At 40.7% G+C, this 72,089-nt stretch overlaps 2 protein-coding genes across 4 annotated transcripts; one reads left to right on the forward strand and one right to left on the reverse strand.

Annotated features, from left to right (window-relative positions):
- Window positions 1-8,560: 8,560 nt before the first annotated feature.
- Window positions 8,561-32,240, forward strand: LACC1 (laccase domain containing 1). 3 transcript variants are annotated; one of them, XM_074815630.1, is made up of 6 exons: window positions 8,561-8,675; window positions 26,058-26,644; window positions 27,899-28,080; window positions 28,566-28,731; window positions 30,600-30,825; window positions 31,264-32,240. In XM_074815630.1, exons 2-6 carry the CDS (start codon window positions 26,086-26,088, stop codon window positions 31,439-31,441), a joined length of 1,311 nt encoding a protein of 436 aa, XP_074671731.1. In that variant the 5' UTR covers window positions 8,561-8,675; window positions 26,058-26,085; the 3' UTR covers window positions 31,442-32,240. The 3 variants fall into 3 exon arrangements, with proteins under 3 accessions (XP_074671731.1, XP_074671730.1, XP_074671732.1); XM_074815629.1 differs by lacking the exon at window positions 8,561-8,675 and adding an exon at window positions 22,559-22,739; XM_074815631.1 differs by lacking the exons at window positions 8,561-8,675; window positions 26,058-26,644 and adding an exon at window positions 26,688-26,719.
- On the reverse strand, window positions 12,909-19,741 carry CCDC122 (coiled-coil domain containing 122). The gene is made up of 4 exons (XM_074816952.1): window positions 19,628-19,741; window positions 16,914-17,312; window positions 15,637-15,753; window positions 12,909-13,073 (listed from the first exon to the last, which is right to left on the reverse strand). The coding sequence occupies exons 1-4, from the start codon at window positions 19,739-19,741 to the stop codon at window positions 12,909-12,911; spliced, it is 795 nt and encodes a 264-aa protein (XP_074673053.1).
- Window positions 32,241-72,089: the final 39,849 nt, after the last annotated feature.

Raw genomic sequence — 72,089 nt, forward strand, 5'->3', positions numbered from 1 at the left:
GTCTGGTGATCATTATAAAAGAAGGAAAGCAGAATGGCCTACTATACCTGCAAAAAATTATGCTGGGTGAAAACTACCATGAGAGCAGTGGTTCATAAACAAGGGATCAGAACTCAGTAAGGGTTGTGAGTGCGACGGAAGTTTTATTGGCAAAAGCAGGATTCACAACCAGAAGCAGGAATAAAAGACTGCAGTTGCAACTGGAAGAGGATTCAGAAGCATGCCGGAAACAGTGGAAAAGTTTGGGAGCTGTTCCATCAAACTGTTCCAGTTTAAAGAATGGCAGCAGATTACAATCTTTAGACTATGTAAAACTTCAATTTTCACATTTTCTTCTTCTCCAGAGATTTCTGGCTGCAAATCTTAGTAATTTTGTGGTAGCAATTGTGGCTTTGTCTTCTGTAATGTCCCTGCCATATTTTATATGCTCTGGGACAGTAAATGGCTGTGATTATCCCGCTTTGGGGGAGGTACGACATCAGAGATTCTGCCTTTCACTTTTGAGCAGAGTTGCTAAGTTCTCAGTGTTTTTTAAGATTTTTTTCTGTTTTTCATTAAAATGAAAGAAAATTAAACTACTACACTCATTACAGATCAGTCATTTACAATGCAGTAAAACAAACAAAACATTTTTTGAATGGAAAGGGTATAAAATGTCTTCTCAAACCACCAGTGCCTAAAAAGAAGGAATTTTACTGTTCGTGTGGATCTGTTTAATTATCTCACATGGAAAAATGTCACCCTCTAGAGGGCCAAGATCTATTCTTTAATTGTTGATGGAGCTGTATATTTCTAAATATAGGAGATTGTAATGGGAAATGCTGGCAAGAGCCATCAGTGGAGTACCTCGACACAAAAGGTAATTTGAAATTTAAAAGCAACTATTTTGACTTGAATTTTCTGAATGTCACCACCTCTATCCCAGACAAACACAGGAAGAAAGACCATTTGCTGTGGTATTTTCAACAGTAAGTTACCTGAAATAAGTGGTGAAGATAGGCTAAGTGAAAATACTGTCCTCATTTAAACCAGACACCCAGATTTTACCTGGCTAAAAGTGAGTTGCATCTATGCTGTATTTTAGCTGAGTCTGAAGTCCAGGTGAAGCTAATTTGTTGGTTCCTTCTGTAGCACATGGAAAAAGAAAGAGTCACATCCACAGGGTGATTCATGCTACCTCTAATAGGCATCAATTTTAGCATGCACACTGGATGTGCTTCTCAGTCCAAGAAGGCTAGATGATTAGCTTGCATTAGCTAATGCTTAAATGGCTAAATATTTGACAAGACAAATTCCAACACAGCCAAATGGAACATCCCTAGTGAAGGACATCAATGCAGGACAATTCTGCTTTATTAGAGCACTTAAATTCACCAAAACACTTATTTGAGGAGAGGGTGAATCACTTTCACATAGGAAATCTAGCTTATTCGTTTACATGCTTGGTATGGCTAAGGTTAGTCAAGAAGAATCCCACACAGATTCAAGCAAACTTTGCTGCAAGTGGTAGTCTGCCTGGCTGTCCATGCCACTATTAAAAGTCTCTTTGCCATGCTGGAGAGAGGGCTGATCAGCTAACACAACAGCCACGTGCAGGCTGTGGATGGAGGTCTTTTGCAGATAAGTTACTTGGAATTCCAGTACTGAAAAACTGCACTAGAGTAGCTACTAAGGAATACCATTCCTAGTTGGAGTTTATTAGGCACATCTGCAAAAGTAAGAGATTTAATGGCTGTGAAACAGACCATTCACTTTCATGACCGCTAAATCCCCACTGAAAAGGTACTCCCACTTGGCTATTGATTCAAACTAACTGTTAAGTTAAACAAACATGTCCTAACTCTGCCCTAAAGATGACTCATATATGAATGAGGAAGAAATAAAGTGGACATGTATTTCACAGTGGTAATTGGGACTCAATAGCCAAAATTTCCCTTTTGTTATCTCAAATAAGTATGCCTCATTTTCCATTCAGGAGAGAAAAAAATCTCAACGAATTTATTTCCAATTAAACATTTCATCAGAATTCTCTGCTTTTGTATTGCACGTTTCTAAAGTTCTAATTTTAGTATACTAGCACATGTTTTCTATTAACAGATCTCCTCTTTCTCATTTTACTTGACCTTCCATACATCATTAATTAAAGTTGTTAGCATCACAATATGTCAGCTCTTCTCGTGTTCCATTGCTTCTAAAAACAATGTTGCGTTGCTCTTTTTCTTATCAGCTGCTCTTTTATGCTTTTATGACAGCTTCTGTGTTGTTTCCCAGTGTACATTATTTTCCACACTTATGTATTAAAAGCAAACATTAATTATACAAAATGGTATCAGAAAATTAAAGCATTTGGGAAATACAATAATCAAAGTTCAACACTCTCTATGAGAAAATTAGCACTCTTGAAGGTCTAATAAACATGGTTAAGAATGTTTAGGTTATTCTGGTATTCACCAGAATAACCTAAAAAGTAGTCAAAATCCCCTGTGCCATCAGCAAGTAATATAATGTAACACTAAGAAAAAAGAAAAAGAAGTAAGCACTGAGAAAAAAACCAAACATCATAAAGGCATTCAAATGGAAAGAAAGCCATCTGCAGCTGCCTGGGAAATATGAAGGCAAAGTGAGTTAGATTAAGTTTTAAAAGTGACAGCCAAACTACCTACAGGTGTAACTGCCAGTGTATGGTTCTGTTTTCAACTCCAGACTTACAGAAGTGAGTGGAGTTAGACCAGACAAAAGCTTCAGTAAATCAGCAACTGATCTATTAACTCCTAATTTTCAACAGAAAACCAAAGAGGCTTTGAAATTCTTAATTCCGAAAATGGAATAAGCATGCTCTGTAGCTTCTTTTTAGGTATAAAAGGAAAGGAGTCAAAACCACCAAAACATTGTGATTGCTACTGTTAAGAACTGAAGTGGTGTTACGACGATAGTAATGAGTTACTTCTGATTTCATACTTTGATCCCTCTTCGAGTAGTGAGGTCTTTTGTTGTTTTGTGAATGCTAATTGCTGCAGTGCTGTGTTAAATCATTGTTATGATGTTTTTCTACAGCAGCAGGATGGATAATTGAATAATTACAAAGTAGAAGTTCATTAAAATGGGTAAGGCTATAGAAATGGGATTTTCCAGCAATTCAGTGAGTGGCTGTGTACAGTTATGCAAACAATCTGTTGAAAAACATTCTTTTCCTATCTAGAAGACCAAATCTTTCGTGCAGGCAGCTCCTCTCAGAAGCAGACCAGGAAATGACAACAACTGCACTGGGCTGACTTTCTTCTGCACGTGCTACTGTGAGAATCCCTAATCCTGGTATGATTCAAAGTTCAGACACAGAATTCCTCTGTTATTATGGGTAACTCACCAAAACTCAAATTCTGCATGTAAGAACAGATCTCAAGTGTATTAGTGGTGTAGGAGCTACCACTGAAGAGCCTGCAGAATAACATAGAATGTCAATGAGAAAACTCTTTTCCACTTTGGACTTTCAAGCCATTTCTTTTCTAGTGTAGAAGACAGCAAAATGTTGGGTCCTATGATGGTTGAATACACCTGAGTCATTAAGTCACACAGTGAAGGAGCAGCTGCAGTGTTGAGCTGCAACAGGATCTCAGAGCTACCTCTCCAGCTGCCCTACTTGCTGCCTTTAAAAAATTTAAGCAGCTACTACACCCTGTGAGGAAGCACTGGAGGTGCCATGAGGAAGAAGAAAGATGTGCCATGGGAAACTGAGCATCAAACAAATCTCATAGCTTAGTTCAAAAAATGAATTTTTAAAAAGTAGCCTTGTGAGATTCTACTGATACTTGTAGAGTCAACATCAGGATCAGTACTTTAGATCCAGGTGTCTCCCATGAGTTAATGGACACTGACAGTAACATAGACTGTGATTCCCCAGTGACCAGAGCAAGATGAGATTATCTGCTGACCAGGGAGGATTTTTCAGATTTAGGAGCCTCACATTGCACTATGGGCTCTGTAGTATAAAATGAACACAGTATTTATGTACTGTTCTCCCTTCCCCAACTTCTTCCACTTCCACTCATTGCAGCCTGTGTCTGTCTTCCATTCACCTTCCCCTGCTATCCTTGTCTAAGTTTATTACCTATGTTTCCAACTTCATCCTCACTTTCAAGGGTCTACTCAGCATTTTTTTGGTCATTAGGTACTAATTTTAAAAGTCTGGGTTACAAAGAGGAGACTGGAAATTCTCATTGATGCACGCATTATTGGTAACTGGTGAGCTAGTTCACATGACTGGAATGCTAAAGATCTTTAGATAAAATTTATTTAGGGAAAGAAGTGGAAGTAATGAATGACATAGTGGTAGTACTACAGAGATGCTGCTAGCTGGTCTGTATATCCTGATAATTCAGAAACTAATTGTCAGTGTGCTAAAACACAAAAGACAAGAAGAGAATATAGCAGAGAGGGAAGGAGGGAGAGTCTTTATAGACCATGAAACCATACCAGAATTATTTCTTATGACTTGTCTGGAGTGAGAGGCAGACTGCGGGGGAGCAATTGTCTTGCCATGGGAGAATTCAATTTCAGAAATGTAGCATGGAGGTCACACAACCTGCTAGAGTTTCTAAAATTATTCCTTGTGATCCTTTAACACAGAAAGTATTACTGCTCTCAATACAGGGTAACTCAATTATGGTCTCACTGTGATGGATAGAGCTGTATTAATTCCTGGCCTGGAGTCGGTGAGGGATAACTGGAGAGGATAGATGGGATTTATGTCATGTAATTTTAGTCATCTACAGTGAGTTTAGAACTAGTTGCCCTTGAGTCCTTCTGCAGGCAACGGAGGGAAATAGGCACTGCTAGAAGGCAAGTCATGCCACCTATCTTAGAGCCCTATGATGTTTCATCTCACCTCATGTTAGTTATCCAAAATGCAGATTTCTTCCCATCCAGATCCCCTCCATAGTCAATGCAAAGGGCAAGGCACCACCGGAATGTGAGTTACTAAATTCTAAATCGGTGTCCGAGACAGGCAACATGAATCCCCTGCACAGTAGCTGATGCTGCAAAATGGTGAATTTCCTGTGGTTGATGAGAATTGTGAGCAAAGTTGGCTGGGGAGAAGCAGATAGAAAAAAGCAAATGAAAAATGGGAGTTCTATGAGAGAAACTAAAAAGATGCTTAAAAATCAAAGAGTACTCCAAGAAAAAAGAGGAAATCTTTAGCTAAAAGTCTGCTCTGGCTCACTGGCAAATGGAAATAGCTGTTAGAACCAACCTCCCACTGCTGCCCAGTGTAACATATGGAAAACATGACATTGAATGTAATATATAAATGAGAAGCTTACAGCTCAGGAAATGAATAGGAAAAGCTAGAGAAATACAAAGAAAAAAATGTGGCCAGCAATAAGACAATAAAAGGGAAAAAAAAAAAGAAGAAATTTTGAGCATTTACTAATGATGCTGTTGTGACTGTTGAGGCTTAAGGACATAGGACTTGGATACATCTTACCTATCTTTAGACATCAGAATATAGTTACTTACATCTGAGCTAGTGACCCTTCACTCCCTTTACAACTGGGACAAAAACGACTTTTTAGGGCACAATTCCTGTCATCCTAATGCAACTATATAAAGCAGTTCAGATGAAACATTCCCTAGAAGTGTTTCTTTCTCTCCATGATATAAAGGAAGAACCAACAGATGTAACTGGGAAAAAAACTTGAGATACTCAAGCTCTCCTCTGTCAAAATGTTTGCTTGCTTTTCCAACGGCATCAGTTAACCTAATACAAATGCATTAGCAATTAAAGAAGTCTTAGCAATGGTATGAACTCATAATTTGAGAGATGGTAATAATTTTAGTAAAGATGCACAAAAGGTAGATAGTGTATTTGTACTGCACTGGAGCAGGGCATTCCAATCCTTTAGTAACTTCAAGAGAGGTGACAAAACCTGAGGGTAAAATTTTAACCACGAGGCCCAGATAACTTTTATCCAAGTTGGTTGAGAAGGCCTCTGGACTACTGATCTAAATTTTATATGAATGGTATAAAGTCAAGATTCAATAGATTAAAATTCTGTGCCAATACTGAAAAAGAGAAAGGTGATAAAAGTAGGTAATTACATGGTGTTTAGCCTGAAACTATCCTCTCTGTCTCCTCAAAAGCCCCTGCCAAAGTTCAACCCTTTGCTCCACAGCACATAGCCATAAAACAAACCTTTAGATAGGGGTAGACAACAGACTGGCTGTGCTATTTCTGGGCTTATCTCACACAAAATAGGCATTTAATTGAGTCTTTTAAATTATGGGTAGTTGCTCTAGGATTCCTTTGTTGTGAATGGAAAGAGCCAGACTGCCATAAGGCATGCAAGAACTGAATCGGCTGCGGGATGCCTTTCTCCTGTCAAGTATATTGGGAGCCTCAAGCAATGACATTCATGCCTTATGTTTAAGCTTTCCAGAAGACTGACCTTGAGACAGAGCTGCCGCTTCAGGCCAAAAGATTCAGCCGAGGCAGGGTTATTTAAGAAGCCTGAAAGCCCAGGTTTATATAATATGTTGTAAATCCATAACTACCAGCTATCGTAAGTTTTAGTCAGTGATAAGTCTGACCTAATCCTTTTGAAATATATTTTTCAGCAAAAAGCAGGAAGCCAATGACCTTAAACAGAATAGTTCTTACTAAGAAGAAAGTGACCTAAGGAAATTTTGTAAAAGTCTGTTTTTAGCTCACAAAAACAATTTTTAAAAATTATTTTTAAGGAAAAATGTGAAGTTCTATTTGTAGTGGAATTTGCATTATAACTCAGATTAGAACATAAGGTCTGAGGAAATTTGCCAAATTTTTCCTCTTTTAAAAACAGCTCAGTAATTAAGAATAAATAAATCAAATCCTCCACTTGCTGTTTGCAGTTGTAAGGGTAGAATACTCAGCATCTCCTCTTCGTCCTTCCTTTCGAGAAATTAAATAGCATTTAGGACTATTCATCATGTTCTGTAGAAATATTAACTATTCTCACGATAAGTATCGACCTTCAAACCCAAACAAGCATGAAAGGTGCCTTTACCATGTAAAAAGACATGTCACCACTAGAGGGAACTATTAGACTTTATTGTCAGTGGGGAAAAAAAGCAACTGCATTTGAAACTGTTGGTGCTAGTTCCACTCCAGAAAAGTCTTCATAGAATCATTTAGGTTGGAAAGGACCTTTAAGATCATTGAGTCCAATCGTAAACCTAACACTGCTAAGTCCACCACTAAACCATGTCCCCGGGTGCCACATCTACATGTCTTTTGAACACCACCAGGGATGGTGATTCCACTGCAACTGATATATTACGTTAATTAATATAATGTGTAAATGATAGAAGAACATCGAAGCATTTAGGTGACATTTAGTCAATAAATATTGAGTATATCATACGATATTTATAATAAAATGAGAGATTAAGAAGCTTGCTTCTCTTGGAAAGATTTAGAGAGAATTGAATTATGTGAAACTAGCCTATGTTAAATTAAAAAGCTACTGCAAAATGTAGAAACACTCATGTAATTTCCTAACAGGAGAAATCTCTGTTCAAGTCAGAGCACTGTCCTTTGCTCATTATTGTAGCAACCATTTTCAACCAGAATTCTATTTAGTGGCATGATAATGCCGTCTCCTCTGTCTGCTTTCATCCAGGTGGGGAATGTGCAGTGCAATTATCTTTCTTTTTGAGGGTAGGGAGGGTAGAGATTTTCTTTGTTTATCTTGCTTTGTCCTTTGCAGTTTGTGGTTTATTTTTTTTCTTTGTTTTGTTAGGTCACAACATGTTACTTCCTCTAAATGCTAGGAAAAAACAGTGAAAGAATTGAGTGTGGTTCTGCAAGCAGGCTGTGAATTGGTTTTGCTTGATCCACATTTCTGAGGCAGTTCATTGCACTGCCTTAACCCTGCCTTGAAAAACCATTTGCCTCCTGCGAAGTAGACAATTAAAAGGAAAATATTTCAGTACTGCCTGGAATTCCTCAAGAAGTCACTGCCTCGACATGACTCAGAGCTGCATGCTGCAGCTGCAATTTAACAAAGGATCTAATAATTACTTTGATAACGATATATTCATGCATTTCAGAAAATTGGGTAAGAGTTCTGAAAGTCTGTTTTTTTCACTCACAACAGCATGACATACCATCAATGCACAGTGTGGCCACGATTTCTTTTTCCTCTGAAGCACTGTGTATGAACCATAGTAGAATAGCACACACTACTGTCACACTCATGCACACAGCTTTCGGCGAGTAACTCTCCTGAGGGCCACAGTAAACCCTGCAACAGAGGCAAAGCAGCATAATGTTGGCATCTATTCCCAAGCCACCTTCCCTCTTCTGTTGTGTATCGCATGTAGCCTTGATGAGAGCAAAGATCTTAGCAGGTACATCTGTGTTACCTGACATATCTCCTCTGCTTCAGCAGCTCAAGTTGTTGGGTCACGTGAAAGGGATTCATGTGGGGCGTCAGCCTACAGCATGAGGAAATCCTTCCCTTTAACAGCCATCAGTACATTTGCTGCATCACATGGGGTCATCTAACGGCTGTATTGTTTCCCTGTCCAGTGTGGAGTTCCCCTAATATGTTCCTACTCATTTACACTATGTTGTTGGAATAAATCCAGTTTCCTGTGCTTCAGATTGTTGCTAAGCAGCGGGTAGGACTCGTTGGTTGGTAAGTTGTTCCACACTCTTTATTTACATGTCCGTTGCTGCTTGCTGTCTGTTTTGCTGCTCAGAGCGGGCAGTCACTCTTCTTCCCGTTGCCTGCAGAGCGCTGAAGCCAGAGTTCCTTCTTTAGCCCCACACCCATCGTCAGAAATGACTGATATGGGTTTGGCAGCATGCATCTCCATTGGGAGCTGGGAGAGCCTTATGTAAAGAACACAAAGTGTATTCGCTGTGTTATTCCCTGAAAATCATAAATCACTCTCCTACTGTCTATGCTTGCTTGCTAAGAGAAAAAAAAAATGCCCTGAGATCAACCTACTACTGTTCAACATTGTACCAAGGAAAATCTGCCTCAGCAGGTTGCCAGGATTTGCTGGAATTAGACATCTTATAAAAAGCTACATACGTTTCTTTTTTCATATGTTGTACAGAATACTGATAGTTTAGAGAAGTCAGTAATTTATATTTCCTTGTTTCAGCTGAGTTTTTTCCCAGATGAGGTTTTCTCCCAATTAACTGCAATTCACTAGTAAAATGTTTATACCTTTCTTTATATTTATTATCTGTTAAATATTAAATGCTAAATTTAAAATGCTGCTCATGGGAAAATACGTAAATACTGTATGATACAAAGTTCTGTTTAATCAGAAGCATGCAAAATGTATTCAATCCTGTAAAACGTGGTGTTTAGCACATGAAAAAACTGAATGAAGATTTCAGGTGCACTGAGTGACTGAACTTCCACAAGCTTGGTGGGGACTGAGGACAACCAAAGCTTCAAAGATCAGAGACGAATCAACTCAGGTATCAAGGCAGTTGAGTTAAACACATAAATAAAGTGTTTATGGGGGAAGAGCGATTATAATCATGGTGTTTAACTAGGACAGTGATGCAGGATGACAATAACAATCAGAGTCCTTATAACAAATTATTTCAGAGACGAAACAGACTTTTTGCAACATGGTGGACTTTGTGCTAAACACCATTTGTATTAAAGAGTTCATACTCTATACAGTCAGCAACGCATAAGTAAGATGGATTAAGGACTGGCTAACACATTTCCACAGATAATTGTTAAAGAAGCTCCAACATATGAAGAGGGCATTCATAGTGGGACTCTACAGGTGGTGGTATTAAGACCAATGCTAGCATTTTTATTTGATATGGAATTAAAGATAAAATTAGTTCTACTGTATGTTTTTTAATCATATGAGATCAGAACAGTTATACATAGCACAGAGATGCACAGTCAAATGATTTAATTAAACTACAGCTACATTTTGTTGGCAGGAAAGCTGAGAAGCTGAGGAGTACTTTAGTTTCCAAAACTCCCACCATTCATATGGGGCTACAGCTAAACCATGCAGCAGCTCCCTTCTGGCCTGCACAGCTGCGTTTCTTCTCGGAAAAAACAGGATGTGAATTGGAAGGAATTGCAAGTGGCCAGGGCTCTTTCTGATATGGAGTTCAGCTATTACCAGATGTAGGGGAATCCTCTGTAGTTACCAGATTGAGACACAACTGAGATAAAACTCAGTCCATTTAAATATGTATATTGAAAAAGCAAGTTTTACACAGAGGAAAAAGAAGGAATAGTTGGATAGCTGAGATTCCTTGAAGGGGTCAAAGGCCCCAGAGACAAGAACATGAGCTCTCTTGTTAAGTACAGAGCAAAAAGGAGTATTGGACAACTTACGCCTTGGACGACAGGAAGGCCTCTGTGTAGCAGAAGGCAACATTTCCTCTGCATACAGCACTAACAGGAGTATCACATACCATTCTTGTATTCGCCTTTGTTAAATGATATTAAACAATTTTAAAACATGTACAAAAGATCCATAAAAGTAATGTGAGATACTAAAATTTACCTAGATTTAATAAAAGAAACAGGGAAAATGTAGGTCTAAGGTATTTACTTCATATGAATCGTGCTGTACACAGAAACTGCCCTAATAATAATAATGAACATCTTCATTGCTCAAAAAGAAAAATAAAGGTTAATTTTTGTTTAAGTTAGAAGGTGTGGAATGTCTGCTAGAGTTGTTTTCAACTGGTAATAAAGTGCAAGGTTAAAATGTGATATTATAACCATGGTAATAAGTGTCAAAGTACATTTGGTTGAAGTAATTTGTATAGCTGATAAGAAATGTATCTTGCTGCATTGACTGTTCTGGTTCAGAAATAATTAGAAACTAAATATGAAACCAAGACGGTATCAGTAGTGAAAGGCACACTTAAGGTCACGCAGTTTTAATACCCTGAGAATTCTGGATGCTGTACCACTTTTGAGGGGATACATTAAGCTAAAGTTCTCGGTCAGATCTGACAGTCAGTAACTTTGGAAGGCTTGATCTATTTAAGTCAACAAGAAGACAGTGCATAAGTATTTTTATGGAGCGGATATAAAGTACGCTCATTTCAATGGATGGCTGAATAAATTCAAATTAGAACTGATGCAAAACAAAAGAAGAGTAGTTAACCACTGAAACTACCAATAAGGCAGCAAATATTCCAATTTTTCAAGCCAGAATCCCTTTCTAGAAGATATACATTGATCAAATGAAAGCTGTTTTGCTGTGTGTTGGGATAAGCAGTTGTAATGTTACAGTAAAACTCAATGTTCTGTTGGTGCTTTCTGGACTTGTGAGCAACGAATGTGTGAGTCGCTTCAGAACAGAAAGGTAGTTAAGATTAGGGGTTAGTTTTAAGAAGTCTTTCTTTGTCTTCTTTTAAAATAAATTAGGTTAGAAAAGTTTTAACCCAGCAAATTATTTGTATCATATCACTGTTACTACAGCATAGGATATTGAGGTTTTCATTTCTACATTGTTGTTTTAATGAAAGAAGCCTGGTTGATAATACTGCAAAGGAAAAAGACCAAGCCAAACAAACTTGAAAGTCTAACAATGTTGAGAGACAGCCTTCATGAGTCAGCATATTGTTTAAAATAACTTTATATTAAGTGAAATAACGTATTAAGCGAAATGTAAATATACATTAACATATGAATGTTCTAACACAAGTAATAATAGTATTGCATTTTAAGCTTTTCTTTCCTAAGCTAACAATGTATAGGCAGTCTAACATTTTCCACAGTTAATACTCAATTTGCTTAAATCTTTTATATTCACCAGATAAATCTAAATTATTCAAGACAACACCTCTAATAAAAAGCTACTTCCATAGAACAGATGAATGTTACAGGTGATGTCCAGTCAGAACTATTACCTTAAGTGTAAGAATGAAGTACAGTACATTCCTCAAATGCCAAGCACATAATAAAAAGAAGGCAAAGAAAAATGTCTAGTGTTCACTACTGTTTTAACAAGAATATTTAATAGGTTGTCATTTTTGTTAAGAATCATCTTACTGAACATTAAGCACTTAGATGTTAGATGGCTAGTACTAGTTAGTTAAGATCCTCTACACAGTAAATTCCTTTATAATCAGTCATCTGTAATTCATCCCTAGTTCTAGAGGGTGAGTTGTTCCATTTCAAAAGTTGTCCAGATTCAGTTCTCTCTTTACCTACCCATTCCTCTTTGCTAGCATATATTAGAGCAGTGAAAGTCAGATTATTTGAAACCCAGTTCTGAGAATATTTGTTCCTAAGCCTTTTATAGCTGGACAACCTATGTCCTCCTTGGCCCCCATGCTAGAATGTCCTGGCAGATACAGGGCAAACAGGCCATAACGTCATCTGTATGAATTTCCCACACAGCAAAATACAGGCCATCAGAGCTTTCAGAGTTCCTTAGTAGGTTGCAATAATAAGGGATGTGGATAAAAGATCTCAAATTGTGGTATCCCAAGAATGCAAATATACACTGATACCGATTTCTCTGTAGGAAAAACAATGTAGATCTCAATCTTCAGAGATCTAATCACATGAAAAGGAACTCCTCAAATCTTATTTGGTTGACTTCAAATTACTTTTTAGAAAATATAGGTACATATTTTGAAAATGCCTGGAAATGCTAATAACTTTCTTCCTGAACAGCCTCTGGCTACAGTAAAAAGAAAAGGGAAGAAAAAAAAAAAAAAAGTTATTCCAAAGCATTACAGATTCAGCACAGCCTACTTTAGGCCACAGAATGAAAGGGAGAAAAACTTTAAAAAGAAAGAAATCACTGAGCCCTGGCCCAGCTATCAGGCTATTTACTATTTGCAGTATTTCCAGAAAAAAAAGCTCCTCCTCCTGGAAGATTACCCACATTGTAGCTTTGTTAGGTTTGGTTTACATGCTACTTTGTAACTCCACAACTCCAAGACGCTTTCTTAGTTCTGCTGCCTTCTTCTCCAGCTGCTGAATGTTCCAGTGCCATTGTCTTTTATTTGAATGGAGTTTGTTCAGTTGGCAATGCAAACGTTTTAGAATAGCATCATATCTTTTATTCTGTACCTAATAAAATAGAATAAAATTTACTTCAAAATTTATTTCAAGCAAAACTATTTACAGAGGTGGGTTCAGCTCACCTAACTCTGTCTAAGTGTAGATTCTGACATTTGACCAAATCGTTCCATGTTCACTTTATAGCTACTGAAGAGACATAGACATCTAGGAAGCAATTCATCTGATTTATTTCAGATACCTGCTTTAGGACAATATGAAACGTCCCTCTCTTTCCCACTAAGGGAAAGAAAAGTACTGTCCCACTAAGAGCTTAAGTGAGGACTTCAATACGGGTATCATCTGCTCTGTAGATGTCCAATATCCCACCCAAAGAGTCAGCATCTCACAGCTGCGGCAACACTTTGTACATGGAAGCTTTCAGGCCTCAGAGTGAGAGGAGACAAAGGAAGACATTTTCAGCCTTTGACAAGTGTGTTTGGGTATAAATTAGAACACAAATGAGGTAACCTAGGTGGCTGTAGTGGCATCTTCACTGTTGCACTGCACTTAAAAAGTTATGTTTTTCTTAGAAAGACAATACTGTGGCAATGCAGTACTGCATCAATTTTGCCCTCATTGCTGCCCTATGTGAATAATGGCTGTGGCAGACAACTCTCTGAAGATTTGCATTCTGAAGTGTAAATGCATGAAACATTCATTATAATAAAAATGAAAATAACAGGTATTCACTTAATGAAAATTTGGGCTTACTTACCCGAGTTTGAAAGACATATGAGTGGTAGCGTGTAATTATTCTCGTGTCTGCTTATTGAAACATTATTACACTGTATTTAACATACACATGATGGAGTACAGCTGCATCACTACAGCATTGCCAGTGACTTCCTGTGAGTCTTGCTGCCTAAATTTCATGTATAACTAGGTAACCTCCTCAATAATGTTTTATAAATTACGCTGCCTTCTTTTACTGGTGAAGGGTTGTCTTTCTTCAAGTTGCCTGGCTCTCCACCATAATCCTTCACAACTTTTCAAGGGATGCTGTCAGATTCACTCATCTGAATGAGTGCTTGCAGGAACTGAACATCACGTGTTGTACGATACTGAAATATCTATGATGAATATTATCTGCAGATTAAGACACCTAGCTTCAGAGGTGCATGTATGACCTACATGTCTGCATTCCTGTTTTGATCAACAGAAATCTAGGCAATGAATACTACAAGTCTAGAAAGAACAGATTATGCAGCTCACCCTACTGTAAACCCCTACAGATGGCCAACTGAACTGATCTCTAGGATACATCAACTGGACTGACTACATCTCCAGTGATCATAATGGGAAACTATCTGACTCATGTGTAGCCACCTGTATTCAAACAACCACATTCAGGTGTTGGCAGTCAGGAGATGAATCCTACCGCTGCAGCACAATCCATGTGTCCAGTATCTCACTTTATTCACATGCTTGGTTTAAGTATTCTTTCCCGAGTTGTGCTGAAGACTGCTGGGTATTAATGTCTCTGCTTGTCCACTGTCAGTTTTTATATTAAAAATCATATTGTTTTCCAGAGAGCTCTTAATAGAAAATGATACCCTGAAAGATTCCATTTTTAATCCTGTTTCCTTCTGAGACATAAAATTCATATAATTCAAACAACTGAAGAAGATCTTAACCTTCATTATTTAATTAATTTGATTCCAATAACAGAACATTATTTTTAGGCTGCCTGTGAGTTTAGAGACCTTTCTTAGGAGAATGTTGCCTTGATAATAAAATATTTTCTCGGATGCTGAATAGCACAGACCTATTCTAAAGTGGCTGTGTTTTGCTTTTCAGTTTAAAAATTCTCTGTTCCCTACCACATGAAAAATGATTCTTTTTTCCTCCTACATTTTACAATGGGTAATAGAGCTAACCTTAGATCAGTTAATCTTTATATTATCGAGCTTTGCTCATTAAATTTTGTAGCATTTATTTGAACTAACAAGATAAATGACATGAAACTTCCAAACTAAAAACTATCTAGACATACAAAGTATTTTAGTAAGGAGCAAAATGTAAAATATAGTTCAATTATTTAAAAAGAGAAGGTTTTAACTATTTATCAGAATTTTATCTTGGCAGCTAATTAGAAGCTGCTGTGTTATCCCTAATTTAATGTCAGCTCAAATTAGGGAGATTCATGGGAAGTCCATTTTCTTGGTGCAATTGATTCTCCCACTGATGAGTTATCAGGAATCAGGAGAGAAGTCATGAATAATAAGTCAGCAGTGAAATTTAAAGTATTTCAGAAGTATTACAGAAATAAAAACCTGTGCTTTTTGCCTTACTATCATTCAGTGACCTCTTTCTTTTCAGGACATCATTCCAAAAGTTCACAGCTCAACTCCTTCTTAAAAGACTTAAGAAATAATGTTCTTAACTTCAATTTTCTCATGATAGCAATTCAGTTCTGAATTTTAGAAAGACTATCAGTATCAAGAATTTACTGTTACTGTATATACTTGAATAATGTATGGCTAGCAACTGTGTATAAAGTACTTCAAAATTCATTTGCACTATCTACATTCTGTCAGGAGAACTGTAATTATATTTTATTTGAATGACTCACCTCTATTTCTTTTCTAAGCTTAGCATGCATTTTTTTCTCTTCTTCCAGCAAATCTGTTTTTTTATTGATGAACTCTTTCAATGTTGAGATTTCCCTTTTTAAAAGTGTAATTTCTTCCTGCAGATGTAAGTCAAGATATAGAAATCCTCTCCTTCAAAAGTTGCACAGTACATTTATTAAACTTAATAAAAATGCCACATTTTAACAGTCTCACTCCACTGATATGAGATCAAGATCTATAATAAACAATTTCACATTAAAATTATTCATAATAGTAACATTAATATTTTATGAATGTAAATAAATAATTAAAATAAATCATAACATGGCTTTAGATACTTAAGAAGATATACTCTTGATCTGAAATATGCAAACAACTACAACAATACAGGAATCTGACCACATTTCGGTGGTCTCAATTTTGTTTAAAATGTAATTTATTGCAAAATCAAAGAATACTTAATTTAATATTTGAGACAGATATTTCTTTCTCATAGGGAGATACAATGTTAATCGGTCTTTATTTATCAGTATTTAAAGATCTGCTTGTACAACCAAATTTTTATCAATTTATGTGAATAGAGTAACACCAGATTTCCAATAATGCAAGTAGCATCGGAGTTAAAATCTGTGACCCCATTTCAACTTCACACTTGTGTTTGTTCATGTATTGGTAAAGTTTTGTGATGAAAAATTCCTACATGATAATTTTTAATAAGTATTGCAATTAGGGTCAAATAAAAACAAGTGTTAGACTGGAATACCGAAATAAATATATTTTTCCTCTCTCCTTTCTGTCATTGTCTCATCAAATCTACCGCCTGCTGACAAACAGCTCAACTGCAGTTTGTCACCTGACAGCAAAGTTGAAAGAATACTGTGCTCTTACATTAAAAATGTAACAACATGGCAATGTTCCACTGAATTCTGAAAGTTTCCATGTAAGTTTATCCAACAACCCAAAGAAGCCCACAAATACTTTGGCAATGATATAGTTTGATCTACAGCTCTCTAATTTTTTTCATAGCTGAGTTCATTTGATCACATAGAATGAACCTGACTTTTACAATAATATACAGATAACAACAGCTGATGAGTTTTTTACTGCATACTGAAGTCAAAATTTCGTCAACTAATATAGCATTATAAATTATCTATATTCTCCGTAGTCAGTCCCTCATGAACCGTAAACATATTAGACAAAATAATCATATTAGCTAAACTGTGCCAAAACTATTTCATGCAAAAGGAAAATAATCAAAGATGAAATATAGTACCTGCACTTGTTTTATAACAGATCCTTCTGGATTCTGGAAATCACTCATTAATTCCTCTTTCTTTGTCTTTAATTCTTTAACGACAGCTTTCTTTTTAGCAAGCTCAATCATAACTGGCATTTTACTTTCCATCTCCCAAAAGAGATGTTTATGAGCCTTTATTTTTTCACGATATTCATTATTTCTTGCAAATGTCATCTCAAACTCTTCTTGTACTGTTTCTGCATCATGCCTCAGCTTTAAATTTTCAGAATATAGGGCTCTGACTTGGGCTTCCAGATTTTCACAGTGGTATTTTGTCACTTCTATGGCATCATCTTGCAGATATATTTCCCTTTCTGTCATCTTAGTTTCTAACAGAATAGAATCCATTTCTTTTTCCAGTTCCTGAAACTTTGCCTGTAAAAGATTTCAGTGTTCACTTAAGAACATTTTTGACAGGATACTGGCTATCTAGTTAAACACTGTAATTTATATTTATTGAACAGTCTTCTTTTTCACTTGTTCAATGTGGCTTGAATGGAAGATAATTAGAGTTCTATTTCCTACAACCATCACCTTAGAGGCACAATGCAAGAATGCTGTTTTAGACTTCTCCCCTTAGATTGAATCTAAAATATGAAATAAAGTATCCTTGAAATTGAAGTCCTCATATATGCCAGATACATAGGATGTGACAGATCAAACCCAATCCTAATGTTTGTTTAGAGCTGAAATCTCATTAAGTACTAATCAGACTAAAAGTAACTAATGATGCCAAAAAACACTTACAAATCCACACAAACACACAGATGGGCATTTGGGGTGATGGAGTTTAACTAGACTGCCCTACTGAAGCTTTTAATCCCACCTTCATCACAGTAGTATTTGACAGTAGGATTAATCCCAGCTATTTTTAACCCCCTAATATGCATCTAGTCCTAAAAAGGCCTCTACATCTTCTCACTGATGAGAAGTGAACAACTCCAGAACGTAGTACTTCAACCCATCATAAGAAATCATAGAATCATTTAAATTGGAAAAGACCTTTAAGATTAAGTCCAACTGTAAACCTCACACTGCCAAGTCCACCACTAAACCATGTCCCTAAGCACCATGTCTACCCATAAATCTAAGATGGGAGGGCTGAATTGCTGCCTCAGAAATGTTTATGTCTCTTTGACGACTACCGAGGGAGCCTGGATGACTAATACAGGCTTAACATCTGACTTGTAGGTGATGTAAACTAGCTATGATGAATCCCACCCAAAGTAACAGCCAACAGTAGTGCATTAAGTGAGAGAATTAGCATCATGATTTATGTCACCTATTATCTTTTCCCTAATGGAAGCATTACGAGTGCTATGAAATCTCTAACTCAATGTCTTGAACAGATTAAGACATTATTAACTGTTAAGAACAAAATGTTTCTGCATAACTTCTAATTTGGAAATCTTGGGCTACAGTTTTAGGAGAATTTGTATCACCGCCAGCCACCATTTACTGAGGACAGGAAAGCAAAATGGCAAAGATCTTCAATTTGGGAAAGGGAATTATTGTTTTACATGTCTTCTGTGACCTGCACACATGGGAATAGAAGTAAAGATGAAAAAGCAGTTCTGCATTCTGACTTTACATTCCTAATCATTTAACTTTGCTGTTCTGCTAACATTAATGTTTGTATGGAGCTTCCTAGGGTTTAGGCTTTTTTGAAAGAAAAAAGAAAAGGTGTGGAAGAGGAAGAAAATGAGCTAACTTAATTACCTAGGGCTCTAAAGTTTAGTGGGGTTTTTTGAAAACATTTTAAATTGTTGCAGCATCATCATACTATTTTTGGGATGGTATATAATTAGAAAAAAGGCTCTTGTAAGGTGTGGTCAATCAACTGACATTCCTAAGCAATAAAAGTTTTCACTGCTCCTTCAGAGAAGTTAGCTTTGTACAAAATTTTAAACCTCAATTATTTCAGTTGTAGGGTTATTCACACATGTGATAATTGGAACTCTACTATTTCCGTTTGCATTCTCCCATGCTCAGAAATGCCTGAATGCTGTTGTGTCTTTCCTCAGACTTAAATGTAACTCTCTCAATAGAAATTTGATCTCAAAGGTTAAATAATAATTGAAATCTTAATAATTTCTGTGAGAGATTAGAACAGAAATTATTACATAATCTTCATGAAAACTACATGTATCCAGTGTTCTACCAAATATTACTAAATAAAACGAGTATTTAGTGACTATTTAGGACAACCACTTCAAACACATTGAAAAAAAGTATTTTTAGTGAAAAAGATACTAAGAAAAAATTATAGAGTCTGGTGAAAATCTGCCAAAAAGGATGCTTTTAAAATCCTTTTTTTCCATTAATTTCTCAGGAAATCACTACGAAAAATTCAAAGAGCTCTAACTTTGTATTGAGTTTTTGTGGGTTTGCTATCTCAGTGTTTTCTGGGGTTTGTTTTGGTTTGTTTTTTCCCAAACAAAAAATAAAAGCTTCTGCTATAACTTACTCTGATGAAGTCTTACCTATGTTGCAGCCTTACAAATAACAATACACATACACAGGTTTTGCTAAGCCTAAATGACACACACAGGAACAGAAGAGCTGCCTTACACTTAAATGTAAACACCCAGAAAAAGTGAAGTACCATCAGCTTTTCCTGTTCATAGGAACACTTCCTCAGCAAATGAAAAAGCTAAATTAATTAAACTATTCCAAAAAAGGCTTACTACCTGCAACTGGAAAAGAACTGTCTTGGTTTTTTCTATCTCTGATGCTTGTGAATGCTGCTGCTCTGCAACTTGTTTTACAACTTCAATTAGTGATGGAGAATTTTGCTTGGCCATTTTAGGCAACAATGCAGAACTATAAGGGCATAAAAAAGAATTGTTTTATCACCGTTCTATTTAATTACTGTTAATGAAAGAGACAATATTTAGGCCTTTCCTATGGGATTCCCGATCAAAACATTATGCCATTTGGTTCATTTTTTATTATCATGAACAGGTTACTGATGGGTGGATGCTCAAAGCAAATGATCAAGAATTAGAAGACTTTCATGCAGAGTTTTATAAAATAAAGTATTGCAATGTTCTTCTGGCTTCTCCACAGGTAAAATCCTCCGTTTATAAATATAGTCATAGCTCTTAAAAGCATCTTAAGAGCATCTTAAATGCATGAGACATGTATTCATATTTAGCCTGAAAATTTACATTATTGCAGTTACCATACTGCAACTGTCTACTATAGTAACTGTTAAACTATGCTTAATGTAAAATAAACAATGTTGAGAAAGCTGTCACATTTAAAGTCACAAACTAGCGTAACTGTAAAGATCCCCCCCAGTGGTTATAAAATATTTAGTACTATTTTCATATCACTTCAGATAGAATAAGTTAATGAAGACAATCTGTACCGTTATATAAAGTGACATCGAACTCCCAAGAAAATGCAATGAGTCTGGCACAAGTGCATCTTCAGGCCCAATATATTAAATGGCACTCAGGTGACCCACATGCCATGCCTGAAGGCTGGTAGTCCTGACCGGGAAAGCACATCTGCCGTTTTATGTTTAGGGTTGTTGCAGGTGCTGTCCCAGCACCCCTCACTTCTCCCCTCTACCCCACCCAAGCGCTCCACACCCCCCAACACCACGTAGGCCTGCCCCTGCACCACGCAAACCCTCCAAAGGCACTGAAACGCCGAACAGAGCACAGCCAGGCGCCCTGGCAGCACCAGGCCACCTCCTTTCTCTACCAACCCCGCCGCAGCTGGGCGAGGAGGGCGAGCAGCGCCGTCCGCCCCCTCCATCCTCGCAGCCCCTCGAGGTGGGGGCTGCAACGGCCGCCCCGCCTCCGACCCTTCCCGCCCAAACCGCGGCGCGCGCGGCGCCCGCCGCCCGCCAGGGAGCGTCGGCCAAGTGCCGTCCCCGCGGCGCGGCGTGCGGGGCTTAGGGAGCGTCGGAGAACTTCAGCGGGGGAAGGCGAGCGGCGGGGCCGGCGTGAGGGGAGCGCGGCCGTTAGCGGCGGCCGAGGGGCGTGGAGAGCCGGGAGAGGGCCGCAGGGAGGGCTGTCCCCGGCAGGAGTCGGAGGGAAAGCGGAGGAAACAGCTCCTCCTGTCAGAAATGGGGTGGGTGCCTCGCGGTGAGGCCCGTAGCAGTTGTGCGGCCTGGCTCGCCCCGTGGCTGAGGCGATTTTGCGTAGCTTTTTTTCGTTTCTAAGTTCCCTGAGTTACCTAATTCATTGTATTAAACAACATTTTCTGGCATAATTTGTTAGTGTTTGTTATATGCTGCAGAGAACATAAGTTTTGCTGAGCACCACTAGTTTACGAGAAAGAAGAAACATCACCCAATTTCTCCTGCTCTACACCGTGCCCTGTTTTATAGCCGTGGACTTGTGCTCACTCATATTCCTCTGACCTCCAGGTTAAGGAATTTTAACCCTAAATCCCACAATTTTTATAATTTAACTGCTTCTGTCTGCACATGATCTGTTTATTTCATCCTTTTTTTTTGGAATGGCAGAAGCTGAATCTAATACTTCAGCCAGAGACATAATACCAGTTTGTCATTTTTCAATATTGTTTTGTATCCTGGATATTTTCTGACCTTTATCCTTTCTCAGCGTTCTGCACCAAAAATAACCCCGATAATTACTTTTTCTTGCTTAGTCTTGGCGAAGGAAAGAAAATGGTTGTGTTGGTCTCTCTCCATCAAGTCCCCTCAATAATTTTCAATGATCTCGTTCAGAAACATTTCACAGTGGGGCAGAAAGCCTCAGGGATAACATTTTTGCAGACTTCATGAAAATTGGTGTCTGGGTGGAGGAAAGACAAGATACCCACATTGGTTCCCTTTGGGAGGGAGAGCCAGGAGGATTCAGCTCTCATCCTCTGCCCAGCATATGCTGGAAGGAGAAGCAGGAGGGGAAATGGCAGGGGACTCCCAAGGGATGTTCTGGACCTGGCAGAAATGTAGGTTTACTGCAATTGCAGGGAAGGTAGGAACAGGAGACATAGGACAGCAATTCACAGGAAATCAGATGTTATGAATTCCTCTGTGAAAAAATTAATTTTTTTCTTGTCCTTCAGCTGTCATATACTCATGTGTCATGAGTATGATTTTAGCACAGCTGAGAAAATGTATCTATTTTGATTTGATTCTTGGGTAAAGCCTGATATAAATCCTTCATTCCCCTACTTGCCTTTTGACCTTTGCATTTTCCTGTCAAAACATGCAGACTTTTTTACAGAGCTCTCTGAAATTTCTGACTGCTCTGAGGAGATAATCAGCATCCTCATTTTGGACCTGTGGCCCTGAAGACTGACTTCTTGTAACCTCTCTATCTGGGTCCTTCTAAATATACTTTTTCGACTGACTGCAAAATTCTTCACTGGAACATACAGTTACAGCTCAGAAAAGGAAACTCAGTCTGCACAAGTTTTCCTTAAACGTCTTTGTGGTTTTGTTCTGTTTTGCTATGCTGTACATTTCTGAATCTGTTTGAGAGTGTGCAAAGCTGATGCACTAGAACATATGATTACAGCAGTGAGTTACATGGCAGGGTTAATGCTGCTTCCGGGTTTAACGCTACCCAGGCACTTAATCATGTTGGTGACTTTCAGAACAGTTTGTTATTTCCTGTGGATATTGACAGCAACAAAGCAGGGTCTCATCTTAAAGAAGAAATACAGGTTCCCACTCCAATCTTACCTAGAATAGGAATTTCCATCTTGTACGAATCAGCTGCAAGACTGACAGTGAGAAGTGAGATATATAAAGCTGGCAATGTTTGTTTATATCAGCTGATACCTTTCAAGAGTTTAAAAGGATTGTCTACCTGTGTAAGTAAATTCCTGTGTTTTAACCTTTGAATTTGTTTATGAAAACTGCATGTACTTCAATATTTTCATTGTAAGTGCTGATTTCTATTTCTTCAACCTTGCCTAAATATCCCTAAGAGAGGCAGAATGTTTTATTTTAATCCAGTTTGAGGGTTTTATGTATTTCTTTTTTTTCCCCCATTTTTTTGACTTTGCTGTTGTTGAAATTTTATTGCAAATGTGCTCTTATCCCTGTTCATTTGGGCTTCTTTAATGACCTGTTTTCTTTCTCTGGGCATCTCTCTCTGACAGGTGTTAAATATTTCTTGCCTTTTCCATTTTCCCAAAATGATGTCAGTTCTCTGTGTTTCTGTAAGAAGATAAGGTGACCACTGGGATTCAGAGGTGCAGGAGATTGCCAGCAATCTTGTCTTGACCAACAGCAAGCTTTTAGAATTCAATTTCTGGTGTTTTTGAAAGTTGCTTTTTGGATCTTTTTTCTACCCTGAGCTGTCTGTTCTCTGCAGCCTGATTTTATTTCCTTCATTGTTTCTTTTCTGTATTTGCTTTGCCTTTCTCCTTTTCACTCTTGTTAACTTCTTCACCTCTTCTCTCTTCTTGTTATCTATCATTTTCTTTTTCTTGATCTCTGTGCAAGAGAATCTTTTTACCCTCCAAATGTTTGTTCTGACAGTTTCAGAGAGTGAGCGAAAGAGCTAATGGGTGGCCTTGGCTTCAAGTCTGTGCAAATATTTGTCTTGTATTGTGTACTGAAATGAGCAACTCCTTAATAAATGCACTTAATCTTACCTGATGCGGTTACATGCAGTTGAGACTTTCTATGGAATACTGGGACTGTAGAGCATGTTTCTTAAAACCTGAATAACCATGTATGCATTTCTCATAAGCTAAAGCATTGCTGTGCTTGGCAAGACTGTATTTTGAGAAGAGTTTTGTTTGGGGGACATAGGAAGCAGTCAAAAAATTTTATTTTGACTAAGCAAATTTACTTCTGACACCACTGACCTCAGTAGGACTCTGTGATGAAAAACTGGAAGGATATGAGGGTGAATCAGCCCCATTGTTTCTTTGTGTACATACTAATAATTGTCCCTGTGGACTTTTTGCAATACACACGTGACTTAACAATGTAGACAATTACCTCTCCTTCCACAAATTTTTCTTCTACCCTTTCTTTGGTGGTATTTATACAGGGAAGTATGAGGACAGCAATGAACTCTACTTACTTTCCACTACTGACATATCTGAAGCAGACCAATAATCTGTTTTTCCACTACACCCCTCTGCTGTACTGTCTTTGCTGGGGCTATTTGCTATACCTAGATTGGGATCATGTCATATTCTTACATGCCTCCCACAGAGTGTCAAGGTAGGGAAGGAAATACCCTGATTTACCAAGTCATGGTCTTTGACATGAGTCTGTTTCGACACTGTTTTGTTAGCAAGCTGTTTTCTCTAAAAGCTGTTATCAGCTCTGTGCAAATAATACTCTGAGCAAAATCAGGAGTCATAAATTCCTTGACAGATGCTTTTATCTACCGTCACATTTTGATACTTTTAGTTCACCTGTTTTGATAGTCAGTAATTAATCTTTGTAAGCGTTCAACTTGCAGAAAGGAAAACATAATTTTCAGTCAGGATTATTTTTCTTCCAGTCTGGGGAAAAGAACAACAAAGAAAATGCAGAATGTTTTCTGCAAAACCTACTCTGAATAAATAATCCATTAAAACCAGAAAGGTCTTTGACCTCTCATTTGTAGAAACTCTGGGACTCCATTGTCAACCATAAAATGCCAAGGAGTACACCAAGTCCACCATAGTGGTAGGTCTCAAGTACACAACAAAAGAGTATTTTTGCAGGAAAATGAAGTGCTGTCAAGCCAGAGCATGCATGTAGTTACAGGAAAATGTGGACTTGGGACAGGAAAATAGTGCGAGGCATTATCTGATACAGTTAGTTCTGGTAGCAGATCATTGATTTCAAAGACTTAAAAGATTCTCAAGTCTTCCTGCAAAGATACTAATTTTCCTGCAAAGGAATTAATATTCCTGCATGATTTGTTACTGTGCAAAAAAAATGTTGGTGTTAAGGAATACTCTAAATGATTATGGGGTCTTACAACTGGTGATAAAGCTGCATGTATTCCTCCTGAATCAAGCATGGTGCTTAGTCATGAAATCTGAACAGCTGTCTGTTCAAGGTTCCCAAAGCAAAGGGATCTAGTCTTTTGTTCCAGACCTCTGGAGGCTTCCACTGGAAACTGAAAAATTATCAGAGACAGAGAAAAGAAAGTAAGACACTACCTAGAGGATATGTAAAATAGGCTTTCATAGCAACAGAGGGAGGAAGAGACAGATGGACAACTTTCCACAGGTTAGTAGCCTAGCTGGGCTTGGATAAACAAAGTCCAGAAAACGGAAAAAAAAAAAAAAACCCAAGCCACCAAAACTGGAATTACACCATGGGCCACAAAACAAGGTGTGAACTACAGGATGATTTTGGATAAGCTTAACGTGTCTTGATTTCAGGGCAAAGAGTGCAGTTAGCATAGTGAAAAAGCTGAGTCGGGAAGTTGTGCACTTACACTCATTGTGTATTACACTCATTTAGTTCTGTGTACTTGTTACTAGGTAAAGTTTCAGTAACCTATGCTAAGTTCCTGTGCATGTTGAAAACTATACCGATCGTGTGCCCCTCCACAGAGAAGTCAGAAATTAGCAAGTCAATACTTTTGGTAATGCAAAAAGAAGTGCAAAAAGTCCTGTGGAGGCCTGTGGGAAAAATGCCTTTAAGCTCACAGCCCATGCCCCTGCTGCCAGGAGAGGTAGCAGACATGAGCTTCACCTCAGCAATAAGTGTGTAAAATGCCTTCAACAAATTGTTACACAAACTCCTCCAGTCCCATCAAGCTGAGCGACCTCTGTATTTGCTTCCCGTCATGGGAGCTGGAGGAGGGCCCAACAGTCAGAGGGCAAGAAGATCCATTAGGCTAATGTGGGTTAATTGATTCAATAAGTCTAATGTTATGTACTAACCTTTTATCATCCCTGACCTGGGAAAAACCTGAGGTAGGCGGGGTGGTAGGGAAATACCTAAATACTTAAATAAATACATAATAATTCCCATTTCCGCTCCTTTTGCTGCAATTTCTTTTCATGCAGTGAGGAAATCCTGAGACAGTAATTACTCTTACATCACCTTCTCTACATAGTATCACTGAACGCACTGCCTTAATAGCATAATTCTGTATTTGGACTAATGGTGCTGTCCTTGCCTTTTTGTTTGTTTTTCATGTTTTGTTACTGACTACTTGGCAGTTGTAAGAATCTTTAAATATCCTGGAATATGGTGGAAGCAGTACTGATAGATCTGTTCAGCCTACCGGCCAACTTGCAGAACAACATCCAAGGATTGCTATTTAACACGCTGGAAACTATTGAGAAATGCTCTTCCATCCCTGCTCCATTTGTTTATGTCATGTGTTGCCAGAGGCAGGAGAATGGTGAACAAGAGTCCTTGCTTCCAGCTCTGAGACATTTGCAGAGTCTGAAGAAAAGACTGCAGGTGGTACGTGCTCTGACTACAGCTGCTGTTTTGTACACCATCAAACAAAGACTGGATGAAAAAGACCTAAGCATCATTAAAGTTATTCTCCCTACCTTAAGAAAAGACTTAGTGAAAGTGTATATAGACCATCTCTTTACAGCAGTCTACCAGTTTGAATTTGAGGATTTACAGGTGGCATCTGATTGTAAAAACCTACAGATAGCTGAACCTCAGAGTGAAGAGCAAATGCTTCCTACACAGGACGTGGCAGTCATCCGAAGTGAGATTCAGATGTACTTGGAAAGCCTGCCGAGCCTGAATGGGGAGCTCACCATCCTCAAATCTTCCCTGATCCCAGGTAAAGAGAATCCCGGCTAATAGATTTTACAGAGACTGTTCCCAAGCATACTTCTTCAAGAGAACTGCAAAATGGGTAAGATTTGGAAATGTCTTCAGGCAGCAAATAACTCTATATGATGTTGCAATCGTGTATCATGTCTATAAGAGGGGGAAGTGTCAATAAAGATACAGCAACAGACTGGCAAGTCTATTCCAGGCCTGGGGCATGATCAGAGGAAAGAGAGGCCCAGGTTTAGTGAGAGCAGTACTACAGACAGTGAAATCTCTCTTCCCCTCTGTGTGGGAATTACACACAATGAGAGTTACCATCATCTTCTGGAAAGGTGGGACAGGAGTTTCTCCTGGTCTGCAGCCTCACGCATGCCTGGTTAATCAGACTGATGTCTCAGTGTCCCTGCCATGGCGTGACCCAGTTTACTGCAGCAAGTCTCTCAAGCAGTCTGGTTATTGCATCTCATGATTCAGAGTGTTCAGGGGAAAGCTGAAAGGTTTTCTACTGCAAAAATTTGGAACCGTCTTTCCCTAAAAATATGTCTGAAATGATCCAGAGCCTGAAGGGAACATGAGTTACTTAAAGCCATCTTTGCCTGCGTTGTGCTTCAAGTTTTTGACTATGACTTTGAGAGGGTCACACTACATAAAAGAGATTTTGAATCTCAACTGATTATGTCACTAAGCTTGTCAGCTATTAAGATAGCAAAAATACCAGTTGTGGGACTGTTGCTGTGTTCCACTTTGCCATGCAAAACCCCATCCCCTGCATTGTCCCCAAAAGCAGTTGATTGCATGAGGCCACAATAAATGATGTGCACTGTAAAAACAGAGGATTTTTCAATAACACTAGAAATTCTCAGTGCTTTTCAGGTGTTTGATATTCTGTGATGTCTTGAGGACTAGTATGTCATTTGCCAAAAAAAGCTTGGGAGATGCCACCTTAGAACATTTGCTTAAAAATGTACTCTCATTTTCCTCAGTGAGTTACCTCTTCTCTAGGGTTTGCACTACAACTCTGCAAAAAGTCAGGCTAAATCTGCCAGGACTCCTTGCTCAAACCCCTCTACCTTGGCCTCAGACAATTATGATTATGAGCAAGAAGGAAATTTAGAATCCTTAAATTTAAATGCCACAGCTAAATACAAGGTAAAACAATACTCAGTTGGCTGATTACAGGTCTCTTCAGTATAAAACCATGTTATATCTGGACTGGTCATGTGTTGAAAGCAATTGTTTGTTGTCTTTTTTGCCTTGCCAGATGATATCTTCCTACATGGCTTCACCACAAGGACAGGTGGCATCTCCTACATACCAACTCTAAGCTCCTGCAATCTCTTCAGCAGCTCCAAGCGGAGGGACCCACAAGTTGTTGTTAAAGAAAATCTCCGCCGGCTGGCTAATGCTGCAGGATTTAACCCAGAGACTTTTCACAGAGTCAAGGTATCTTATCAAACAATTGTTTTATGTAAATGGATCAGATCTTCCTTCATGTATCACTGGCTAAAACTATAGTCATTATTCTTACCTTTCTCAGCAAGAACTTGTGAGAAGCAGGACAATTAAAACATTTATGCTGTCAGTTTATCTGTGGGAATAGCCATCCAAACTATCAGCCATTTGGCACTATATGGAGAAGAAGCACTGTTTCTTCCAAGTGTATGCTAACATTTAACTTAACACAGAGTAGAATAATCAGATAAATGATCAGAGCAGTTTCTCTTAAAAGAAAAATACACCATCATTTCTGTGTTGGCTTTCTACTGACACATCTGCATGGCATTTGAACAAGGGAGTGCCTGATTTCCACGCATAATCAGTTGGTGCAAGAGAGTGTTTCATGCCAAAGAAAAATCCTTTCATTAGTCAGAACTGGAGTTTTTTTTTGCTGCTGTATCACTGTCCATGTTCTGGTTTTGTCTTGACAGATTGATCACGCTAATGCCGTGTGTATTATGGGAAAGACAGAGCCTGACAGCTATGATGGAATAGTTACGAATCAGAAAGGTGTTACAATAGCAGCTCCGGGTGCTGATTGCATACCCGTGCTGTTTGCTGATCCTGTCAGAAAAGCCTGCGGTGCTGCTCATTCTGGTAGGAGTTTTAAATCACGGAGATCAAAATAACTAGGAGACCACTGGAAAGGGAGTTCTGGACTAAGGATTACAAATTAGCAACCAAAGGAACACTGAGTGAGAATGAATAAATGCAAGATCACCTAACAATATAGACCCTGACCTGTTAAGTTTGTATCTGCCAAGACAAGATTAATCTTGAGAATAGTTTGTTTCCCAAGCTGTGTATTATTTTTTAATTTTATAGCTGTAATAGTTATTATTTATGTATTTACATGTTTATTTTTCTGATCTGATAGCCAAAACCAAGTAATATTTTTTGTCCCCTGTGGCTATAAAGCCAATGTCCCCAACAATCATTTTGGATCAGAAGAAATACTTGTCTGACCCAAACCAAATGAGAATAAAACAAGCAGGGATGTTAACACAACTGGGGGTTATGTCAGACTTCCGAAGATGTCCCAACTGTTAGGCTAGAATAAGTATCCCATGGTGAGATTTCCCTGCTGAGGCTGTTTCATTTTGTAAAAAAGTCTGTATTTATAAAGTCAAGGAGAATGCACAGCTGCGAGTTTCTCCTCAGCTTTGATGCTAGTACACCCTTTGATATGGTAGGAAGCTTCCTCTCTGCCTGGAATTTGTGAATGCCACCTAATTCATACAATTCTTCATGCATTGAATAGATTAGCCAAAATAAATTCAAATTTGTGAGTCATCATAAGATGATCAAAACTTTGACTTTCCTTCAGTAAAGTTGGTGTGTGTGTGTGTGTGTGTGTGTCCCATCCCATGCCTAGCAAGCTTAGATTAGAGAAAGTGAGAGGAATGAGAGTTGTGGCATGTCTGTCTGGGGAGAGAGGGGAATGTTGTGGGTTTTAATGGGAAGAAGGGATGGAGAGAATTTTATCTGCTCTTGAAAGGTTTAGGAGCTTTACATTGTAAGTGTTCAAACCTAATTATTGTAACATATTTAAATCTGTAGTTGCTCCTTTCTCTGCTGCCTCTTCATTTATCTAGTCCCTGACACACCACATTGTTCCTCCAACCCACACTGCTCCCTTCTCCCAGCATACCTCCCAGCTCTAGCCTGAACTCCTACCTTCCATCTCCCAAGTTTTGGCCTTCATTCCCACATCCCAGTCCTTGCCAGGCTTCCAATTATCTTTTCCTCAGTTCTTTCCTTCCTGTCCAACCCCACCTCAGTTCATGTTTAACTTGAACACATGTTGCTATGTATACAAAAAAAGACAGTTAGGTATAAGGTCATCTCAGTCTTTGGATGTAGAAAAGCAGAGAAAGAGTTATTAGCATATCCTGTCCTTCGTTATGACGCACTCCCTGTGCAATGCAAAGACTTACTGAGACTCAAACTGAGATACAAGAACTCAAAGCTGGGCGTTCTTCTACCTGTTACAAACAATACCAAAGTGCAGTTTGGCTTTCTTCTGTCTATTCCAAATACTGTCTCTAGCTTGAGCCTTTTTTTTTTTTTCTGAAATAACACCCTATTTTCACCATATTATAAAAATATGCCTCTGACTGTAACACATTTCTGTTGTCATATTCCCATTTAAATGTTTCAAGCACAAAGGAGCTGTAAGGTATGCCCTAGTTGCCTAAACCAGGACACTGGGAAAAAGTAATTCTGCAATCGTAATGTAAACTCTTCTCTCTAGTTTCATCTCCACAAAATTATATCAGCAAACTGATAGTTGTTAATGTGTTCATTTTTTAAAAAATATTATTTTTATTATTAGATATAATTATTTATTTTAGATGTAAATATATCTATTAATTTGTGCCTTTAATAACAGCATGTATTTTAGCTACTATAAAATTAAAGAGGCAATTCATACAATTTTTTTTTCAACCTCTCATTTCTCACAGGATGGAAAGGCACCTTGTTAGGAGTTTCTATGGCCACAGTAAATGCTATGATATCTGAATATGGATGTAATGTGGAAGATATCCTTGTGGTGCTGGGCCCATCTGTAGGACCTTGCTGCTATAAACTTCCTCATGAATCAGCGAAAGAATTTCACCGAATTGATCCAAAGTGTGTGAGACTATTTGACTCTGCATGTCCTTATATTGATATCAGAAGAGCAACACGGTAAGCCTACTAAGTGATCAAAAGACTAATTCCACATTAGTTATCAATAATTATTTTGATATTGTATTATCCAGCACTATTATGGTGAGAGTCCTTACCATCTTGAAGTACTCTCTAGTGCTTTGCAGATCAACAAATGATACTTTAAAGGAATGGTATCTGCTCACTTTTGCTGAGTTCCAACTATTATTTTACTGTTATAGTGTTTATGGATTATAGACAAATGTTCAAATTAAATGTGGTTCTACTGGTTGCAGAAAAGCAATTATTTTAGTCTAATCCTGGAAGAAAGAAAAAAGAAAAGCACATGAAAGTCCCAATCACAATATTGACACCGTTTGTTCAATTGATACGTGAGGTGCTGTCTGAATGATAGTGTCTTAAGGAATGTGAGAACGTACAAAAATGTTATTTTCTGTTTCTTTTCCTTTCTTTAAGGATTCTTCTTGAGAATGGTGGGATTCTTCCTGAGAACATCCAAGATGATTCTGTCACAGATCAGAACCAAAATGTCACTTTCTGTACTGCATGCCACCCTGATAAGTTTTACTCTCACTTTCGTGATGGCATTAACTTCGGGACACAGATTGGCTTCATATCAATCAGAGACTGGTAGTATCTGTTACTCTTGAATAGTATTTTACACAATAAGTCTGGTGCATTGTCTGGCATCCTGCTCTCCTTGTAGACGTTCTTCCTCCTTCCTTTCACAGACTTAAAATAGAGAATTCACAGGTATTGAGAATCTCCTGCTTCTTCCCTGCCATTCTGAGGCGAGAATAAATGTCTGGGGTGTGGGGCCAATAATTCTTGTGTAAGAGAGAGTGCAAAGGAAACAAGGACAACCTACACCAGTGACAGAGCCCTTCTGCAAGACCAGATGCAAGCTCCCATTTTTTGGATCCTTCTTGACCAAATATTTCCCAGAAACCTCATTGTCTTAAGGTGGTGAAAGCACAGAAAACCAGTCTTCATTAGCTTCTGAGTGAGACTTACAAATTAAGTCAAGTATGACATTACTGATATAGGGAGGGAAGTCTGTATTGCACATTAACTGTTTGAGAACTCTCAACTTCTTGTTAGTTTCAGCTGAAGGTTAGCCTTATGTAATTACGTGCCTGGTATTGTTGTTCTTTGGATTAAAGAAGAGCTCCAAAACACTTACATGAAAAATAGCTTGAAAGTGTGAAGCAAACAAGCTCATTTGAGGCAAACATTGAAGATCTATGAACCCTCACCATTCTGTATTTTTTGACTGTAGAAAAAGTAGGACTAAGACTCTTAATATGGTATGACATGTATGTTCATGTTTCCTTAGGATTTTTTTCTTTAAACTGTTGGTGCTCTGGTACTCTCCATCAAGTCGGTCTCAACAGTGCCCAGTTATTAAATAAATATCTAAAAAATAGAGTCAATTTAGCCTCAGTTAATTTTACTGACCAATAGTTGATGTATCTGCCTTACTAAGCAAATTCTAAGTGTGCACTGTTTTCTTTTGGCCATAAAAAATTTGCCTCTAGATGTTACAATAGATGTGATAGTTCCTGACACATAGACAGTGAGAGTTTCCTAATAGTAAAACTATGCTGACTGTAGCTTGCACAGTTGCCAAGTACAAGCCTTGGGACAACGGTCCACATGACGTATTTTATATTTCGAATTCAACGATCTTTACCAATTCTAGACTTTCATGTCCACTAGAGGTCAGTGCTCGCTCACGCTGCACTTCATCCCTGGCTGCACTGTATATATGGGTTTTCAGACCATGCATTTTGCAAAGCACTGTACAACATGTGCTGCTACTTTTGCCTATATAATCATCTATCAAGTTATTCTGGTATCTGGTTTTTAGATTGTTTATCTATTTTTCATTTTGTTGGGCTGTGATTCAGAGCTGACCAAATCAGAACTTTCCTTGTCCTCTGGGAGAACTGACTTTTTAAAAAACTTTTCTTTTACCTGTGAATGGTATTTCTCAGAGAAGAGCTTGATTCTGAGTATTTTACCCTCTGACTGTAATCATCGAACAAAAATTACTTCTTCCAACTCTCCTACTTCTTCAGAAATACTATTCCTCTTCTGCTGCAGCCTGCCATCCTTGACAATAAAAATCCTTACATTTTCAGTTACCTTTTAAAAACCTCACTATTGCTTTCATCATTCTCAGTTTCTTTTGTAACTCCACTGTGGTGATGTTCACAGCTGAATTCAAACTGGAGGTTCAGGTTCCAATAAGCACAACACTCACAACCCTCAACTTAATGCTGCCAGACATTACTGCACACTAGCTGATGGTGTGTATGGTATGTATATGTATATGCATGTATATGTATTTGACTTATTCCAAATATAATTTGAATAATATAATTGTATGGACACTGACAAGCTTATCTTGCTGCACTAGGTAAAAAAACCCAACAACCTACCTTCACATTTTAGTTCTGTCCCTTTGCCCTGATATCTAAGTGTGAACCACTTTATGGGCACTGATTGATGTAGCAGTGGAGTGAGTAAGGTGTCCTTCCTTCTGCTCTTTCTGCTCTGGGGGCAGCAGCACCATGTAGTCCTCAGTCTCTGCACCCGAAGCTCAGCCAAAGCTTGTCTGTCAGTGCCCTTCACTTAACCCTCTTCCCTTGTGGATTAAGAGCATGCTGTCAAAAGCAGCTGAGTTACTCAGTTCTGCAAGGTACTGCTTGACATGTGCCTGCTGTTAGCCCATCTCACCTCAAAGATCATAGAACATAGAATCTCATAAAATGATTTGGGTTTGAAGGGACCTTAAAGATCATCTAGTTCCAACCCCGCTGCCATGAGCAGGGACACCTTCCACTAGACCAGGTTGCTCAAAGCCTGGTCCAAGCAGGCCTTGAACACTTCCAGGGAGGGGCCATCCACAGCTTCTCTGGGCAACCGGTGCCAGTGTTTCACCACCCTCACAGTAAAGAATTTCTTCCTCATCCCGTGACTACACTCCCTGATATAGAGTCCCTCCTCATCTTTTCTATAGGCCCCTTTAAGTACTGAAAGGTTAAGATGGGTTTAAACTAATGCATTTAACTTTGCAGTAAGTAGAAGGACCTTGCAGCTGTGGTACTTAGCACACTTCAAATGCTCAACAGTGTATTAAGTCACAGTAACGATACCGATAGTAAGCCCTGGCTAGTTCATACCTGCTCAGGAATGACAACAGAGACTTTCTTTCTGTTTAGAAGAATACCATTTAGAGGTCACAGTAGGACTGTGCAAGCTGGAGAGCGTGTCAGAATGAGCAGAAACACCAAAGGCTTTACCTTTTAGAAGACCAATTCTTACCACAATTGTTGTTCATTATTTCTTTTACACCATATTACCTAGACTGTAAACCTGTCAAGACAGGAAGCAGCCTTTTGTACATGGATTACTGAGGTGGAGAACTCCATGACCAATAAGAAAATAATAATATTCAGTCCCCAAACAGGTTAGGCTCTGCATCATATAGATTTTTTTTCAAAAGTCCTTGCTACAGAGGCATTTTAATTCTGGTATTTTAAAAAAAAAATGTTAGAGGAAGGGCATGATAAAAAGGAGACAGGGCTGTTTCTCATCTCTATTTACTTTTCATTCCTGTTGCTCACTAAAGGAGCCAAGCAGATCTTCCTGCTAGGGAAGCTCTTAAAATGCCACATAAATTGTTCAGCTGTACCTATCTAATCATCAGATCCCATTTATTAACCTTGCTGATGAATTTATAAGCTGCATTCACCCTATTATTGTTATTAAATAACATTATTAATTATTATTGTGGTATGCCCTGAGGCAAGCACAAGACATGATCACACTGAATATTGTTTTCGATAGCTATTACTGTGCAATTAACATTTGTTGCTATTGTAGATTCTGAATATGGGCCTCTTCATTTACATTTATGTATTGGAATGAAGTGTACCAAAGCATGTCTGTGAAAGGCTTTATTCACTATTCCAGTAAAACAGGGCAGCTCTAACACAGACTTCTGGTTCCAGTGCCTGGGGAAGCAGCGTGCAACTTCAGAGGCATAGATCAAAGCCTGAGATAATTCGTGAAATGTTTACCCAAACTGAGATTTATTGCCACTGGTATGGCAAAGGTGAAGAATATTAAGGGTGTTATATTAAAAATATCTTTAATTAATTTATAGAAGTTAGGTGCATCAGTGACTGCTAGCGTCTTTCTACTGACAACCCAAGGAGACAGGATGGGGTCTAGACAGTTGCTTGGTCTGAGTTCAACATTTGATGGCTGTGTTTGTGAGAGGCAGCAAACTCAGAAGCCATGGGACTGGACCTTCAGCTAAACACTTGGGCACATCTCAAGTCACAGAAAGTATATCATTCCTCCCAAATTACAAGCATTCAATCTCCTTTCCCCAGCAGTGACATAATTTGCAAAGTGGCTGTCTTTGCCTCCAGTCTTAAAATTTCTTCATGCTTATCTTTTGTGCATTGCTGTCTTTCTGTCCAGCACTGCTCACAATCGCCCTACAAGGCTTGTGAACCCAGTTGCAGGGTGTTGGAGGAAACAGATGACATTCTGCTTAGAGCAGCGCCAGTGTTGCTTTCTTTTACATGCATGTGCCTTTTTTTTCTTTTAGAAGCAGTGTGAAACTTTTTGTCCTCAGCACAGGATCTTTATCAGTATCCTCCAACCCATTCCCATTTTACAGGTTTCTGCAAGAGCTCCCAATTGCCAGCCTACACAGCAAAGAAGTCAATATTCCCAGATTCCCTCATTGCTGTCCTCATTTCCACTCCATGCTCAATTTGCTGCAGGGTGATGCAAAGAGAGAGATGAGCTGCGCTCATTTGTCCCGAGGCTTAGAGGGGGTGCGTGGGTGCGCTCGCCTTGATGTCATGTGTGCGAGGCTTTTGTTCTCTGAGTACCAAAGTCCTCGCTGAACTCCAGCCTCTTGTGTAACAATGTAACAGGACAGTGCACTGGTGGGAGCAGTAAATCCTGTATGTGAGAGAGGAAATAATGTATTGGCCTGCTGAAGGATTTACATACCTCTGAAGACTGACAGCAAGCACAGCCTGTAAGGCTGACTTGTTCCACTTTCCATTTCCAGCAGATACTATCCAGTGTTTCCAGATGAATGATTCAGATAGAAATGTACGTAGATTTAAGAATGGTCCTAATCCTGTATATTCTTATACCCAGGATGTTACTAATTGCTATCCATTGCCACACCTTTTTCTAATACTGAGAGATTTTGCTTCTCTGCTTGCTTTAAATATACAGTGCCTATGGCTGTGCTGCTAAAAAGCGTGATTATGTATTTCCCAAAGGCATGCAGAGAAATAGGAAGCTAGCTTTTTTAAGTGATCCCTCTGATCTTTCATTAGTAAGCATTTAATTTACAGTAGCATCTCACATTACAAATACTTGGCTGGCTCTCTTTGTCTGCAAGCTCTTGGGGGTCAAAGGAGGCTCACAGAAGAATTTTGAGAGCGCGGTCCCTGGACGACAGCAGGGCTGAGGTCTCTCTCTTCCCCTTCTGCCAATGTGGCATCATGTCTCAAGGGCAACCTGAATTCTGACAGTCATGGGAGCAAGGACATGGCATGGATTTCCATTTGATTCCTGCAACAGAAAAGAGATCTGAGACAAAAATCAATACGTGACTAAATTATGAGAGTTCATTTTCACAATTAATTTTATCTAAGGGAACTTTTCCTCTCTTCTTGTGCAAATCTAATTCACAACACTAACTACTCTGTTTTTCCAGTGTTGACTCTTCTATGCGTAGCAAAGGCCTGAACATCTGAAATAAATAGTTTGCAATATAAAGATTTGGGGTGTACCTACCATAAAAACTGATCAAGCATTTTATAAGGGAGAATGAAAGCAATGTTTGCATTTCAAGATGTACAATTTTCTCATGTGATGCAATATTTTTAGGCAGCAATTCATAGTTCTGGTCAGATGTTTCAGTTCAAAGTGATTTTATCAATGACAACTATAGAAAGCCCTGACTATCTGAAATAAATATCTTATCACTTCTCTTTGAGGCACTGAGCTCTGTCCTAAAGGAATATTCAAGCAAACACCACTGCTAAAGGAAAACATTTCTGTTCTGCTTTGGTTTTCTTTGTTTGAAAGCTGTGAGCTTGATTTTCCTGCCCAAGAATGAATCACAAAAAACTCAGTTGTAACACCAAAGTTGTGACAGGTGGCTAAAAACCTTTTGGTTGGTTTTATAAAATTAGTATTAAATAAAACAGGGTTATGAATACAATTTTATTCTGACTCTCAGCTTTCTTCTTTATATTGTCTCCATAAAAAGCTTTCAGAGCATGAAAGGGGAGCAGAACAAGAAGCGTGCTAGAGAGGCTCCTTTAGGCTTGTGAATTTTTTTTGCTATATTTGATGCTTAGATCATCCTCAGTTCCCTCAATTACCCTGCAACTTTGATCTTCAAATTCCTCCAGCACTGAAACATCCCAGCACATGTAACTCCATGCTAGCAATGGCAGAAACACAGATGTAGAGTTGATAGTCATGTTTACATCACAGCATTTCTTCAGCCTACCTGGTGCTGGCATAGATGATATTGTGATAAAAGTATTATGCCACAATGGTGAGATATTTTGAGAAAAATGTCCTGAGCAGTCCTGCATTTATTTGAGATTTTAGGGGCTGTAAGTCAGAGGCAATTTTTTGCTTTTCAGAAGACTGGGAAAGTTAAAGATAACTTTGCACACTCTTCTTATCTAGTGCATGTCTTCACCAGAGCAACATTGTTTGGGTTTTAGAGTCTGCTCCAGTGTACAATTGTATTTCTGTAATTTCCTTTAAGAATGACTTCTTAAGAAGAGACTGACTGCGTATACGTTGGCCAGGAAATGCAAAAGTTACCTGACTTCTCTTCATTATTTTATATTACTATTTAACTAACTGTCAGAAAATTCAGGTGCCACAAAATGGGGAAATCAGACTGCTCGAGCTAAAATGTCCTTACAGGAGAAAGGGTAAAGATTCAGACAAAGCTAATGGCTACTTTCAACGTCTTCAGGATGAGATGTTTAAATCCATCTTTCAGAAAAACTCCTCATTTCCTGTTTTGAATGTTAAGAGCAATCTGAAATAAACCATTTAAAACTGAAGTGCCATTGCAAATTAAAACAAATATTGAAATCTTGATTCATGCTGAAAAGAGAGAACCTATCTTCCACAGAGATCATCTTACTATTTATGCATATCTATCTGCATGAGTCAATCCTCTTATTTCTTCAGTAAATATTTCCTTCATAGATTGTAGATTGTTATGTTCCCTTTGGTAAACGTTTAGCTAAGTTTTACATGCAATATTTAGCTCCATTAGTCTTTCCTAAGATGATCCTTCCAGCTCTTCATTCTCTAAATTCTGCCCTATTAATGTCAATTAGGTGATAATCAGTTTTCACTTATATGCTCTTTTAGAAGGAGAGTAACATTTGAACTTTGTAGAGGGACTGTTTTTTCTGGTAGGCTTGCAAAGTTGTGCTTCTCGGTACAAAAAAACCTTGAAGCAGCCTTAATTGAATAACCTTGGTCTCCCTCTATTCCCCCTTTTTCAAAAGAGTCATAGTCTATTGCACTTCAATTAGGATTTATTTTAGGATTCCTAGCTATAACTCATAATCCATCACATTGTTCCTGAAGCAATCTTCATGAAGGAGGCTCAACTCAGAAAGAGAAAAATAGTTGGTATTTTTGAAGCTGACACAGGATTTATGGTAGAAGAACATTTTTAACTTAAGCAAAAACGTTTTAAAAATCTGATGTTGGAAAGCTGACAGAAGGAAACTGAAATGCAGAAATAATTTCACAGTTTTTGCAGGGGGGGGAAAGTTTAACAATGTGTGAAACCTAATATTCATCCCTTGAATTATATTCACCTCAGGACTGGATGCCTTTGTACATACTGATTTATCCCCAGTAAACTGGGCTGAGGCTGGAAGGAAAGGGTGAGGTTGTTTGCCCACTGTAATAAATGATATCAGAAAAGAGGGATACAGCAGCATTCCTTTTAGCAAGTGAGTTAAAGAGTGCTCAGGGTAATGATGAACCACTTTCTACCAAGCCAATATCTGAAGCTGAAAAAACAGCCAGTCATTCCTTGGCTCGGCAGCAGTCTTGGAGGCTGTTATAAACAAACAGAAGCAGGGAACAAAAATCTCCTTTGGGATACAGCTAGCCTGAAACAGATATCCATGGTGAGACACTGTTGGATAGAAGAGGCAGAAAAAGACAGCATCATGACGATGAAGACATTTCTACACCTGTTCATTAAAGATTTAGTGCAGAGAGAGTATATTCATGTGGAAACATGGCCCTCTACCATATTGTCTGAGCAGAGAGTAATGCTGCCAAGCATCTTCCTATGTGTAGTTTTGTAGTTTTTGCCACAGTTGCTAAAGCTATCAAGGCTTCTTTGTGTGGTCAGGATTTCTCCCAAGAACCTGGAAAGGTTGGAGTATTGAATGCTTATGGACATGTCCCAGTTTTCCTCTCTCTTCATCCCATATTTAAACCCCGCTATAGGCATATTGTGCACTCACAAGCTTCCAATCTATCCAAGCAGGAGGAGGACCACAGTTAATTGTGGGAGGCAGATAATGGCCACTGTATACACTAGCTACATGCAGGACTCTGGGACCTCGCTGGGTCCAGAATAATTGCAATGATGGACAAATCTGCCCTTGCCCACTGCAGCTGTATTTCTGGACTGAAAATATGGAAGAGAAGCTGCTTTTTGAAATTTCACTCAGCTTGGCTAACAGCCCAATTCTGCAGACTTGGAAGATTTTCTATCATAATATTTCTCTGAAGCTAGCTGTGAGAATAAATGGCATGAGGTATGTTTGGCTCAAGAGCTGAGAGTTTAAAATTTTTGAAGAATCTTTTCTTGTTTGTTATGGAGCAAATCCCAAACTTCTTGCTTAGAAGTCCAGGTTCCCTGCTGCTATGGGGCCCCATCAGAACATCTTGACTAAAAGGGAGAAATGCCCTCCTTTGTGAATACTTACTAGTAACATTTCTACTCTCAGCTGTACTAATTACTATGGCAGAAGTAATTTCACAGCGGACAAGGCAGACTGACCTCCTGGTCAGTCCTAGGAAGGCAGAGAGGACAAGTGGTGCTAAATATGGTGAAACTACTCCTTACTTATATGGCAGCCACCTAAGACTCCAGGCAAGACTGCAGTGCTGAGAAGAGGCAGATCATGAAGAGGAATGAACCAGTTATCTTGGGTTCTGCTAGAAACACGTGGAATAGGTCAAAGCAGATTTTTTGCACAATATCTACTGTATATTTTGCTCCAGCCTGCCCAATGGGAAGTTATGGAGCATCTTGAGCACTACTTCTTTTGGAGCAATAGAAATTTCTGGTATCCTTGATCCCACCTAGCTCTTGGGGAGAGGCTCAGACATACTGATATTAGTAGATCCTTCAAGATTTGGAGTGATCAGTTGAATATCCTGTTCTTATCACACATCTCATAAGAAAGCAATAAGGAGAAACTTCTGATCTGTGAATTTACAGTGTTTTTATTCTTCTTTGTGGGCAATGCCACTAGTAGAGAAAGTAATGCCATGAGCATAGCTTGCAAGATGGGCAACTCTGCAGACATAGCACAAAGATCTGAAGGGATCCTCTTCTAGATATGCAAGATCTACAGACCAAGAGACCTGTATGGTTGTGCCAAAATTTCAGGCCCTGAAAGCATCATCCCAAAATTTCAGAGGCGTGAGACACGTACCAGATGCTCTCAAAGCTGAGGAAGGAGAGAGGGAGATTTCTAGGAGACACCCAAACAATCGAAATCTGGTGGCTTTGCCTAAGGTGTGTTTGAATGGCGTCTGTCACAGGGCACCCCAAAAGCACATCATCTGCAATGAAAAACCAGCCCCTTTTCATGAGTCATGGGACACAGAGTTGGTTTGGGAGCTGTGCTACAAGAGCTTGTTACCCTCATGCCTCTCAAAAGCCATAGCTGTCTACCCTTGAACACTGTAACACCCTTTCACGTTTTTAGGCTGGCTGCAGCTCCTGTTAGAAGGCCCACTGTGTGAAGTGCCCACTTTTAGAAGGGATAGGAATGTCAGAATACATTTTTGTTCTAGCAAGAAGCACACTATAAAAAATTTCTTCTGTAATCAGTCAAAACTTCCAGCCATAGGCAAGGCCCTTTGTTTCAATAAAAATCAGTGTTGTTGCAGTAATGTAGTAATTACATTCTGAGTTACTGTTTTCACAAATCATCTGGTTTAATGAACAAAGCAAAACCAACTTTGACTATTTTGTTCTCAAATTCCGTCCGAGTACGCAGTTTCTACAGACCATCTCAGGAAATTTTTGACTGTTTCCTACTTTCTGCCTTATCCACTGTGCAAAGCAGCATTTTTATTCTTATTTATTTATGAAATGAGCAGAGGGAACAATTTGAAATTGCTGTAGCATTTTTTCTCCTGTTTGCAGATTGCAGTTTTTATAGGTGTGTTTTGAGTTGGAGGCTATTTAAGATTTTCAGATTTGAAGATGGATCACAAGCAAATGTTTTGTGGAGGTCATTGTCTGTGTTTTAAATTTACTGATCAGCTGTGATTAATCAGATTAGTCCTTTGACTGGAGGAGTGTGAATTACCTTTCCCCATGTGTCGTTGCTTAGGAACTGAAAGTGTGGTTATGGACATGAGTTCAAAATCCTCTTGATGGGACAATAGTGCCAACAAAAAATGAATAAAAGCTTGTGAAAACAAAAGTATAAAGAGTAAAAACATTACCAAAGAAAGTGTGTTTAAATATTGAAGTGAATAATCCCAGATAATTTGGAGTGGAAAATTCACTTTGTTTATAGAGAGCACAACACCTCCCATGAAAATAGGACGATGGAGTATTGTTAGCCAAAAACCTGATGGTGGCCTGAGGACTTCACAGGAGAAGGGCAGTGCTGTGCCTTGTTCTCATATGGGTTTGCAAAAAGCACAAAGACTGCAGGATGCAAAAGGCCATTTCCTTTCTTCATCCATGCATAGCCTCATCTTAATGCAAGAAGTGGAAGAGAGCACTGGTAGTACACTTGATCCAAAAAGGGTTGGGGAGGGAAAGCTGCAAAATGAAGTATGGATTAAAAGATGAAAGCCACCTTCTGGATACTATCCTTCTGAGGTTTGCTAATGACCTGTGGGAGGAGGAGAGAACTTGGACACTTGCAAAATAAGATACCTTTTAAACACCCTTTTTTGCCCTCAGAGGTTATCCAGGACAATTCACAGACTGAGATGATTATTAGAGATGAGATTCTGATGAAAATTTACCCTGATTTATCAGTTGTTCTGTAGGACTCCTTCACTGGAACTACTTGGGAGATTGCTTCATACTGTTAATTTAATGAAAGAAGCTTCCTTTGTCCTATCACCTGCGTGTCTAGATCAATATTTAGCTTCTAATTCAATGTACTTCTTTGTTTGAGAGTACAGTACTCTGATGTTTCTTCCATTTTGTTTTACAGTGTCCTCAGTATTCCTAGCTGTTAAGAGAAATTAGACCAATTAGACCTTCAGTGTCCCTGTACATGCCTGTTTTCACATTTTGGCCTGCAGAACTGACAGTAATAATTACAGTATTTTATTCACCGTTGAGCATCGCCAGTGGTTCTGATCTTTTCTTACCAGAAACTCTAGCACATCGCTCTGTTACATTTCCTTAACGTTTTCAAAGTGCTCATTTTTTTTATCCAGCAAGTGATCACGGAGAAATCTCCCATAGCCTCTCTCTTGTTATTTCTTTCTTTAATGATGTGCATTGCTGTTTTCATTCTCCATTACCTAGTATTAATTTATCTTTCTTTTCAGCATATCTGGTATAAACTGAGAGTACAATTCAAGCCACTATACTGGGAGCTAGACCTGGATTGTGAAGGGTGCTCTGTGAGCTGGACCTTACAACCTGGAAAACCTATAATTTCATCAGTCTATAGGGGGACATATTCAAGAGACAAAACTCTACTCTGTACTGATTACAATAGTCTCTTAATACAAGAAATTAATCCTGAATGAAAACAAGCATTAGTACTGTTGTGGAAGAATATGGTGGTAAGATCGGTATATGAAAGTCTCACATGGGAAATATTTTGAGAGGGATCATATTATTGGCAGAAAATGTGAAACACAGCAATGAAGTTGAAGGTCTCCAGTATCTCAGAAGAGTTTGTTTTGTGCTTGGGAATATGCAGACAAATCCACAAAGAAAGATTCTTGGAATTTAAAGGAAATCATGGAACATACAGATTTTTCTGCTCTTTGAATAGAGGTGCCAACTCATTTGAATGCATATGCTTCCATCCATATTTTTATCACTTATTTACATGCATGGGCACACACTTTCAGCTATGCATCTGTGTCTAAAAATGCACACAAGAGCCATGTATGACTCCAAGCTTGGTTTTGTTAATATATATATATCAGGCCAGTCAGACAAATAGCAATAATATTTCTCCCGCTTGCTCATTCTTGGATGTCTCATTTACATATTTATGCAGCTTCTATTTTCTTTTTTTAAAAAAACAAACTCTGAAATGATCTGCCTAGGCTTTCACAAGGACACAAATCACAGAGCTTCTGAATTTTTGCAATTCTGGACTTTCCTGAATGTGAGGCTGTGCCATCCTTCATTTGCCTTCAGCAAAGGCACAATGGGTCCAGAATAAACTCTTAATTGTGGTCAGCATTTATGTCAACACCATCCATAACAAAACAAAAATTGATTGAATATCAGCTTTTTTATATTTATCTTGTGGAGCTGACTTACTGTACCAAGCTACCTAACAGAAACAGGAATAAAATAGGATGAGTTTTGCATTGGTTTGTTTATTAATTTTCTTTAAAACAACAAGCAGATCACAAAACTGTTAGAAGAAGAAGAAAAGAAATGGAACTAATCAAAACAGGCTATAACTGAAAACCTATGTATGTTCACAGGATTCATTACACAGTCAAATAACTGTGCAGTTGTGACCTATGTGCTCTTTCTATCTGCTTTGTACTCGCTTATGTTGTGCTTTATATAGACTGAAAGACCTACAAGGAAAGAGTTATATCCTGGATTGTGGAACAGCCTTTGTACTGTGCCTCCAACAGCAAAACACATGCTTGTACCAACATCAGATTATACCAAGAGGTGTAAATCCAGCTCAGTTATCAAAGGAAGGATGAACTCAAAATAGAAAATAAATTAGTGGCCTAGCGTAAATCTTCCCACTTCAGTAGTGCTGGATATAAATTTTCTGATGGAGAAAAAAGCTCTTCTAGGAATTCCCAGCATTTGAGCATGCAGTACTTAATCTGAAACATCTTGGTGTTTGCTGAATTTTCAAAGAGTACACAGATGATCATTGCCCCATGACCAGGGAATCAAGGATGGGATTTACTCCCGCTTTTATAGCCCTCCCTAATGGAGGATTATAGAGAAAGACAGAGCCAGACTAACCCCGAGTGAAAGGATCTCCTGCTGCACAGTGAAGGGAAAAGGGGCAGCAGTTAGCGGTTATATCAAGGGAAATTCTGATTCTATGTAAGGATTTTTTTTCCCTTCCCAGTGAGGGTGTTGCCCAGAGAGGCAATGACATCTCCAGCCATGGATATTTCAAAACTCAGCTGGACAAGGACTTCAGAAACCTGATCTAACTTTGAAGTTAGCCCTGCTCTGAGTAGGGCTTTGGAGCTCCAGACTAGCCTAAATCATTCTGTGACTCCTTGACTTCAGGCAGATTAAATACTGATATTTCCACTTGATTTAGTCAACCAAGACCTCCTTTATAGGCAGTAGAGAGAAGCTGGGTGCCACTCATTTTCATCCTAAGCTAGGTCTGACAAATTGCACCTAGAAGGGCCTGTTTCTTTCCATTGACTACAAAAGGCATCTAAGACACCTGGCTCAGGTGTGGGCACCTACACAGCAGACAACCTCATTTAGATGAGAACAGCACCTATTTTACCCCTGAGAAGATGTTTTCCAATGGGGATCCAGAACTCACAGGCTGCTTGGTCTCTGAGGAACTTGGGGGGATGTGGGAGCCATGGAAGCCTTCAGCAGATGCTCTGTGAAGCTCATATTCTCACTTACATATTCTGAATATTATTTTTTTATATCTATATTATGATAGATCCTGAAGAGCTCTGCAAAGCTCCTTTTATTGAATGAACTCAACTAAAACTGATGTTTTAACAATTTGAGTGAGCTGGTGCATACTCTGAAGAGTTTCCAGTTTGGTTTCAGTCTCATTCAGACAAAAAAGGTTTAGAACAGAGTTATCATCAAATTCTACTTTTTGGGAAAATCACAGTGCCCAAGTGAGGGTCAAATGCTGAAAAAGGTTCTTGAAACTGTTATATTCATATTCAAATGAAATGATCACTATGTTAGTCCTGCTACCAGGTCTGCAAGAAAGGTAGTTAAGAAATATTTGCATCGCAGTCAATTTGTGAGCCTGACTGAGAATGTAATAGTTAACATAGAAGGTTCACCCTGATTTGTGCATGGTTGAAAAAAGTCATTACATTTAGAGAGATATTTCCAGTGTAGTGAAAAGAAGGGTAGAGTGTAAGTACCTAACAGCATGCTGAACGTGTGACCTACATCTGTTACCTCTGAAATGCCATCTAGAGGGGCTTTCTTACCAAGCTGGTTGTGAAGGATAAAGTTATTTTCTGCAGCCAAGGGACACTCTGCCTTTTACTGCCTTTCCTCTGAACTCTGTTTTGACTCTGACTAACAGAGACTCAGCATTCACCAACACAATGACAGTAACAGGCATTTCTTGTCAGCACCTGTGAGCAAAGACATTAAGATCCCTTTTTTTCTAGGAGATACCGGTATGTCTCCCACAGCTGTACACACAGTTTTAATTAAGATGTGATGTTTACTACCATCTTTCTGAGCCAGAACAGATGTTGCGCTCCAGCAAAAGGCTCTTCCAAGATGAATGGAGAATTCAGTGACATATGGAAATTAATGGGATTTTTGTGGTCAAATTTATCTCAGCATCACTTGCCACAAAGAGGTCTTGATTTGTGAGTGCAGCTTTTGAGGCTCTTCTACATCAGTCTGATGGTATTATTAAAAGTAATGATAAAATCATTTCTCTCAAGGTGCTTAGAAACATTAGTGACTATAAATAACACCTCTGAGTGATGAAAAAACATCTTTATGCCAGTAAGTGAACTCTCTTTCTCCTAGGTGAAGTTAGCTTGCATGAAGTGCCGGAACAAGCTGGTAGAAGCAGCGGGAATGGTCTCGACCAGTATTTGAGTGTGGGTGGATGCCAAACCATGCATTTCTCACCAGTGGATGGGCTGAGACCTCCGTGAGAGGCCAAGGCACCACGCAGCGCTGGGCTCTGTATCCTTTGCTCCCTACATGGTTAGCCTGCACCAAAAAGCATATGCCTCAGCTCAGCCTGGCAGCCTCTGTGTTGGTAGGACCAGCGCCAGCCGTGATCTAAAAGCTGAAGACTGCGTCCGCATGGTGCTGAGTCCCAGTTTCCCCATCCCGCCTGCCAGCAGGTCTCCTCGGGGTGCATCTGCCCCAGATACATGGGTTGGAGTCCCCTAGAGCACAGGTAGCAACAGCACATGTGCACAACATACCATGCACCCATATCTTGGGAAACCTGCCAAAATCAGGGAGAATTTGGCCTCTTCTCTGTGTAGACTCGGTGCTGAAGGAAAAAACATTTTATGGTATTAAAAAGAACAGACTTTGGTCCGTTGGTTCTGAAGCAGACAAATGTCAAATGTGTAAAACTAAAGGAACACTTGTTTTGAAGACAGATCAGCTGCAAAAATGAATTGGCTTTGCTTTCCAGATCCTCCTACGAGTCCCCAGAATAGCTGGTGTGGTTTGCAGTTACACCACCCTATTTCTGAGTGTGTTTTCCTCTCTTTTGTGCTGGTAAAAAAAAGTCCTTCTCTGCAACAAGGGAAACAAGAGGCTCCGTACATTTCATGTGGGTGAAATCAAAAGGGGAGTTTATGCAGGTAGGACTGTTTTCACAGCTACATGCATCCCCGTCCCAGGGTAAGGAAGGGGTTTGTAAATAGCCTGGTGTTCCTGTATTGACATTTCCTGCGCGGGCAGCGCTCCGGCTTTGTGCGGGCGCCTGGCGCTCCCACACAGCTCCGCTCTGTTGTGGAAAGCCAGGCATGCGTGAGCTGATTGCTGGAGACAAGCGAGGAGAGGGGGGACCTCGGCGAAGACGAGTCAGTTGGGGACAGGGAACACTGCGTCTTTTGTGGAGCAGTGTTAAGAGGGACAGGGAGGAGAGAGCGACGCTTGCACGGCATCCCCCTCCCGCTCCCCACACCGGCGTTGGCACAAGGCAGACCTGCCAAAGCACGGCAAAACGGTGCAGCAGAAAAATGAAAGCCTTGGGGTGAAATATAACTCCCGTGCAATTGTGGAATACAAGTCCTAGGGAGGAAGGGGCGGAGGGGGGGGGGGGAGCGAAATCACGCTGTTGCTGCTATGGAAACCAAATCCTCCCCATCAGAGGGAGATGTGCCAAAGTCCTGGGCAGCCTGGCCGCTGCTCCCATCACAAGCCAGACTCCCCCCCCGACCTGCTCCCCAGCTCTACACTTTCTCCTAAGACCTTAACGGTTTCAAGGCCTTATGTACAGAAATGAAGGGTTACAAAACTGTAACACCGTTCAGCAAACCTTCCTGGCAAAATCTATTCAGGTCTTTCTCTGGGAAACGCCTCAGGCCTTCTCATTGTTTGCCATTGCAGGAATGTGCAGATTTTTTTTGCTCCCCCCCTGGAATCAGATTGAGGGAAAAAAAGGGGTTTAGAGGGATCACCTGTGTTTCATGTCTGCTTCTGGGGCTTTTTCCACTGCTGGGATTGGATGAGAGATTTTCATTTTGGAGCGGGGCTCCTGGGTGTGAGTAATCTAATGGAGGAAAACATGCTTCCTCTCCGTGTTATTTCTGCTGCATGCGTGTCTGAGGAAATGAGAGCAAGGTTCTACTGGCGGAGGAGAGGGGGAGCGAGGACCAAGGAAGAGAAAGGAAGAGAAAAAGGATGATAAGGGCTGAGCAGGCCTCTCATTAACTTCTCTTGGTCTGTGCCTGCGCCAAGCTGTGGGGTATGAAAAGTGATTGCTCTCCAAGCCCTGGATATAGAAATATCTTGTGGTTTGCTTTTTTTTTTTTTTAAACAGCAGCTGTGTTCATTACAGTGTATGTTCATGACAGTTTTGTTTTCTTATATCAGAGGCATATTGCTCAGTGGGATACTGCAGAAAAGCTGGTAGCCATGTATTTATTGCACCATCCATATACAAACCCTGTATTTCAGAGAAACCTTTTAAATAGACTAATCTGCAGGTATAAGTGAAGTAGAGCCCATGGCATAAAATGACCACAGCTGAGCTTGAGACCCCTGCTCAGGAGGAGTCCTGCTGGAATGAGGACAGGAGTGTCTGCTGAATTCCTCAGGAGGTAAGGGGACATTCCCTACCTTCAGAGCCAAAAAGCCAGGTACTGTTCCAGTGGCATGGGATGTTACTGGAAACTGGGAAAACACATCAGTGAAGTATGTCTACCTTATTCTTTTATTATTTCCCTTGTATCCATAATTAGCTGCTGTTGGAAAGCCTGAGTACAGTTATTCTGCTAGTCTGACACAGTTCCCTCTGCAAGGAATAGTCCCACGGAACTAAATAGCACCAGTCATGGGTATATTATTATGAATTACTGGCAAGTATTTACAGGATTTTGACTTCAATGAGGTTTACAGGGCTTTTGCCCTGGTTTAGCTCTTTGGATATTAGCAGAGATAACCCATGTATGCTGGTGTGAATGCCAGTATCAACCCTGCTTGCTTCTACTGAAAGTTTCTGAGAGCACACTGGTGGGCCTGCGACACATGTTGTAAGGCTGCAGCGTATTTTAACCTTGGCTAAAAGAAAAAAAAAGCATCTGAAGACAGAAAAAGAGACCTGGCTGAGTCCCAAGAGAGGGGCTGGAGCTGGGAGGAATTTCACTGCTCTAATGATCAGCATCTTCTGCGAAGACAGGAGCAGGAAGAATGTGAAGCATTTGTCGTATCTGCACCGTTCTGTGACAAGAGATTCACCCTCTGTTATGAGCCCATTTCAGTTACAGTAAAACTCCTGCATGCCTCACTTCAATGATTTTCAGTGAAAGGTCAGGAGGGGGTGGGCACTGGAGCAGCTAATTCAGCAATTGTACAGTACCCGCTCTTAGATTCTTGGGGTTTTATTCTGTATTAAAAATAAGAAGCTGTTGTTTACTCCGGGATTACTGAATGGCCTCTGTTCCCATGATACCTAGAGGAGACTGACAATTATTCTCCCTGGGTTCTCCCTGGAGCTATTTTCTTTGCTGGCGGGGAGGAAATTGTTCATGTTTCATTTGCGCTACCGTTGTTCCAGCTGCCAGAGCAAGAATGTTTGTCCGCCAGCCTGCATCAGTGGCAGCGGCTCCCCTTCAGACCTGCCATCTGTTAACGTTATTCCTATTATCATCTGTGTGATGGCAGTGCCTAGATGGATGTCCCTCTGCGCTAGGCACTGCTCCAGTGTGTCAGGAACGGCAGAGGGGGCACAGTGGAGACAGGTAAGGGACACAAGGGGCTGGAGAGGGGGACTTGTCCTCTAGGCAAGCTGGGAACAGGGCCTTGAACCACATCCTCCAGTCTCTGTCCCCTTTTGGTCTCTTACTGAAATACCTCGTTAAATATCCACTGCAGCACAACATAAGGGTCTGCTAGTCCCTGGTTTACAAAATAAGGCTTCTTATAAACATCCTCATTCTGAATCCTTTTATCATCCGGCAAGGTAAGAGAGGAATTTTCATTTATTTTCACCCAGTTCCTACCTAACTGAGATCCTCTGTAACATGGAGTCCTCACTGCTCTGGAGGGTATTTTTTGTTTGACTTGTGGGGTCCCACAATGAGCCCTTACAGGCCGGGATTTTTGGACGCTGAAGTCTCAGCTTGGGTCCCATGGTGCTGAGCCCCTGTTGTAAGAAACGAAACCCACCCCAGCCCTGACCAGCCCTTGGCACCTTGTGAGGCTCTGCTCAGATACATCCTTTAAGCCCGGCCACGGTGACATCCCCGTTCGGAGATAACACCCGTCATTTCACCTCGCAGCCTTCCCTCCCGCCCCCCCCCCGCCCCTGTTCCCTTTGTCCAGAGCCGGGGAGGCTGCCAGGGCCGGTTTCACCCCGCGGAGCCTGCAGTGCCAGCGCTGCACCACGGAGAGGCACCGTCCGCACGGCGACGCGGGGCACGCCCGGGACAGCGCCCGCACCCACCCGGGACAGCGCCCGCACCTCCCAGGGACAGCACCCACACATCCCAGGGACAGCACCCACACCCGCCAGGGTCAGGGCCCGCACCCACCCGGGGACAGCGCCCACACCCACTCAGGGACAGCGCCCGCTTCTCCAGGCACAGTGCCCACACCCCCCTGGGGACCGCCACAGGGCTGCTCCGAGCGGGGGACAGGTGGCCCCACACCTCGGTTGGGGACATACATGCACAAAAAAGAGCATTTCCTCCGTCAGCTCAGCCCCAAAAGTCAAGGGACTCTGCACACAAGTCTGTGAAACGCCGCGTGTTGCATCACCGGTGTTTGTGAAGGGTGGGTTGATAACTCAAAACACTGCTACGCCATCCGAGGTTGCGTCCAAACACGGTGCCAATTGCCAAGGAGTTTTGCATCATTTACAGCATTTCGACTTGGTAGGAAGTGTTTTGCTTTAATTTTTCCCCTCCTATCTTGTTTTTGTTTTCGAAATGACATTTGTGCCTCCAGATGTTCAAATGATTCAATATTAAAGTGTTCTCAGCAATGCTGTCTTTTTTCTGGGGGGGAGATGAAACTTAGCACCAGGAGTTTTCAACTTTAAAATAATTCGGTGTTTGCTGTTTGCCATGCTATGAACAATATTTCCAGCAAATGGCTTTATACAGGTCAATATCTAAATCATGTCTGTTTTTACTTTCTGAAAATTATGACTGTTTTTTTAACCTGGAAATCTGGGTATTTGATGATTAACAGTTATGTTTTTAAGCTAATTTAATAAGTCTTAGGAAGGATATAAAAATAAACTGGTAAAAAAAGAAACATTTCAAATCCTGTCAAACAGAAATGGGATCTGCACTTTCCATTAGTTCAGTTCCTTCATTTTTTGATCACCATCATCCCAATAGACCTCCCAGTCCTGATGTGAGCACTCCTGTGGCTGGTGTGGGGCTACTTCGGGCTCTGTAGGTGTCCTGGCCCCCACATCGTGAGGACTGGGGATCCACCTGCATGATGCCACATCTCCTTTCCAGAGGAGACTGAGGTGACAGGAATGACTGCAGGGGTGCCCCTCCATCTCACCCTGCTCACAACGTGTGAGTCCAGCTTCAGGAACTGGGAGTCTCCCAGATTTACCAGTTTCCGTGTGGCCACTCTGTCTGCTTTGCCTGGCGGAGCCACTTCCCTCCTCCACCTTTCCCAGCCCAGAACTGCAATTTCTGTCCTCATTTCTGTGTGTGTTTTGGAGAAGTCAGTCGGGCATGATGTTTTGCCATTTCGGAGAACAGGCTTGATCCTGCAGTCTAGCTCACCGCTGGTGCATTTTTAAACAAAGGACTGTAAGTGCTTCAAGCAACAGGGAGGAGAGTTTGCCAGTTCTTTGGTAACAAAATGGTTTTAGTTTACATACATTTGAAGAAGATAGTTTTGTGGTTGACAGCCAGAGCTAGAAGAAGCCTAAAGAATGTGTATTTTTTGTTGCTGTATGACTTGATATATGACACACACATACCAGTAATCAACAGTTTTAAGTCAGACACAGTGCTTGGAGGAGGGACTCAGAGCTACAGCATCTGGGGACACCCCCAAGCACAGCTTCCCAAAGTTATATACGGTACCTAAATCCCACTGAAGACAGCAGCCCTACCTAATCTGTGGGGACCTCGCATGAAGGTCAACTGCAATGTTTTAATTGCTTTTGCTTTCTGTTTCAGCAAGTTAAAGGTGGACTGGGCCAGGCTGACCCCAGCAGTCATGAGCTGGATGGACACCCCGCGGGCACGTATGGGAATGCATGGAAGTATGTCCCTGCTGTATAATAATACTGTACATTGTTTTCTCTCTGTTATGGGTTTTAAGAAAACAACAACAACAACAACAACAACAAACAAATAGACTGTGGCCTGCTTTCCCTCTCTTCTCCAGACCAGAGTCAAATTCTTGTAGCTCTGCCCTTCTTCCCTCAAAGGCCCTTGCCCCAAGACTGGTGGCACAACAACCAACACTTTTCTAAAGAAATACAGGCAGCAGAGAATCATTTTACTGGCTTTGAATCCAGAAAGGCTGCTCTTGACAGTTGTCCTGCCAAGCCTAAATGAGCTGTGTCAGCTCGGGTTTGGACGCTTTCCCTCTTGGTCCTGGGCATTTTCTTCCACAGTCGTTGTAGGGCACAGGCAAACCAGGGAGCTGCCAAGGGGAGTTGATGGCCAGACCTGCAAAATGGCCCATCACCGCTTTGCCAAGGCTGCAGACCCAGGTGGCCCATTGCAGCCAAGGCCAAGGCTGTGGTGATAAGGGTTGCATTTGCACCTGGAAGGAGAGGCAGCCTCTCCCAGCATGGGCCCTCATGCCCATTGGATCTCCCAGGAGCAACCACCTCCTACCCTCCCCTTTCTGTGGCAGAAGCAGACCCACCAGCTGCACTCCTTGTTCCTCACTGTCAGAAAAGCCAAGTGAAGCACTGTCTAACTTTTGGCCAGCCTTGAGCTTGTTGTCTCAGTGGGGACATCCTCCCTGTGATGCATCACACTGTCTCTGAAACAGGACTGTTCCTATCAACATCCCACTCCTGCCCTGGCTTGCTGGGTGGAGTATGAAGGCAGGGTCGAAAAGATCAGATGAGCAACATCATAGATGCAGCCCCACAACACTTCATTTAGGAAGACAGCTGCCTTTTTTCCTGTGTGGTCTGAGCAATGTGAAAGCAAGGACCAAAGCACTTGCATGCTGTGGTGCTGGTTTGAAAACAGCAACTGGCTGCAAAAGCTTCATTTGCACAGGGATCCTGGCACGAGAGTGGGGAGCAACAGCCAGCTGTGTTCACCCCAAGGTTCCCTGCCCTTCTCATGCTCCAGCTCTCCATATGGAAGGTGTGGACTCACCTCCCACACCCAAGCAGCTTGCTGGTAATGGCATATTTGTCCTTTCTGCCCTTGTATCCTGTATCTCAAGGGCTTCTTCCCAGCTGAAAATAGACAGCAAGGGAATGACCTAGCTGTCTGTCCAAAATTACTTGGGAGAAGAAAAGCCCTTTGTGTGTACTGTGTTTTTTTTAGGATTTCTTTGCATTTGTGTTTCTACCATGACTGAAGCACCCATTTGAGGCTATATTAGGGGCTGTGCCAGCACTTCATAAAAAGGTGGATATGTCCTGAAGGCCCTCCCAGGAGGTAATGACAGGTGATACAAATTGATGAGAGCATAGACAGCATGTCTAATAAAGCACACTAAAATGAACATCTGCTTTTTGGCAAGGGTTTTATGAAAATAAAGTAAAAATCAGTTATCTCTGATTTCTGTACAGACAGTGTTTCTTTCACATATCACAACTGAGAAGGCAATTTGAGAGGAGAGAAAGAGCTCACTTCTAATACTGTGGCTGAAACCCAACAGTAATAATAGAAATGGATTTTCTGTCTTCTTAAATTTTCAGGTTAAGATTTGCTATCTTCTCAAAAGTCCAATGCAAGTCATTGGGCTCACCTGGAACTGCACAATCATGGGATAATTTAGGTTGAAAGTGACCTCACCAGGTCATGTAGTCCAACCCACTGTTCAAAGCAACACCAGCTATATCAAGTTGTTCAGAGCTGTATACAGTCAAGTTCTGAGTATCTCCCTGGATCCTCCTTCTTTACTTCAAGAATGCATTTGTGACATTTGCCTTTTTCCAATCATCAGGAACGTCCCCTGATTACCATGACCTCTCAAAGATGATAGGGAATGAACTTGCAGTGACATTGGCCACCTCTCTCAGCCCCATCCAATGAATCACATCTTGTCCTATGGACTTGTGCATGTCTGATTGACTTAGGTGCTCCCCTTTGCCAAAGGTCCTGCTGCCACAACTTTGCCACATTTGTTAACTCCATAGACTAAAACCAGCAACTGCTGCCTACCCACCCCACAGCTGTATTAGCAGGCCATTAAATCAATGGGGTTCCTTCCTTTGATTCCATGTTGTTTGGACAAAAATTCCTGGCTTACAAGTTTTTTGATGTCTTATCAGGAGTGAAAGGTCAATTATAGACAGCAGTGGGGAGTGTTTGAATTTTTGCCTCCCAAAAGTACTCTGTGACCCAGCCTTTATTTTTTGTGAACTGATGTCCTAACTTTTTTTTTTCCCCCCAGCAAAAAAACAGGAAACAGATTAAATACCTTAGAACCATGGGATGCAGAATACTTCAACTCCCAGCTGACTAAGGACCCTCTTTGTCAGCTCCAGGCCTTCTAACATGTCATTCAGATGCGCTGTGAAAGGGCCCACAACCTTCATTGTCCTCTCACCCTGAAGCTCAAATAATTCTGATGCCAATATGCTGGTTTTGAATTACCATGTGGTGATGACTGAAGACCAGGAGCAAATGACTGCTAAAAGCAGAGATTTACCTGGGAAAAGAAATTAGTTGGGAGTTGTTAGCAAACACACACACATGAGATCACTTTGAATGTTCATAAGAATACATGTTACTTTCCTCAGAGTGGAAGTGAGATTGAACAGTTCTTAAATCCATACGGGATAGGACTCAGTAACACCATATGGTCTTGGTTAAAATTATTTTATATTGTAACAAAAGCAAAACCATCCGACTGAAAGCAGACCTTGGACCAGTTATCTGAGTGCTGCTGAGGGAGTGAGAAACCTGAATTTGATTTCCTGACCCACCATAGTGTGAGTCACTTTGTCAAGATACCTTATCTGTGTACTTTAATAGCTTTGAGAATTTGAACTTTCATTTCTTCATCTGTAAAATTGTGATGTTGGTAATAACACCTCTGTGTTGTGAACTACTTGGATACTGTGCTACTGGTAATCCTATCAATATCATAATATAAATTAAATAGAAATGAAATTGCTTTACTGCAGACTGCTTTATCCTAGTCTAAATGCAGCCCTTAAGATCAATAGCTATTTTTGCTCATTTTTAATGTACAATTTCCTATTCTTTCATTGGGTTTTTTTCCTTCTTCCAGTAAATACTTCCAGAGGGTCACAACTTAGAACCAGTCTCTTTAACTCTGAGGAAAACAGGACTTACGCTACCACTCCCTGACTTTCTACTTTAAGAACTACTCCGACTATATCCATGTAGAATAATACAGCTTTTTGATACATGCTAGCAAAATACTGTATTAAATTATAACACAGCTCAATGTCCTGACTGTATTTTATTATCAGGAGCATAAGTCTTTGTTCTGAAAGCAAATTTTCAAAATTATAGCTATGGTACTGTTGGCCATGGTTGGCTATTAGCCATGACCATTGCTTGGCTTTAGAACAGGATGGGAACTATGCCAGGGAAGTAATTATTCCAAGTAAAGAAGAACTCGACTGTTTAGAAGAACAATTGCTATTGTAAAACTGCATCTATTATTTCTATGCCGCTATAATCATGTAATGCAAAAGCAATGGCGTGGGATAGAGGGAATAGGAGACCAGTGGTCAGAACATCTGGCTTCTGTTCCTGGGTGTGGTGTCCTTCAGCTCTAGCATGGGCAATCACTGTTAGCTTGTCTCCTCAGGGGGATGTTTTTTGATTAGCTGTGGGTAATGTTCTTGATGATGTGTGGAATCAGTGCTGAGGTACTTGATAAAAAAAACAGCCATTTATTCTTTGCAAAACCAAAGATCTATCTTAAAGTGTCATTTGTGATCCAAGTACGAACATTGCTTGATTAGACAAGTTGGAGAGTTATTTCTCTTATTAGAAGGGGGTTCAGAAGCCACTCCCAAACCTAAATCCACTCCTAATATGGGGCTCTGTGCTTCTGAGTGAAGCACACCAAGATTAATAAGGCATTATAAAGTCTATTTTTTATTCTCGGTCATTACTTCAGTGTAAACAGATTGCAGTGCTTTGCATGGGGAGGAGCATGAGCTTCAAGAGCTGGTGAGCCATCAGAGATGATAATTGGAGTTTCTGGCTGTGGATAGAGACACACAGACAAATCCCCACTGCAAACAGAGTACAGCCTGAGCTGCAAATATGAATGTCATTGCTCCGTGCTCATTTTAATTTCTAGCCAGTAAAATAATTCACTATGTCAATAGTACACAGGAGGCAAGGATGCTAATGTACATTCCTTTGTAAAAGGTTTCAGATGATTACACTTCCCTCACAGCCAATCCTATGCTAGTGAGAACTCTCTGATTCCAAAACACTACCAGGATTAATGTTCGTGGACTCTGCATCAGGGTAAATGACCTGTGGCATAGCTTTAATTAAGAAAGACAGCCACATAATTAGAATAACAACGGCTTACTATCAATTTCTGCAGCAAGTCTCAGCCCCCGGGTGATACGTCATTTGTGTGCACCGCCTGCATGTGGGTGGACTACTACATGAAAGGCCCAGAAAAGAAAGCTTTGTCATTTCTAAATGGGTATTACATAAACTGCACCCTTTGTAGAATCCCTGAAGCAGCAGTTGCAGCTTATTATTGCAAGAAGATGAACAGAAACCAGCATTGCACAACACAGACCTGAGGAGAGATTCCTATGCACTGATCCCTGCTCTTTTGGTCTGACTTTTTGAGAAGATGTAGTAAAAGATTTGGTGATGTTTCAGCCTAGGAGCTGGCATCTCTGTGGAGAGCAGACTACGTGTCAAAATGTCTGGGTGCCTGGCCCCAGTCCCCTCCTCCATACTTTGTATGGCATGTTTTGCAGTGACAGAGCCTACCCTGGGTATTTTAGGCTGAGTTTTTACTTGCCAACTATACAAATTCCTGTGTGAGCAGGGAGCCAGTTAGAAAAATAAGTCACCATTATCCATTAACCATTGTGCTTTCCAGCTAAATCTTTGTATGAGGGTGATTGGCTCTCAACAGCCTGGTACAGAAGAAATTGGATGTAGACCCATCTCTGGCAGTGACTAACTTCCTTTTGTGTGTTTGCACGGCACCATAGTCAGATAAAGGCCTGCTTTTCAAACATAGCCTGTGGACTCAAATTCCTTCACAGCATAGATTCTTTAAAACTGCATTTTAGACCCCTCCCCACCAAACCCCAAATGTGATCCTGTAGTAGCTGCTGTGGGCCTTTGCTGTTGCCTAAGTTGTCCTGACATGTTATGACTAGAGCCTCCTGCCAGCTCCTGTCCCAGTGACCCTAGACAACTCTTACTGTTCTTATTACCCTTACCCGTTATCTCAGAATTTGTCTGAGGTGTCTTCACTGCCCTGACAGCCTGCCCAGCTATCCCACACAGTCATGAAGCAGAAGGAACCTTCAGGGGTCATCTAATCTTATCCCATAGCAACATCCACAATGATGGCAGATCTCTAACTTGCTCAGAGAAAATGTTGTCTGCAGTCTTCCTAGAAAGTCTGTTCCACTGCTTCACTGTCCCTGCAATTAGAAATTTTTTTCCTCATGTTTCAATGAAATCTTCATTGCTGCAGGTTAGATTTTGTCCTATCTAACATGAATACTGAAAGGGAGATTAATTGCTTTGTTATTTGCAGCAATTGTTCATGTCCTTGAAAATGGTTGCCATGTTCCTTCTCAGATGTTTGGTCATTCTCCTTGTTCTCCTTGATGTTTCTACAATTGATTCGTATCTTTTCTAAAGTGGACTCTATCTGCTTTTATAGCTTCTGACTTCAGCTTCAAGTTTCCCTGGATTTTACAATACTTTTTTTTCTGTCTATGCACACAGGAGCTTGTAGACTCTACAGAAATGAAAATAAAATGTTGCTATAATTATAGCATATAACAGTAACAAGGACAAAAGTAATTATAGCAGCATCTTAGCTGTGTAATGTCACTTCAGTGAATAAGGTGGTACAGAGATAAATTAAAGCAGTCAGGCTTTTCATATGATATCCAGATGAGTTGCCTCATTGTCAGGCCTTCAAACCTTAAAAAATAACATTTCAGAGATCTGGTTACAACATGACACAAGACTGACTGATGTTCTAATTAGCCTGGTGGACAACAGACTTGTTCCTACAGAACAGGAAGCTAATTATTTTTGCTTATAATAAACTCTTCAGATTTCACTATTAACATCTGCTCTTTAGCACTGGCACAAGCACAACACACAGACAATGAATAATTATGTTAACACCCCAATGTTACCAGAAGCAGGGTTTTATTCTACAGTAAGACTTCCTTAGTCAACATTGTAATAAAGAACAGAGAGTTAAGCGCAGTAAACTCAATTATGAGTTGTGTAACTGTGATTGCTTCATACAGAAATTCAGGGAGCCTGTAGTTTGTTTTCCTGATCCTCTGTGATTGGGATAGAGTTTCTGCGTGAGTAGGACAGGTCTTCACTACAGAGCCAGCCCAAACTCTCAATCTATTCCTGGCTTGTCTGTCTACCTAGCATGTAGAAAACAGAACTTTGCTACAATAAAGCCATATAGACTGACAAATAAGTTTTTCCTAAATGACGTATTATTGTGTATGAACTGCCTAGTACTTACTACCCTGTGTCAGACGGTTACTCCAAGGCAGAGTCAGCAGTTTCATGATCTCAGTCTTGTGTGCAGTAAGAGAAAGGATCTAGAAAAGTACCACAGGTGGCAGTATGCCCATCCCCTTGCTTGTATGTCTATAATGGAAGTTAAGATTAATTTACATATCTATGCGTGGGTTAGAGCCAGAGCTCTGCTTTGACTTGGTTGAGCTCACCTCCTTTTCAGATCACTTGTGTGATGATAGCCCTGCTTTTTCTTCCCACAAAGCGCAGACAACTTCTCCCATGATTGCCTGGAGATAACTTCTAGAGGAGTGGTTTCCAAATGTTTGGACCAGCAGATCACCAGCAGCCTTCAAGCTTTGCATGGATCTGTGGCCCTTCCAATAGGAAAATTAATAATATTTACTATCTAACATAATTCAGCAGATCAGTTACATGCCTTATGGGTCATGTGCCATCTGCTCAGTTTGTAAGCCAGCACCTCTAAGCTCTCAGGACAAAAATCTGTATGATGTGCCCAGGATACGCATACACAAGTACAAAAGCGTTGATGATAACAGAGGGAAGACTGTTTGCCACAGCCATGCTCACTTCTGCATCAGGCTATATCAGATGTGAGTAGCCACTCCCCTGGTTGAGTGGGAGATAAAAACATGTGTGCACTGTTGATATGGGGAAAAAGGTAAATATGGAATTTGCAGATGTTCAGTTGTTTGTGTACTACCTCTTACACCATAGCAAGGTGCCCTTCCCAAAGTGAAGTTTGGGTTTTTCTTTACTGGGGTATGTGCACCTACATCTCTCATCTCTGGGATTCCCCATCTTTCATCTCTGCTTCTTCCTTGCTTTAGGCCATATGCATGACTAACCTGTCCTTCCAGCTCAGATATGTTAAACACGACTCCTCCCTGAAACCATCAGCTGCAGTCCTCAGACCTGCCAGGTCATGTGTGTTTTAGCATGAAGCCGCCCCCTGGCTCCCTCCCCATCCACCTTTACTTCATGCATTTACAATGCAGAGCGGTGGTGTCTCTCCCACCGCATGATGTGCCATGCAGGTATAGCCGGTCAGGGGAACCTCCGATCTGCTGACAGCTGAGGTAAGTAAGGCAGGTCACCCAGGCAGTGCACTGTTGTCCCCATTCAAAGGATCCCTCTTAGGGTGCATGTGATCCACCAGGAGCACCTGGAGCTCCTCAGCAGCCTGTGACCTCGTGTGCCAGCAGGAGATGGGCTGCAATGCCATCTCAGCTTTCTGAAATTCACATATGTGACCAGTCAGACTTTGGGGTGGGAGGGGGTGGGGGGTTGATGGACAAGAACATTCAGCCACTTTGGTGTGCAGAGTTCACTGCCCCTGCAGTGCTTCTGGGCGGTGATAGCAATGTGGATGGGGATTTGGGCAGGATATCCAAGTGTGGATCTCATTTATAGATACATGACCCTGCCAGCAGGCTCCTCTAGTGCTAATTTGTGGTGCAGCATAGGTGATGATCAAGGTCTATTAAATGTTTTACCTTGTGAGGATTATGCCTTAGATGATTTTTCTAAAGTTAATAAGCAAGGTTTCCCTTTAAATTTTGGTATCAGAATGGCTTGCAGTATATCTCTTACCTTTCTATTTAAACTTACAAAATAGATGTAGTAGTATTTGCTCTCCTGCAGGTTTGAAAAGTATTATTCAAAGAAACTGCACTTTCTTCTCAGGCTGTCAGTTCAGTTTTCACTTTATGATTTTTCTGCATAATGACTGTATATTTCCATGTAAAAAAATTCCATCTAAATAGTGTAATTAATGCTGCTGTCTTTTAGTAGTAGAGGTATTTGCATATCTAGTACTTTTAAACTACAGTGTATATTGCTTGCCTGCCTATTTATATGTGGCCCATCTAACTTTCTATAAATGCTTATACATATTTTTTAAAGATTTTCTGAGTTTTCTGGGCAAACTCTGAGATTATACAAGCTATCAGATAATTTTCCAAGCTCAATATGAGTGAGCAGTGCATTGCAGCGGCAAAGGCAGCCAACAGGATTCTGGGTTGCATCAACAAGGGCATCACCAGCAGAGATAAAGAAGTCATTATCCCACTGTACTTAGTGCTTGTCAGGCCACACCTGCAATACTGTGTGGAGTTTTGGTCCCTGCTATACACAAAAAATGTGGACAGGCTGAAGAGGGTCTAGAGAGGGACCACAAAGATGATCAAAGGCCCGGGAAGCCTGCTGTATGAGGAAAGGCTGAGAGAGTTGGGTTTGTTCATCTTGAGAAGAGAAGGCTTAGGGGAGAACTCATCACCATATTCCAGTATTTAAAGGGTGGCTACAAAGAAGATGGAGACTCCCTTTTTACAAGGAGTCACATGGCAAAGACAAGGGATAATGGGTACAAGTTACTCCTGGGGAGATTCTGACTGGACACAAGAGGAAAATTCTTCACAATGAGAACAATCAGCCACTGCAGTAATCTCCCCAGGGAAGTGGTGGATTCCCCATTTAAGATTCAGCTGGACAAGGTGCTGGGCCATCTTGTCTAAACTGTGCTTTTGCTGGAAAGGTTGGACCAGATGATCCTTGAGGTCCCTTCCAACCCGGCGTTCTATGTTTCTATGATTAGAGAACAATCACCACAGGTGAAAGACACTAACAGTTCAATTTGTCTTAGCCTGCAGAAATCTTTTACAATAGATCAGGTGAACGGTGGCTTGGCAATGCCCCTTTCTTTCCATTGACTATAAAGGGAGCTTAGTCTGACTGGCTCACATATGTATGCCAGAAGTTAAATAAACCAAATCCCACACTAAAAGCGCAATAACCAAACCTAAATCTGGGATATAGATGTTCCTATGTCTCCCACTGTTGAGTGGGAAGTGATATGATCCTTGTGTTGTGGGGTATGTCTATAAATATAGATCCATTTTCCAGCACTGACTTTTTAATCTGCTCTGAATTAGAGATCCTTACCCATCCACCTCCACTAGAGATTCCTCCATCTTCAGATTCCCCAGGTTGTCACGGAGCATTGCACCAGGGACCTTCTCTTTCTTCTCTCTGACCTCCTGTGAAAACAGAAGGCCCCTGCACATGACAGATACATTTCCCAAGCAGGTGACTCACTGAGCCCCAAGTCAACCTGCCGGAGGACCCTTGTTTTGTTCAGTTCCCTATGAACTTGCTGTGGACAGGCAAAAGTGAAGGGAAATGCCACTGGGCTATTCCTCCCATGCCACAGCAAGGAAGGCATCAAGGAAAACACATTCATGGCAATCATTTTTGAGATTTACCCAATTAAACGGGTAAATGAAAAATCCCAAATGTCATAAAAGTCTTTCTCATTTGTACATTTTAGAGCGAGGACAATGTCTATTTGAACACATTTGAGGTGTGTTTGCTGTTGGCCTCTGTTCTCAGGTCCCCATGGAGTCCAGCTACTCATCCCAGCGCAGGCTGGTGCTAAATGTCACTGAATCATGGGGGAGCATATCTCCCCCACTTTTTCCTGGGGTGGATGACTGCCATGGGGGTGGGGAGGGGAGGAAAGGAAAGGACCCCCTGGGCTTTTGCACTGCTGCCACAGTTGACTCTGCTTTCTGCCAGAGGAACAAAACACTGGGCTGTGCTCATATATAAAAAGTGAACTGACTGACCTCCACCACAATGAGACATCTCCATGTTTCCCAAAGCTTGGCAGGACACTGTTTACTCTGAATCAGGGAAGATTTTGGTCTAAAGTAATTGCTTCACAGGAAGCAGTAAAAGCAGACGAACAACACACGTTACCAAAGGAGGAAGATAAACTGTTCTAGTATAGATTGTCTTTGGCCTGATTTCACTGATTCACAACAGAATGAATTACCTACCACATCAGTAAGAAAATCACTCTCCCTTTCCCTGAAAAAGTTAATCTGATACTATGCTATGTGTGTATCAGGATCTGTACTGAGATAGAACTGGAGAGGAATGTTGGGCTTTGTGATTTGTGAATCAGCATTTGGTACCTGGTGCCTTGTGTAAAACAAGAACTTTTTAGGAAACATATCTATGTCTATATTTTCTTTTACCCACAAACAGAAAAAAAGAGTGGGGAAAAAAAAAAAGGATACGACAACATCAATCCTTAGGAACATCAGAAAACTAAATATAATCATCTGGAATTGATCCTTGTACCTATTCCCTAACTGTGACTATTCTACCATTACCAAAGACACCATTTCAACCATCCAATCCAGAGAAATGTGGTGGGAAGACTTTCATGGTTTTTTTCTCCACAAGGTAGGTAAAGTGGACTCACTTGGAAGGGTAGTTTTCAGGAATAAACCCCCTGCGAAATGGCAACCAGTATAAGCTGTTTTGAGGATGTGTGCTCTTGCCCTGAGATGGAGCTGGGCAAAGCCCTTTCCTCCTCAGTGGCTCCTTTTCTCTCAGCTGAACTGGCAGTGATATGAATGGTAAGGCAGGACCAAACTGAAGATAAACTGGACAGTTTCTGTCATTGCCAAGATAAGTGAACATCTTTTGCCTTGCACTTTATCATGTAGAATAGCACAAAGGACTCTGAAAAGAGGTGGGGACTCCGTCAAACCAGAATGATGTTTTTTCTCTGTCATTCTCTCTGGAAAACATCAGTCCACACAGAAACAGGGCAACAAAGAAGCAGTCCTACTTTGTAAAAATATTATTTTCTCTCATTTATCTTGTATTACAGCACTGAATGAGAAACAACTGTGCTGCCTTTCAGGACGGTAAGAGTGCTGGTGGGATTAGCCTTCAGTCTAGCACCCTCCTGGTTTTTCTCTTTCCTTGGAACAGAATATAATGCCAAAGTCATCTCTGTCTAAAGAACAAAGGACAGGACAATAAGCAATTTATGTTATGAGTACTTTTGCAATGCTTTCTCATCCCAATTCCCGACATCCCCACATGACTCATTCTGCCTTCCTGCTGTGAGTGCTACTGGTCCTACATGTGAAATTAAACTCTGGAAAGCATTTCACAGCAAGAGGGGTTTACTCTTTGACTTCAAGCGCTTCCTTTTGTTAGGAGGCATGCGTTTAGTTTGTGTTTGAAGACTGACTGGTTTCACTGGCTAAACCTGCTCTTATTTATAAGCAAAGCTGCTCTTGCAAAATATGAATCATCAAAGCTCAGAGACTGAAAGGGTAGATGAGGTTACCCACTCTGCTCCTTTGCCAGGGCAAGCTTGTACACAGCTGTCTATTCTGTGTCCGGTGTAGTAAACATTTGAAGGAATAGGATATCCAGCACTTCTTTGGGAGACTTTTGGCTGAGAAGCAAATGATGACTTCTGTCACATTTCTCCTAGTTTTCCCTTCTCAAATCCTGTAACATCTGTATATGCAAAACTTAATATTGAACTAATATAAATATGAAGTTTACAAAAAGAAAACAAATGGCTCAACAAGCCACAGGTGCTGTGTTAGGTGTAATGAAATGGCTGAAAAAGCTGTTTCTTCTGGAATCTACACTAACCTCTTATCCATTTAGACCTCTCCGTCATTCTTCCATCTGCAGCATTCACTGTAGTTTGTTAAAATTAAATCAGGCTTTTTGTTCCTGTGGTCTATCCATGAGGTTTTTTCCTTCTCCTCTTAAATCAAATCTAACAGAGAAGTCATTTTACTTGTACTCAGATCAAGTTCTCCTTTAGAAAAGACTGTCCATTTTTCAGTACCACTAAGTACTTTTGTCCTCTGCTTCGGATGCATTGGATTCCCTCTCTTTCAATACAGCTGATTTAATCTCCTCCTCCTCCCTGCTTGAGGCATCTGGGAGCAATTGGAATGAATTTATACTTCTCTTTGGTTTCACACTTTTGCCTCATTTTCTGATGTTGGCTAGACAGATGGAGAGTTTTGTATTTTCTTTTCTAGAGCTCTTAGCACGGTGACAGCTTCAATTTTTGTGTGTGCTCTTGGTGTGATTTAGGAGTTTTGTATTTTTCCCCATTAGCTGTCAGTGTCAATTTTTCCCCTGTGCCAGAAATGTTCCTCTCCTCCTAAGACATTAGTTGTAATATGTGTCACAGTTTGCATACTGTTTAGAACTGTTACAGCTTCATTCTGACTTGCTATGAAAACTCAGTTATCGCATTTTGCTTTACGACTTCATTGAGCCAACCTCTTATGTGTAGATATAGATTTAAATACATGATTACATTTGGATAAAACAAATGGTCTTAAACATATGTTTAAATATACAGGTAAAGAAGATTTGAATAGACTATACACTGTAGTGACAATAAATGTTTTAAAACACAGGACCATGAGCCTCGTTTCTATTTTTGCTTATCCCAAGACCCTTTCACAAAACAGGATCACCACAAATTAGAATTTGCAATCTCTCTTTTTAGCTTGAGCGTAATCAAAAGATTTGGAACAATAAAATCAACTTCAGACATCCCGGGCAATAGAGATGTACAAAGCAGCATTGGTGAGGCAACACCAGGTGGAGTTTATTAAACTGTGACTTCTTATTGAGCTCTGGAGCAATTAGGTGCTCTCATCAGATTGGCAAGGCTGGAGGGTTTTTTTTAGCTGATTTTTTCCTGTGCTGTTTATTAAATCATAAATCTACTGGCTGGGATCATAGAAATGTGTACAGCTTTCACCACATTCATTGCATCTTGGTTTGCAAGGGAAGGTCAGCAATGGCTTTTACACACAGAATTGCATTGTACAGGAATATGAGTTATTAAATGTAGTCTGAGATAATTTTAAAGCAATTTGCAATAAGAAAAAACATGCCTACAGTAACTTAACTACAGAAATACATATATGCAGTAAATATATGCAAGCATAGCCTTGAGAGAACCAGTCTGTATCCTTCTTTCTGTTGATGTATGAGAAATGTAACTCATATTTAAAAAAGGCTGATGTGTCCATTTTTGGCCATGCTGGATTCCACAGCATCCTGCAGACATAGATGGATTACTGTTTGATCTCATTTTATTTTCTAGGTGGGACCGGCAGTCTGTGCTATAAATTCATGTGGTGCCTGGAGGGTCTCTTTTATTCATTTGAGTTTCCCACTAGCAGTTCTGGTTCAAGCTACAAACCTGCAAAGCAAACCAATTTGCAACCTAGACAAATTGCAGAACTGACATCCCACAAAAGGAGCCCAAGAGGTGGTGAACATATTCTGAAGCCCTGAAATTAAAAGAGTAAAGAAAGAAAACAGGCTTTAAAAAAAAAAAAAAAAAAAAAGTATAGATGCTTAATTTCTTTTAGCGCTATTTAAAATGGAGCCATCCCACAGCTAAAACAAAACTATTAGAAACAATTAGTTCCACAACAAGGTATAACATTTATCTGCAACTGTTTAAGGTTAGAAACCTGCCTCTGTCTTGTAACAGATCAGGACAGAAATATAATATTCATTGGAAGACTATGTATGTATGCATATAAACACATACATGCATACACATATGTATGTGTATGAGTGAAAATCAATGTGTGTGTATGCATGAGTTTATAAATATACATGATTCAGGTATGTCCTGACATGTATGTTTATATATCTAAGTCCAGTAAAATAAATATTTGTGTGTATATGAAATCCAAATATATAATTCCATATCTCCTCTTACTCTCCCTGTGGACATTTCTATGCTTATTTTACAAGATACAGCGTCAGTTAAAATGATAAGAGTTGGCTCCTCTTCTCTTGGAAGTAGGAGCATTAGCTTGATGCTGGCTCTGATACCCTGTGACAAATGTAGTGGTTTATCTCTGGAGGAAGAACTCCAAATGCTGATGTATGCAATAAAGACCAAGCAAAGATGCCACCATCCTTAGTCATGCACTTACATACTAAAAGAGTGTCCATTTCTGCAAAACAAAAAGTTCAGTAAATACCATCCAAACAATCCATCCAGTGTACCACCAACTGATGGCAACTCAGAAAAGACATAACTGTCCATCCATCCTCCACCTTGCTTGTACATCTGGGTAAGCAAAACAAAAGCTATGTAACATGCTCCCTTCAGTACTGCCATGATGGATAGTTGCCCAGATCAACTTAGTCCTGCCTGGAGGTCTTCCCAACCTTTCAAAGGTACAACTGCTTCTCACAATCTCCTTTCTCTGCACTGTCCTCCCAATCACAGGTTGAGGAGGTCCAGAAGTAGCCCCATCTTCATGCTCATTAGTCAAGAGGTGTTTGCAGCCTTGCTCAATCGTACAGGAGAGAGTTGACTCAGAAGCTGATAGCAGAATTATGAGGGAGTTTCAGAACACCTAATCAATCTAAGATTTACACCTGAGTTTGCAGGGCTTCAGGAACTGGGGAACTGTTCTCTATAACACCAACTAGCTTTTTGTCATGACGCTTAGCTGGAAATACAGCAACAATATAGATGGGACCAGGGGTTATCAAAGGATTAGCAATAGCTTACACACAGCCTCGGACTCCCTGTGCAAATACAAGCCCTGGGTACAGGAGATAACACTCACAATATTTTTCATTTTAAATTGGCCTTGTGGTGTGACAGAAATTCTCACTGGTAGATAGCGCTGGTGTGTGATATACTTTCTGACATTACTAGTGGGAACTGGATGGGCAAAAAGGGACACCCATTCTGAAGCACCACCATTAATCTCCCAACTGTAAGCGCCCATCTAATATTTAATCTCTCAGCTGGAGTTGCTCTATAAGGGCGAACTCACTCCTGGAATCATTCAGCTTAGCTCAGCTCCATTCAGATTCTGAACAAGCATAAGAATATTGAAAAGAGTGTCTGGTTCATATAATAATTCTAAAAAAGAAGATATTCTCCTGTGACAAGCTATGCTGCAGGATAAGCTAAATAGTTTATTTAAAAAACTAAAGTCAGAGGAAAGCAAGCCAGCCAGCTGAAAGTCTCAAACTCTTGAACGTAAATCAGGTCTCAGAAGGTGAGAAGCTGGCATCTGCAATGGATGGTCATTACAGTAATTGTCTGGATAAGAGATGGATGGATAGCTGCGTACTGGAACAATGTCTTTTCACTAAATATCCTTTCCTAACACTGGGACAAAGTCCATTAACATAAATGGAAAATTTCCTGTTAACACAATGAGCCTCAGAACACACCTATCATTACTATCTATGGACAAGAAATAAACTTCAAGGCTGCACTAGTAGTAAAAAGATAGTACAGGTGTCTACATGATGTAAATATGTACATGAAATCAGATGTCCTGAGAGTCCAAAGAACCAAGTGGTTCTGTCTCCCATTAGAAATGAGTTTCATTTTATCAAATATCCTTTGGAGAGAGAATCCTAGGGGTCTACTTAACCAGGTCTCATGAGTTTCCAGGGAAGATGAAACTACATGGAAGACAGTCTTGCAACTGTTTCTAAGACATAACACAGAGGATCAGCTCTGCTGAATGCTAGCAGGGCTCAGTACCGCTCCATCCTGGATTTGGGGGCTATGCAGTGAGCTGCTCCATTGCCATGGGACTGAGGGTGGGCAGAAGTGAGAAGGGCAGTCCCAGTTTCTTCCTGATAAAGTTCAGCCCATCTTTATTTTCAATTATTCCATCAACCTTCTTTGCCTTTTTGGTGACCCTGCTTTTGGGAAATGACAACGGAAGCTGCTGTCTCTTTTGAGCCAGGCCATTGGTGGCTCTCTGTAAACAGTCCCTTCTACCAGTGCCAAATATCGTAAGAAAGGGCTATTGTGAAAGAGCAAGTCAAGGTGAGATCAGACACGCTGGCTTAATTGCTGTTCCAGCTTTGCAAAGGCTCTCCTTAAAATTGCAAGACTTGTTTTCAAGGCAGGACAGCAGCTAGGAGGAAGAACTCTCTAGCTCATTTTCAGGAAACAGATGGAGGACTGGAGTCATACTATAGTTCTTGATAAATTGTACAAGACACTACTGAATGCTTGGTTCATGGACTGCATTAGCCTTGACAGATTGCTCTTTCCAACAGATAACGCAGGGTTTAGCATCCCTGCTTTGCTTTGCTAGATCACTTCCTCAGGAGGGGCTGAAATGCAGGAGAGCTGGCAGCAAGGACCCAACGGCCAAGGAGTCCCATGCACAGCACCACGCAGTTGCCCAGGGCTGCACAGACTTCCCACGCTGAAGCAAGCCTGAGGGCAGGTACTCTGTCTTGTCCTTGAAGCAAGGGCCAGAGAGGATCAGCAGTGCATGTGTCACCCCCACCCTCAGCTGGGTGGTTTCTTCCTGTAGTTATAGAGGATGATTATATCTCTTATGATAATAGAGGGTGGAGACATTTTTGAGATAGAAAGGAGGTTACTGTTCTTTAGGTTGGATAAGAGGTCCAAACTACATCCAGGCCCCTGTAGGCAGTATCAGTGCAGAGGGACAAGACAGCACCTGCCCCAAAGTTTCTGGTATTTGTGATGGTTAGAGGCTGGGTAGAAGAAAGATGGGTGAGCAGAGGCACAAAGATCTGCTGGGACCCTCAGGCTCAAGGTTTGCACTGGAAACTGGGACTGGGGAGTCGAGAGAGGCAGAAGGGTGTGGGGGCCTGTGCCCCATTGGGAAGCGGCACACCGCTGGGGGCACACCTGGCCTGGGGAACCAGAAGCCCTCATAGGTCCTCCCCCTTCTACAGAAACAGCCAGAGGATGAGGGAGCTGTCTCAGGGGGGCTGGGACCTGAACCAGATAGCTATGGTCACTTAGTGGTACCCAGCCCTTGTACTGGTGCTTCCAGGGGTTTCCCATAATTGCTACAGGGATGTGCCCTTCACAGCTCATCTGCACCCTCTCGCCAAGTACTTAAAAATGCTCCGATCCAGAGTGTCAGTAATGTAGTATATCCTCATCCCATCATCAGGATATCTGAGAGCTTCAGTGCCTCGTTTACACTATTTGTTGTGACAATTTAGTAAAATACCATGGTAGATTTTTGGTTTTTAATGCTTGTCTTAATGTAAGGCTTAGCACAACTGAGAGAACCAAGACATGAACTCAGAGGAAAAGTTCAGAGGCTAAGAGCAGCTTTTAAGCCTTGGGAAATGCTGAAATGGAAACAAAGCAGGAATTGTCAAACATATAGGAAATAATTTCTGTTTCAAATTCATTGAAGACATTGGAATTACTCCAAAGAGGAGCCAGTCCATTAAATCACATAAAAGTGGCTGCACTGAGTCAAATCAAAAAGCCGTCAAGACAGTATCATGTCTTTAACAGTTATCAGTAGCAGCTTCTGACAAAGAATAAAAGAAAGAGGACAAGGAGAGGGGACCTACCTAACCTTTAATAAAATCTGTAGGTTAGGAACTTCTGGAGCTATTCTCCACAGTGAGTCAACCTTATCCTTTCAGGCCCAATATTCACGGTCACTTTTGTTGACCTGTTTGTACTTCTGGCATTCCGAAAGTTTATGGTGGTGAATTTATGGCAGTGAAAAATTTATGGCAGTGACACTCCTTGCTGAATTATGGGCTGTGTGAAAGGGTGTTCCCTTCAGTTTGCTTGAAATGTTCTGCCTGATCATTTAATTCAGTGTCCCCTGCTCCTCCCCTGCAGTGAGAAATTGCACACTTTCTGATCTATCTGGAAAGCTGCATGATTTTAGATTTCACCTCATTCTTTTTTCCAGACTGAAGAATCCCCATCTGTTTACTTTCTCTGTAAATAGGAGCTGATCACCTTTTTGTCTCCATCTATGCCTTTCCTGTAGTTCGACTGTAAAGCCCTCAAGAATATAAGAGAGTCCTGCCTCATCCATATAAAGCGCCTTGCCTTCTTCTGACCCAGCTGACATTACAGTCAGGAGGAAAGCAGAAGATGCAGAATTTCTGTAGGTAGAATTTATGCAAATGGGTACAGTTTCTGCATTGCGGACTGGAAAAAAGATAATTTTGCTATCTCTGCCACTCCACCAGTGATATCCTCTATTTCAAGTTACCACGGGCAATGCAGCAGCCTGGTGACATTGCATTGTTCAAGGTTGGACAGGGCAGAATTAATAGCAGGAGATAGGTTAATGAAAACCCAGTGATGTGTTTGGATTTGCTTTATAGCCTAAGATGCAAAGCAGGTAGAAATACCCTGGACCAATTCCAGCTATATTGCACAGCGACATCCAAAGATATCAACACTAAAGAACCCTTTTATTTTCCAAGCCATGCCTCAGTAGTCAGGAGAACTTGTTCGGTGGGCCTGAAGCCAAAAGGTCCAACCGTCTGACTTTCCAAAGCTGATGTTTACTGTCCATTGTATCACAAAGCTGCTGCCTGGAGAGCAGCTGGCCGGAGGTGTCTGGAACAATCCCAGCCACCGTTTCATAAGAAACTCTTTCTACGTCTCTGCTTTCCCACAAAGACTCATATTTTATGATTGCTGGTGGGCAGGAGGCTGATGAAATGCATAGCTGATCTGAAAACATAAGAAGGCAAGAGGCAAGATTTAAAAATTATACCAGTCATGGTTAGGCCTGTGAAATAAATAACACACATAGTCATTGTGCAAGGAGGAACAACAAATTCACTGCCCCCTCCACCAGCTGGTTTCCTGTCTGTGGTGTAATGGGTGGGAGTCTGGGTGGTAAATTTACACCTCGCTAAAAGCCAGATTATAAATTCATTGTCCTCTCCCTTCCTCCCCCTCTTCTATATCCTCACCAGAATTAAGAGCTGGATTGTACCAGAATCATTGTAACTATACTTTTATTTTTAAAAAGCCCCAAACTTCACTTTCTTGTGCCTGAGAACTAAAGTTTTCTGAAACAGAATCCCCCTTTGAATCAGAAATGAAGTGAAATGTGGTGAAATGCAGCAATGTCAGCTTTAACACCCTGGAAACTCTGAACTCTACCTCTCTACTGGTGGTCCCTTTCAGTTCTGGTGGAGGAGCTCAGGAGTGAAAGCAAATGAGCCAACACCTTGCTGGTTCCCAGCCCCCATGGAGAAACATGGGATTTGGATCTCCCATGCTCTCAGTCTGGCAGACAAACACCTCCCAAAACCAAACTGAAAAGCAAGGAAACCTGGTGAGTCAGTACTCATCCCCATCAACATTAGCCACAGGGGTGCTGCTGTCTCTGTGCCAGCTCCTTTGCCCCTAGGTCATGGGTCTGGGAACCTCCTGAAGGGTTACAGACCTGTTGTGCATCCCTTTCACCTCTGCTGATGGTAGCCACCATCGTGTGTGCTCTATAGCCCACCTGCATGGATCTGTCTGGAGATGAATGCCGTGGCTGCCACTTCTGTCCACAACATGTTGGTAACGTTGCCTGGGGGTCACTAGTGCTCAGGCCTATCTTGAGGCTGACCTGCATATTACAAAGGTGATTTCAAAAGTTGTGTTGTGAATGAAAGGCCAGTTCCTTTTCCTCTGACTCTCCTCTGATGCTCATAGCCCATGACAGCAAAAAACCCATATTGCATAGGGTCTGAGTCCCAGGTGTACCAAAGGCCAGTTTGTCCCAATCGGGTTGTTGAGGATGCCTCACCTTGCTATGATCTGGACACCAAAAAGCTCCAAATGCTCATGAGCCACAGATCTCCTAATG

Source organism: Strix aluco, chromosome 2, assembly GCF_031877795.1.
Source record: "Strix aluco isolate bStrAlu1 chromosome 2, bStrAlu1.hap1, whole genome shotgun sequence".
Classification (NCBI taxonomy): Eukaryota; Metazoa; Chordata; class Aves; order Strigiformes; family Strigidae; genus Strix; species Strix aluco.

Coding starts and splice junctions, on each gene's coding strand:
- CCDC122 (XM_074816952.1), bottom strand. CDS start 19,741: ATGGCCAAGCAAAATTCTCCATCACTAATTGAAGTTGTAAAACAAGTT. Junction 17,313..19,627: donor CAGTTCTTTTCCAGTTGCAG/GTAGTAAGCCTT, acceptor AATCTTTTACAG/GCAAAGTTTCAGGAACTGGA. Junction 13,074..15,636: donor AGCTTAGAAAAGAAATAGAG/GTGAGTCATTCA, acceptor CTATTTTATTAG/GTACAGAATAAAAGATATGA.
- LACC1 (XM_074815630.1), top strand. CDS start 26,086: ATGGTGGAAGCAGTACTGATAGATCTGTTCAGCCTACCGGCCAACTTG. Junction 26,645..27,898: donor CAAATCTTCCCTGATCCCAG/GTAAAGAGAATC, acceptor TTGCCTTGCCAG/ATGATATCTTCCTACATGGC. Junction 28,081..28,565: donor AGACTTTTCACAGAGTCAAG/GTATCTTATCAA, acceptor TTGTCTTGACAG/ATTGATCACGCTAATGCCGT.